Source organism: Sturnira hondurensis, unplaced genomic scaffold (genome assembly GCF_014824575.4).
Source record: "Sturnira hondurensis isolate 20B ecotype Veracruz unplaced genomic scaffold, ASM1482457v3 Scaffold0016365, whole genome shotgun sequence".
Classification (NCBI taxonomy): domain Eukaryota; kingdom Metazoa; phylum Chordata; class Mammalia; order Chiroptera; family Phyllostomidae; genus Sturnira; species Sturnira hondurensis.
Window position 1 is genome coordinate 32,951 of NW_028088996.1, and position 69,163 is coordinate 102,113.

At 41.6% G+C, this 69,163-nt stretch overlaps 1 protein-coding gene and 1 long non-coding RNA gene across 3 annotated transcripts; both read left to right on the plus strand.

The window, feature by feature from the left end:
- Positions 1 to 22,169: 22,169 nt before the first annotated feature.
- On the plus strand, positions 22,170 to 33,550 carry LOC119000881 (uncharacterized). Its single transcript, XR_005069433.1, has 3 exons — positions 22,170 to 22,181; positions 31,768 to 31,775; positions 33,429 to 33,550. It is a non-coding gene; the product is annotated as an uncharacterized LOC119000881 (long non-coding RNA).
- Positions 33,551 to 35,364: 1,814 nt separating this feature from the next.
- LOC119000883 (serpin B6-like) lies at positions 35,365 to 60,719 on the plus strand. 2 transcript variants are annotated; one of them, XM_037066027.1, is made up of 7 exons: positions 35,365 to 35,453; positions 44,377 to 44,551; positions 47,360 to 47,509; positions 57,500 to 57,617; positions 58,532 to 58,674; positions 59,785 to 59,940; positions 60,177 to 60,719. In XM_037066027.1, exons 2-7 carry the CDS (start codon positions 44,387 to 44,389, stop codon positions 60,579 to 60,581), a joined length of 1,137 nt encoding a protein of 378 aa, XP_036921922.1. In that variant the 5' UTR covers positions 35,365 to 35,453; positions 44,377 to 44,386; the 3' UTR covers positions 60,582 to 60,719. The 2 variants fall into 2 exon arrangements, with proteins under 2 accessions (XP_036921922.1, XP_036921921.1); XM_037066026.1 differs by lacking the exon at positions 35,365 to 35,453 and adding an exon at positions 35,664 to 35,781.
- The last annotated feature ends 8,444 nt before the right edge of the window (positions 60,720 to 69,163 follow it).

The following is a 69,163-nucleotide window of genomic DNA, read 5'->3' on the forward strand; positions in this document are numbered from 1 at the left end:
CCTCCACATTGTATGCCATCATGGTTGTGCCAGTTTATGTTCCCACCAACAGTGAATGAAGGTTTTCTCCAAAATTTCTCTAACACTTATTACCTGTCTTGTTGATAATAGCCATTCTAACAAGTGTGAGGCAGTATCCAATTGTACTTTTGATTTGCTTTTCCCTAATAGCCGGTGAAGTTTAATATCTCTTTATATATCTGTTGGTCATTTGTATGTCTTCTTGGGAGAAGTGTCTGTTTGGGTCCTCTGCCCATTTTTCAATTGAATTGTTTGTTTCCTTGGTGTTGAGTTGCATGAGTTCTTTATATATTTTGGATACTAACCCCTTGTCAAGGTCTTGTTTTAAAATTCCCCATTCAGTTGGTTGACTTTTTGTTTTAGTTTGCAGTTTCTTTTGCTATACAGAAAGTTTTAGTTTGATATAATCCAGTTCATTTATTTTTGCCTTGACTTCCCTTCCTTTTGTGTCAAATTCATAAAATGTTCTCTATCATCAAGGTCCATAAGCTTAGTACCTGTGTTTTCTTTTATGTAATTTATTGTTTCAGATCTTATATTTAGGTCTTTGATCCATTTTGAATTAATTTTTGTGCATGTGAACAAACTATAATGTAGCTTCATTCTTTGGCATGTGTCCTTCCAGTTTTCCCAGCACCTTAATGAAAAGGCTTTCTTTTCTCATTTGTGTGTGTTTGGCTCCTTTGACAAAAATTATTTGCCCATATACATATGGTTTTTATTTCTGGGCTCTAAACTCTTTTCCGTTGGCCTCTGTGTCTGTTTTCCTGCTGACACTGTGCTTTTGTGATTATCATAGCTCTGTAGTATACTTTAAAGTCACGTAGTATAATACCTCCAGCTTTGTTCTTTTTCCTCAGGGTTGCTCTGGCTATTCAGGACTTTTGTGGATCCATAAAAATCTGGTAATTTTGTGTTTTATTTTTTTAAATGACATCGAAACTTTGATAATGATTTCATTATCAGCATATTGCTTTGAATAAGATAGCCATTTCAGCTGTGTTGATTATTCCAATTTATGAACATGGAATATCTTTCCATTTGTGTGTGTGTGCGTGTCTTTTTCAATCTCTTTTAATAACACTGTAGTTTTTAATATCTTGTGTGTTTTTTGTCCTTTTTCTCTCATTCTTGTTTTTCAGTCATTAAGTATAGTTTTGGTACCAATTCCCTGATCGAGAGTGTCATTCTCTATAAAACCAAGGGCACAGAGAGAGGGTAGAAAGGGAAGCAAGATGAATCAACACTATGCTTCATCTCATCTGCATTCAATTTTCCTCTGTACCTTCCAGTGTTTTGGCCTTTGCTCACAGAATGTCCCAACATAGTGGTCTTGAAAGCTGAGTTTGGTGGCCTCTAAGATACTTCAATCCCAGGTCATGACTGGAGGAAAAGAAGGTAGAGCCACAGTTAAACAGCAGTAAAAAGTGGAAAGCAAGAGTACCCCAGACCATTTGAAGAAGGTCATACAAACAGTTTCTGTTCAATAGTGCTTGGTGATTCACTGGAGTGTAATGTTTAGAAAATTTACTATAAAAAGAGCAATAATGTTGCCCTAGCCATTGTGGCTCCGTTGGTTGGAACATGGTCCCACAGACTGAAAGGATGCAGCTTTGACTTTTGTTCAGGGTAAATGCCTAGGATGTAGGTTCAATCAAGGCACATATAAGAAGACAGCCAATTGATGTTTCTCCGTCTCTGTCTTTATCCTTCTTACTCTAAAAGCAATGAAAAAATATCCTCAAGTGAGGGAATAAAATAGCAAAAATGTCTGCAAAATATCTGACTCTACAGAATATACCCCCTTCTCCCCACATTTGAATCCCAGTTGAATTGGCTTCTGCTGCTGCCCGTGAATAAAAATACTGCTCTCACTCCCCCGCCCAAACTTCCCCGGATGGGGACTGGTTTCGTTTTCAGATTCAAAGGACTGTGAAAATTAAAATAAAACAACAGCTTTAAAATGGACTTCGAGGGACTTCCGCCAAGATGGAGGCATAGGTGGAAACACTGTGCCTTCTCCCACAACCAAGTTTGAATACAACAAAGGTTTGGAGAAACAAAGACACAACCAAAGGACAGAAAATTGAATTATACGGAAGTCAAACTACATCTAATCATTCAACGGGGATGGTACGAGGGGCGGAGCCAGCAGCGAGCAGAGTCGGGCAGACAGGTCCCCCGAGCCAGGCGCGCAGGCAGCGAGGAACCAGTTGGGGTGCGGGACAGACTGACCGCGGTGGCACATTCGTGCACAGTGAGACAGACCACACAGGCCCTAGGGGGCGAGTGTTGATGGCGGTGGCACACTTGCGTGCAGTGGGACGAAACGCGTGGGCCCGGTGACGGCAGCAACTGCGGCACCGGTGAGGGCCGCGGTGGCGGGCGGCAGACAGGACACCATAGTCCCTCTTTGACTCCACCCCCACACACAGCGTCACAAACCAGCGACTTAGTTGCCCTGCAATACCTGCCCATCCCTCCCCCAGTGCTCCCTACCTTCCTCCCATTTCCACCCTCCACCTTAGTTATTTTCCATGTGTCCTCTATACCTGTTCCTGTGAATTCTTCTCCTTATCCCCTGTGATTCTCTCCCCTCTCCCCTCTGGTTTCTGTCAGAATGTTCTGTCTTTGAACATCTTTGGTCATATTTTGCTTGGTTGTTTGTTTTGTTGTTTAGGTTCCTGTTAAAGGTGAGATCATATGGTATTTGTCTTTCAACGCCTGGCTTATTTCACTCAGCATAATGCTTTCCAGTTCCATCCATGCTTTTCCAAAGGGTAGGAGCTCCTTTCTTTCTGCTGCATAGAATTCCATTGTGTAAATGTACCATAGTTTTTGGATCCATTCATTTACTGATGGGCACCTAGGTTGCTTCCAAATCTTGGCCATTGTAAATTGTGCTGCAATGAACATTAGGGTGCATAGGCTCTTTTAGATTGATGCTTTAGGGTTCTTAGGATACACTCCTAAGAGTGGAATTGCTGGGTCAAAAGGCATGTTCATTTTGAATTTTCTGAGAAAATTCAATACTGTTTTCCATAATGGTTGTATCAGTCTGCAATCCCAACAACAGTGAACTACTGTCCCCTTTTCCCCACAACCTCTCCAACATTTGTTGTTTGTTGCTTTGTTTATGATGGCTATTCTGACCGGAGTTAAATGGTATCTCATTGTGGTTTTAATTTTTCATCTCTCTGATAGCTAGTGATATTGAGCATCTTTTCAGGTGTCTCTGGATCCTCTCTATGTCCTCCTTGGAGAAGTGTCTCTTCACATGCTTTGCCCATTTTTTTAATTGGGTTGCTTGTCTTCTTAGAGTGGAGTCATGTAAGTTCTTTGTATATTTTGGAGATTAAACCTTTGTCTGAGGTATCATTGGCAAATATGTTTTCCCAGACAGTTGGTTCTCTTTTTATCTTAATACTGTTTTCCTTAGCCATGCAGTAGCTGTTAATTTTGATGAGATCCCATTTGTTTATTCTTTCCTTTATGTCCCTTGCTCTAGGGGACATATCAGTAAAAATATTGCTGAGTGAAATAGCTGAGATTTTCCTGCCAATGTTCTCCTCTAGGACTTTAATGGTGCCACGACTTATATTTAAGTCTTTTATCCACCTTGAATTTATTTTGGTGTATGGTGTAAGTCAGTGTTCAAGTTTCGTTTTTTTTGCATATAGCTGTCCAGTTCTTCCAGCACCATTTGTTGAGGAGGCTATCTCTACTCCATTTTATGTTACTGCCCCCTTTGTCAAATATTAATTGACTGTAGAGATTTGGGTTTATTTCTGGGTTCTCTGTTCTGTTTCATTGGGCTATGTGCCTGTTTTTATGTCAGTACCAGGCTGTTTTGGTTACAGTGGCCTTGTAATACAGTTTGATATCAGGTATTGTGATCCCTCCTACTTTGTACTTCTTTCTCAAAATCGCAGCTGCTATTCGGGGTCATTTATGGTTCCATATAAATTTTTGAAGTGTTTGTTCTCTGTCTGTGAAATATGCCATTGGTACTTTAATAGGCATTGCATTGAATGCATAAATTGCTTTGGGTAGTATGGACATTTTGATGATGTTAATTCTTCCAATTCATGAACATGGTATATGTTTCCATTTGTTTGTGTATTCCTTGATTTCTTTCTTCAGTTTTGTGTAGTTTTCTGCATACAGGTCTTTTGCTTCCTTGGTTAGGTTTATTCCCAGATATTTTATTTTTGTTTTTCTATATTGAATGGGATTTTTTTCTTGATTTCTGCTTCTGCTGTTTCATTGTTGGTATACAAAAATGCCTTTGATTTCTGGATATTGACTTTGTATCCTGCTGTTTTTCCAAATTCATTTATTAGTTGAGCAGTTTTTTGGTAGAGTCTATAGGATTTGCCATGTACACTGTCATGTCATCTGCGAACAATGACAGTTTTCCTTCCTCCTTTCCAATTTGGATGCCTTTTATTTCCTTTTCCTGTCTGATCACTGTGGCTAAAACTTTCAATACTATATATTTTTTTAAATATATTTTATTGCTTATACCATTACAGTTGTTCTATTCCCCCCTTCATTCCCCTCCCCCCGCACACTCCCTCCCCCTCCATTCTCCCCCCCTTAGTTTATAACCACGTGTCTCAAGTTCTTTATTTTCTATATTTCCCCCACTATTCTTGCCCTCCCCCTTACCTATTTTCTACCTACCATCTATGCTATTCTCCGTGCCTTCGCCCCCTTCTCCTCCTCCCACTCCCCTCTTGCTAACCCTCCATGTGTTCTTCATTTCTGTGGTTCCACTCCTGATCTAGCTGTCCTCTTGGTTTGCTTTTGTTTTAGGTGTGGTTGTTAATAACTGTGAGTTTGCTGTCCTTTCACTGTTCATATTTTTCATCTTCTTTTTCTTATATAAGTCCCTTTAGCATCTCATATAATAAGGGCTTGGTGATGATGAACTCCTTGAACTTGACCTTATCTGAGAAGGACTTTATCTGTCCTTCCATTCTAAATGAAAGTTTTGCTGGATAAAGCAATCTTGGCTGTAGGTCTTTGGATTTCATGAGTTGGAATACTTCTTTCCAGCCCCTTCTTGCCTGTAAGGTCTCTTTTGAGAAATCCGCTGACAGTCTGATGGGTACTCCTTTGTAGGTGACTGTCCCCTTATCCCTTGATGCTTCTAGGATTCTCTCCTTCATTTTGGTCTTGGCTAATGTAATTATGATGTGCCTTGGTGTGTTCCTTCTTGGGTCCAACTTCTTTGGCACTCTCTGAGCTTCCTGGATTTCCTGGAAGTCTATTTCCTTTGCCAGACTGGGGAAGTTCTCCTTTATTATTTGTTCAAATAAGTTTTCCACTCATGGCTGTTTCTTTCCCCCTTCTGGTACCCCTATAATCCGGATGTTGGAACGTTTAAAGATGTCCTGGAGGTTCCTAAGCCTCTCCTCATTTTTTTGAATTCTCATTTCTTCATTCCTTTCTGGTGGGATGTTTTGTTCTTCCTTCTGGTCCATTCCATTGATTTGAGTCCCAGTTTCCTTTCCATCACTATTGGTTTCCTGTGCATCTCCCTTCATTTCAATTAGTTTAGCCTTCATATGTTCCTCTAATTTGTGACTATAATCAACCAGTTCTGTGAGCATCCTGATAAACAGTGTTCTGGACTGTGCTTCTGAGAGGCTGGCAATTTCTCAGTCGCTTAGAGTTATTGGCTCTGGGACTTTGAGTTCTTCTTGTGCCATCTTTTGGCCTGTTCGTGCCTGTTCCATAGCAGGATCAGAGCCCTAGGCGTTCACTAGAGCAGGGCAACTCAGTCGCTGGGTTGTGACCTTGTATGTGGGGGCAGGGTCAAGTAGGGACAATGGCGTTCCGTCTGCTGCCTGCCACCGCGGCCCTCACTGGTGCCACAGCTGCTGCCGTCACCGGGCCCATGCGTTTCGTCCCACTGCACGCGAGTGTGCCACCGCTGTCAGCCCTCGCCCCCTGGGGCCTGTGTGGTCTGTCTCACTGTGCGCGAATGTGCCACCGCGGTCAGTCTGCCCTCACCCCAACCGGTTCCGGGCTGCCTGAGCGCCTGGCTCGGGGGACCTGTCCTGCCCGACTCTGCTCGCTGCTGGCTCTGCCCCTCTTACTGTCCCCGTTGAACGGTTAGATGTAGTTGGACTTCCGTATAATTCAGTTTTCTGTCCTTTGGCTGTGTCTTTGTTTCTCCAAACCTTTGTTGTATTCAAACTTGGTTGTGGGAGAAGGCACAGTGTTTCCACCTATGCCTCCATCTTGGCGGAAGTCACAATACTATATTAAATAGAAGTGGTGAAAGTGGACAACCTTGTCTTGTTCCTGATCTTAGTGGAAAATATTTTAGTTTTTGCCCATTGAGTATGATGTTGGCTGTAGGTCTCTCATATGTAGCCTTTATTATATTGAGGAATGCTCCCTCTATTCCCACTTTGCTGTGTGTCTTTGTCATAAATGGGTGCTGTACCTTATCAAAAGCTCTTTCCATGTCTATTGATATGATCATGTGGTTTTTGTCTTTGCTTTTGTTTATGTGATGTATTACATTTACTGATTTTCGAATATTGAACCATCCTTGCATCCCTGGGATGAATCCCACTTGGTCACGTGTATGATCTTTTTGATGTATCTTTTTGATTGCGATGTGATTTCCCAATATTTTATTGAGAATTTTAGCATGTATGTTCATCAGCGATATTGGCCTGAAGTTTTCTTTTTTTATTGTGTCTCTTTCTGGTTTTCGGATTAGGATGATGCTGGCTTCATAAAAAGACTTTGGGAGTTTTCCATCCTTTTGGATTTTTTGGAATAGTCTATGAAGAATAAGGGTTAGCTCTTCCTTAAATGCTTTGTAGAATTCTCCTGTGAAACCATCTGGTCCAGGGCTTTTGTGTGATGGGAGTTTTTTGATCACTGCTTCTATTTCATCTGCTGTTATTGGTCTGTTCGGGTTTTTGTTTCTTTTTCATTGAGTTTTGGAAGACTATATTTTTGTAGAAATTTGTCCATTTCACGTAGGTTTTCAAATTTCTTGGCATACAGTTCTTCATAGTAATTTCTTACAATCCCTTCTATTTCTATGGTATCAGTTGTAATCTCTACTATTTCATTTCTTATTGTGTTTATTTCTGTCCTCTCTCTTCTTGATGAGCCTACTTAAAGGCTTGTCTATTTTGTTTATCTTTTCAAAAAACCAGCTCCTGCATTCATTGATCCTTAGAATTGTGCTTTTAGTCTCTATGTCATTTAATTGTGTTCTGATCTTGGTTATTTCCTTTCTTCTACTTGCTCTGGGTTGTCTTTGTTGTTGTTCCTTGAGTTCTTGCAGGCATAGGGTTAGTTGTTTGTTTGAAATATTTCTATCTTTTTTAGGTAAGCCTGTATTGCTATGAACTTCCCTCTCAGGACTGCCTTCACTGTGTCCCATTAGTTTTGGGTTGTTGTGAGTTCATTTTTATTTGTTTCCAGCAACTTTTTTATTTCTTCCGTAATTTCATTCTTGACCCATTCATTGTTTAATAGCATACCATTGAGTCTCCATGATTTGGGGTGTTTGGGGTTTTTTTCTTTGTGGTGTGTTTCCAATTTCAGTCCCTTTTGGTCAGAGAAAATGCTTGGTATAATTTCAATTTTCTTGAATTTGTTGAGGCTCATTTTGTGTCCTATCATGTGGTCTACCTTTGAAAGTGTTCCATGTGCATTTGAAAAGGATGTGCATTTAGCTTCTTTGGGATGAAGGGCTCTATATATATCAGTTAAGTCCATTCATCTAGGGTGTTGTTCAATGCCGCAATATCTTTGTTGATATTCTGTTTGGAAGATCTGTCCAGTTTTGACAGTGGGGTGTTAAAATTCCCCTACTATAATTGTGTTGCTGCCCATATCTTTCTTGAAGTCCTCTAAGATTTTCTGTATATATTTGGGTGCTCCTATGTTGGGTGCATATATATTTACCATGTTTATGTCTTCCTTGTGGATTTCTCTCTTGAATATTATGAAGTGACCTTCTAGGTCTCTCTTTATGGCTTTTTTGAAGTCTATTTTGTCTGATATAATTATTGCTACCCTGGCTGATTTTTCCTGTCTGTTTGCTTGGAAAATTTGTTTCTAGCCCTTCACTTTTAGTCTGTGTAGGTCTTTTGTCCTGAGGCGGGTCTCTGGTAGGCAGCATATGTGTGGGTCATGCTTTCTTATCCATTCAGCTATTCTATGTCTTTTGATTAGAGCTTTTAATTCATTTATGTTTAAGGTTATAATCGATAGGTACTTATTCATTGCCATTTATGTACCCGTGTTCCTCTCTGTCTCTCTCTTTTCCTTCCTTTCCTTAAAGCAGTCTCTTTGGCATCTCTTTCAGACCTGGTTTGGTGGAGGCTTAAATTTTTAGACTCCTTTTGTCTTGAAAGCTCTTTATCTGGCCTTCTATCTTGATTGACAGGCTTGCTGGGTAAACTAGTCTTGTTTGCAAGCACGCCTCTAGTTCTCATTATTTAGAATATTTCTTGCCATTCTCTTCTGGCTTGGAGCATTTCCATTGAGAAGTCAGCAGCTAACCGAACTGGGGCTCCCTTGTATGTTACTTCCTGTTTCTCCCTTGGCTTTAAGATTCTCTCTTTGTCTTGGAATTTTTCATTTTTAATGATGATGTGTCTTGAAGTGGGCCTCTTTGGGTTTCTCGTGATTAGGTTTCGGTGTGTTTCCTGGATTTGTGTGACTTTTTCTTTCATCAAGTTAGTTGAAGTTTTCCGTCATTACTTTTTCAAATAGGCTTTCTGTCCCTTGCTCTACTTCTTCTTCTTCTGCTGTCCCTATTATTTGGGTATTATTATGTTTCATATTGTCTTGCAGTTCCCTTACTACCTTTTCATTATTTCTGAGTCTCTTTTCCTTTCTTGCTCTTTCTGGGTGTTTTTTTCTACCTTGTCCTCCAACTCTCTGATTCAATCTTCTGCTTCATCGATCCTGCTTTTAATTCCTTCCACTGTGTTCTTCAGCTCTGAAATTATATTCTTCATTTCCTCTTAACCCTTGCTGATAGTTTCTATTTCTTTTTTCATGTTGATATAGTTTGCATTGAGTTCATTGTAGTTTCCATGTAGTTTCTGGTATCTCATTGTGAACTCTTTGAACTTCCTGATAACCAATGCTTTGAATTCAATATCTGATAGCTGACTTGCCTGTATTTCATCTAGCATTATTTCTGAAGCTTCCTCCTTTCCTTTCATTTGGAGACTGGTTCTTAGACTTCCCATTGTTTGTGAGACTTTTCTTGTTAGCTTCAGCTTCTTAAATTGATTTGTTCTTTCTCTCTGGGTTTCTGGTGTGAACTTCTGTGATAGAATACCTGTGAGATTTAGTGGCGGGGTCTCTTTGATCTCCCAAGCTCACTTGTCTTGGGCTGTCCTTTAAGTTGGCTCTGTGTTTGTCTTTGGATCTTGATCATTTTTGGGTGTTTCTTTTGTGGATCCTTCCCACCACTTGGTTAACTGAGGGTCACTCTGTCTACCACCTCTTGTAGTTTGTTGTACTGGTGAGGGCAAGTTGCGTTGACGCTGGTTCTTCCATGTGTACAAGGTTTGGAGGATTCTCCTTTGCTCTTGTTCACTTGTTTGTATTGGGTAGCTTCTCCACTCTTCAGTTGTATTTCCAGATAGGTCCTGGATTGAGGTTTGCATGCTTTTTACTCCCTCTTTCACCTTCTTCTGTTGTTATCTGTTGGTGGTTCCTTTGTTGTTGGATTTCCTCTTCCAGTGGGTATTCTGCTGTTCACTTACTCTTTTTTTGTGTGATCATTTGGAGGGGAAGGCAAAATGGTTTATGACAGTAGAAAAGTATTCTATGATATTTACAGTAGCAGCTGGTAGTGAAGAGATAGGACGTTCTTTGGCTATGTACAGTGTTAACCGTGATCTTCAACTCAACTAGCCACGTTTAAGAAAGGATGGAAAGAAGATAAGACTCTTGTTGGGCAGTGAAGTATTGTGAGTTGGATCTAAAAAGCAGTGAGGTTTTGGGAGGTCAGATTCTGAGGTAAGGTGAGAGTAAAGGATAGTAAATAGGTGTAGTGTGAGAGAGAATAGAGTTAACCACTATAGGAATCTGTGAAGTGGGTTAAGATTTGGGAGGGGTGATGTGAAATATTTACAATTGTATAAAACAGCTATTATTTGCAGTAATATTAGGGCAACAATCGTATGACAGAATCTATGTGATCTGGATAACATAAATAAGGGCTATAGAACTTTGAGTAGTGTGCTAAATGAACACAAGTGATGTGAAGGATAGTAAATTAGCAATACACTTTGGAAGAGAGAACATGTGAAATCTGTCAAATTATACAATATAATGAGCCACGCTTAAAAAACTATACAGAAAGGAGTACAAAAATACTATTACAATAAAGATGTAAGAATAATGAAAAAAATAATAATACAAATATGCAGTAGCTTGAAGTTTCTCTGCAATAGCAAACAAAGAGAAATTTGTCTCACTGACTCCAATGTTGGGATGCCCCCTCTTTCCCTGTTTGGGTCTAACTCTGGTCGTTTCAGAGTTCCAAGTTTTTTTTTGTCTCACTTGTGGGTATTTTTTTTAAAAAAGGCAGGAGGAGGGAGGAAGAAGAAATAAAATTTGACAGAAAAGAAGGTAGGATAAAATAAAAAAGAAGAAAAAATAGAAAAAAGATATGGAAACAAAACAATTATAAAAACTAAAAAAAAAAAAGATTATTTAAAAAAACAAAAGAAACAAACAACAAAAAAGTCACTTCTTGTTGGTTTCAAACTGGCCAAACCAGTTTTTCTGGTCTTGCTGGCTTCAGAAGGCTGAGGGGCAATTGGTGTGGCCTTTTTGTGTACTCAGCCAGTCTTGTAAGCACCCTCCCAAGAACTAGTCTGGCACCTCTCCCCTGTTCCCCATGTCGGGTATCCAGGTCTTTTTTAGAGCACTTTTCCCCCAGGGATCATCATTATGGGCTGGGGTGTGGATGGGCACACACACCAGCCAGGCTGCCTGTGTGTTGGGGGCTTGGGTGATAACCCTTCCCAGTGCTTTGGGGAAACGCAGGGACTTACGTGCAACCTCGGGATTGCTGCTGGATTGGGTGGGGAGTAAGCCAAGCGGCTGTCGCAGGAGAATCCCCCAAACAATTTTACTTTTTGAGAAATTCCTCCTAGTCAAGCCTGCCACTCAGTATATCCCAGTTCTCCAGCCAGACCAGTGACTATCAGGGTCAGTGCACATCACTGCGGGGCTCTCAACTCTCCCAAGCTGGCAACCACAGACTCCATGAGTGATCACAGCCCTTGTGTACTTGCCTCTTTGTCCTTATTCCCCTCTCTGCAACTTCAAGTAACTAGGTCTCTCCAGGTGCTGCTCAAATGCTGCATGGCAGAAAAGAGAGGGAACAGTTGATCCGGCTCACTCCCAAGGACCCTGTGGCTGGCCCACGGCTCCCAGAGTCTGTGGTAGACCCAGCTCCAGGCGCCAGGTTCCGGTCCTGTGGCTACAGCTGCATCTCTGTGCTGGTCCCTGGGACCTTATTGTTCTGCAACAGTCTCCTTGCCTTCTGGTTTTTGAGTGACCGCTACAATTTCTGGTTTCTTATTTTTATTCTTATTCTTATCCTGGTGTCTTATATATGCTGGGGTACTATTGGCTGTTTGCTCTGTTCCTCCATAGATTGGCCAGGTTTCTCTCCTGTGTGTAGGGGGAAGTGGAATCTGCTCCCTCCTAATCAGTAGCCCTCTTCCAACTCCTGAAAAAACAATTCTTCATTTGATCATAAAGCCTGATTCTCCTCTAATATTCCCTCTTTCAGTTTATCATATCATCAGGTATCAAGTTACCTTAGTTAGAACACTAAAAGTCGACTGGAACTCCATTCTTTTGCTTATCACTACCCCGAGATCTACTTGGTCATTATGTATGAGGTCTGTCCAGAAGGTATCCAGCCATGTAATATGAAAATAAAGACATTTATTGAAGAAGATAGAAGATACAAGAAACTCTGTCTGTGGCCAATGACACCTCAGTCCCCTTCAAAGCAGGCACCTTGTGGCCTCACACAGTTCTCCCAGTCCCCATCAGCTGCCTCATTGTGTTTTCCTGAGTCTCATGGATGGTCTGAATTCTCTTCCCTTTCAAAGTTGATTTTAGTTTTGGGAAAAGCCAGAAGTAACAGGGCACCAAGTATGGGCTATAGGGAGGCTGAGACACCTGGGTGATTTGGTGAGCCACCAAAAATCTCTGCACAAGATTTGATGCATGAGTAGGCGGGGTGTTGTGATGAAGCTGCCAATCACCAGTTGGTCATAGCTGTGGCCTTCTGCATCATCTGAATAGGTTCCACGATGAAATGTTCAAGCTTAATGCAAAATTTGATGCAGATTCTTTGCTTTCCTTGCTCAACTATTGTGAGTGTGATGGTCACACAGTACACATGCTCACTCAATGGTGTCTACTGCCCCCAATGACTATTAGAGTGACATCATCATAATTTACACATGCAGGTTACAGTCCATTCTTCTCAGATGCCAGGTTACATTGGTGTTGCACAAATTCTTCTTGAAATATTTCCAGACATTATTAGGCCCTTACTATGATTTATACCTCCCAATTAGGTGTCTGCATCACCAACATCAACACTGCCCCTTTGTGGGCCCCTGCTGACACCTTCTTCTGTATAGAATCTATTTTATGGCTACGGTTGGAGACAGAAAAGAAGGAAGAAGCCAGGAGGAAGGAAGAGAGAGAGAGAAGGAAGGAAGGAAAACAGGAAGGAAGGAGGGAAAGAAAGAAGGTGTTAAACTATACATGAAAGCCTAAAGTGAGAGGCAATGAGCATTTATACGAGACGTAAAAAAAATAACTAGTTTGACTTTGAGACAAGATGGAGGCATAGGTAGACACACTGTGCCTTGTCACAAAACAAAAAGAAAGAAAACAGCAATTTAAAAACAAAAATAACCAGAACTTACAGAAAGTTGAACTCTGTATAAGTCCAAAAACCAAGGAGTTAAAGAAGAAACATTCATCCAGACCAGCAGGAGGAGTGGAGATGGGCGGCAAGGTGGGGGGGAGGAGTGGTAAGGCAGGATCTGGTTGACTCAGTGAGGTGGCCATTGTAGACTGGGTGGATCCACATTTGTGTGCAGATAAACCTGGAGGAACAACTGGAGAGTGAGACAGACCTCACAACCCAGGGTCCCAATGTGAGGAAATAAAGCCTCAAACCACCAATTGAAAACACCTGTGGGGGCTGAGGTGGCAGCAGGAGGAACCCCCAGACTCACAGGACAGTTTGTTGGAGAGACTAACAGGGTCCTTGAATGTACACAAACCCACCCACATAGGAATCAACACCAGAAGGTTCCAATTTGCTTGTGGGAAGTGGGGGAAGTGACTGAAATCTGGCAGAGAGCTTAGCAAGCAGCATTGTTCCCACTCCAACCCCTCCTCGACATATAGCACCAAAACACAGCAAAGAGGGTTGCCCCACCCTGGCCAATACCTAAGGATCCACCCTTTATTATGTAACAGGTTCATCAAGACAAAAAATATGTGGCCCAAATGAAAGACCAGATCAAAGATCCAGAAAAAATACAACTAAGCAAGGAAGACATAGCCAACCTATCAGATGCACATATCAAAACATTGGTAATCAGGATGCTCACAGAATTGGTTGAATATGGTCTCAAATTAGATGTAAAAGTGAAGGCTACCCTAAATGAAATAAAGGAAAATGTACAGGGACCCAACAGTGATGGAAAGGAAACCTGGACTCTACTTGAGAGTGTGGACCAGAAGGAACAAAGAAATATGTTACCAGAAAAGAATAAAGAAACAACAATTGAAAGAACTGAGAAGAGACTTAGGAACCTCCAGGACAACTTTAAACATTCCAACATGCGAATCAAAGGGGTGCCAGAAGGAGAAAAGGAAGAGGAAGAAATTGAAAACTTATTTGAAAAAATAATGAAGGAGAACTTCCCCAATCTGGCAAAGGATAAGCCTTCTAGTAAGTCCAGGAAGCTCAGAGAGTCCCAAAGAAGTTGGACCCAAAAAGGAACACACCAAGGTACATCATAATTACATTACCCAATATTAAAAATGAGTAGAAAATCTTAGAAGCAGCAACGGAAAAGGAGACCATTACCTACAAATGAGTTCCCATCAGACTGTGAGCTCATTTCTCAAAAGAGACCTTCCAGGCAAGAAGGGACTGGAAATAGATATTCCAAATCATGAAAGACAAGGACCTACATCCAAGGTTGCTCTATCCAGCAAAGCTTTCCTTTAGAATGGAAGGGCAGATAAAGTGCTTCTCAGCTAAAGTCAAATTAAAGGAGTTCATCATCACCAAGCTCTTATCATATGAAATATTAAACTGGTACATTTAAGAAAAATAAGATAAAAATATGAATGGTAAAATAACAACCAAACTCTTAGTTATTAACAATCACACCTAAAGCAAAACAAAAGGAAACTAAGCAAACAACTAGAACAGGAACAGAACTGTAGAAATGGAGATCACATGGAGGTTTATCAAGGGGGGAGAGGAAGGGGGAGAAAGGAGGAAAAGGTACAGAGAAGAAGTAGCATAAATGGTAGGTAGAAAATAGACGGGGGAGGGTAAGAATATTATAGGAAATGTAGAAGCCAAAGAATTAGCTTATATGAATGACCCAAGGACATGAACTAAAGGCGGGAATTTGGGTGGGAGGGGGTATACAGGACAGAGGGGAATAAGGTGGGAAAATGGGACAACTGTAATAGCATAATCAAGAGAAAAAATTAAAAAAAGAAAGTGGTGGGGGAAAAAAACTATTGGCCCTGGCTGGTGTGGCTTAGTGGATTGAGTGCCAGCCTGTGAACCCAAAGGCTGGCCATTGATTCCTGGTCAGGGCACAGGCAGCAGTCCAAAGCCCGGTACCCAGCCAGTGGTGTGTGAGAGGCAATCAACTGATGTATTTCTCACACAGTAATGTTTTTCTCACTTTCTTTCTCCCTCCCTTCTCTTCTCTCTAAAAATAAATTAAATCTTTTAAAAAAGTAACTGTTCAAGGAACATTGATTCAGACAGAAACCTAAAGAGGGTTCTGATTAAGGGATAAGAGCAAGGGGTGTTCATGGGAAAAGGAAGGAGTGCAATTCTATCAGTAGAAGGAAGGCATTTCTATTGATACAGTTAAGCTAACACAGTGATGCTAATTCTAAAGAATGTTGTTAATTTTCAGCCTAGTTGTCACTAATGTCCTAATTATATGTTTTCTTGTTATCTTTGCAAACAGTTGTTTGGCACATAATGTTGCTTTACCTTAATTTGCTCTGTTTTAAAATCCCAAAGATTTAAGGAATAAAACATGCAAGGCAGTTCCTCAGGGATGGCAGCTATGACTTCATTTCAAAATGGATCCATTTATATTATTTTACTTTACCAAAGAAACAAAGAAAGAGAACAAGAAATGAATGAATTAATAATGTTACTCCTCTATTTAAAACACTGTAATGCTTCCCAGTTGCTTGTTTGATAAAACTCAGATCCCTAGACTGGTATAAGGATCCTTTCCCGTCCAGCCCTAATCCACCTATTGAACCCACTTCGGCCTCTCTGTGGGCCATGCCCCAGTTCACACCCTTTCCCCCACACTCAAAGTATACTCATGCTTTGGCCACTGCAAGCTCTTTCACACCCATGCCTTTGCACATGCATTTACCCTGCCTAGGATGTTTCTCCACTATCCATACAAACAATCACTCCTTACACAAAACCCCGCTGAACAGACACTACTGTGATTCCATCCCGAGCCCCACAGAATTATTCTTTCCATCCTCTCTTCTCATTCTGCTCTGTGTGTGCTCCATGAGAGCTGCTCTAAGACATTTTTTCCATTCACCTGAGATGATAGAAAAGGAAGGCCCATGTTTTATTCTCCTTTACTTCTCAACTGCTTTGTGACCTGATACAGAAATCAGTAGAAAAAAATGTTTAATGAATGAAGTTTGGAGTTTTCCAGCTCTGCTACCTAGTGGAGCTTCAAGGATATGACTATAGCATGGGGAAAGTTTATAAAATCCAAGTACCTAAACATTTCTGGTTTCTGGTGTTAAATGAACTCACGCAGAATATGGAGGCTCTGCTAGGAATAAATGAGGCCAACATAAGAAACATTCAACCATGTAAAAATTTTTATGAGCTTATTTGCACCAAACTGGCAATTGTTGGGAAGCAAAACCTCAATGGATTAGGACATTCTTCAGAAAATTGCAATTCTGTGTCCTGCTTTATGAATTACAGTGATAAGGTGGGTTACTTAAAATCAACTACTCATAGATCAGGGAGGGAGAAAGCAAAGCCAGGAGGTGTCTGAGATTGGACTAAAAAGGAAAGTGATAGACCTACTTCTTTTACAAAGGTCATCACAGGGTAATAGTCAACAATCATCTCAGTATCAGTGAGGGGGTTTGTGGTCCTCATCTGGTGCTCTGGGCAATATCTGTGCTTTCAAGGGTCCAAAAAGGAAAATTACTTTGACATTTCAAAGGTTATGTTATTATAGATGCAAAAAAGACAACAGTCAGGCTCAATTGAGGTAAAGATTCTAGGCTAGGACATGACTACCTGCCATAAACTGCTTTTAGTCAGTAAGTTTTCATTTCAGACCATCCTTCGTGGTTACTTTAGATCTCTGAGTTAATAAGGTTGCCACAAAGGTCTCCCCTCAGCTTGTGAGGTTTAATATGTGGCCCCTTTTCATCCACAATGATAAAACTTTAAACAATTGTCTTACAGTTTGCAAAGTGGAAACACAACAAGGCAATACTCAGAGTGTTGCAAACAAGAAAGGAAGCCGAGTGTCCCTATAATATACAGTCCTGGGAAAATCAGTCCTGCATTCTAAGTCCATAGGTGAGCAGCCTGAGAATGGGGCAGGTGAAAACTCTAAAATTCACCTTATTTTGGGCTTTCAGAAGCAAGTTTGTATAGGGGAACTGTGGAAATTTTGGAGGGGAATGTTTTTAGGCCGAGTGCAGATGTGATGTTTTTCTTGGACATAAGACGGGGAGCTGAAAGGGGAGTCTCTCAGCTCCTTCCCAAGCTGGCTACCTTTGTTTCAGTGTTCTCTTGCTGTCTTTCAGTGTTATCTCTTAGGTTGCATTAGCATCCCTCTCTTCCCCAGACACCTGTGGTGTATGGCCAGGGAGGCTTTGTATTCTCTGGTTAGGGGGGAGACGTATGATTCTCAAATGTCCTTGGTTTGGGGAGGTAAGGCCTTATAATTCACCAGTTGGCTGTCAATTGCTCAAACTGTTTGGCTTTGTTTAGTTTTGTCTCAGTTTTTCCATTCTACTTGCCAGAGGATTTTCCTAGCCTCTTACTGTCCTGTCTCACAGAGGAAGCTGTGAGAATACTGGGTCTACCTCCCAGCTGTTTACTGTGGGGCAGCTCTGTCAGGTAGAGTTCTCCTGGCTGCTGCAGATAAGAATAAATCTACCAAGACATGATCTGCCTGGGGAAGAAAGGTTGCCAATCTCTCAGAAGAAGGCCCTAGAGACTTTTTCTTTCTTTCTTTCTTTTTTTTTAAAGATTTTATTTATTTATTTACCTTTAGAGGGGAAGGGGAGAGGGAGAGAAACATCAATGTAAGGTTGATTTTTGTGCGTCCCCTGCTGGGAGTTGGGCTGCAGGGTACTGGCCTGCAACCCAGGCATGTGCCCTGACTGGGAATCGAACCGTGATCCTCTGGTTAGCAGGCCTGTGCTCAATCCACTGAGCTACACCAATCAGGGCCTGGAGCCTTTTTCTCAATGGGCTTTAACTGAGTTTAGTTTGCATAGCTATATACAGCATCCATGTAAGGTTTACAGGTAACATTTGTGAGATCGTGGGTGTCTTTTTGAGTCAGGATCTGGTAGACAGAATGACGACAACAGCTCTAAAACCTTGGGCAACAAACTCATCTTGTTTTTGGACCCTGAACATTTAAATTGAGGGCTTTCGTATCAAAGCAGGTTTCACAAGATTTTATGCATTCTTTCCCAGACCTGATCGAGCCACCATCCCCTGCCATGAATCGTGAATTCTCGTATAGGGCTGTACCCCCCTTTGGCCTTGTTTTAGGCCTGAATCAGGTGGGGGAAGTAAGGCAGCCAAGAAATAAGGAGACTTTTTACAGATAGAATGACTCAGGGCATGACAAACCTGAGGGGTGAGGGCCTTTTGCCCCTCCTCCTTAATCCCCTAAATCCTTCTCTGATGGCCCCTTCCTGACTGTGCCTATCTTAGGTTATTCCTTCCTTGAGGATATTACCCATCACTGACTATCCAGCCATCCTCCAGGGACCAAGCAGGGTGAATAAAGGGGACAGAGGCTGCACCCCTACTGGGAGGATAAGTTTTGTCTCCTTAGTGGCTTATGGTTCCAAGGTCACCTAGCCATGGGGCCTTTTCACCTGTTGGTGAGGTTATAGCTCCTGAAACCAGGCAGGATGGTTCCCAACAGTTCACACCTTCCCAAAAAAGGTAGTGTGTGTGTCCTTTATTTGCCCAATACCTGCAGTCTCATCAGAGCTCTGCTTCTCACATTTGCCCATTTGGAGTAGTGTCTTATTTTAAATTGGCCTCTCTTATGAACTATCCCTGGAAAAAGGCCAGGTTACTTACATGTTGTCCTTAACAGAGATAAACCTTCCAGCAACACTCTCTGTGGTCATGGCCTCATAACATATTCTCTGCTGCTTGCCTGATCTTTGTCTTTTAGAAATGAACCTGACAACAAGAGGTATCACAAGTGAGTCTCTGGGAGTGGCTGCTACCATTTCTTTGAAAGAACTGTTAGGACATTAGATATAAAGGAGCTATTAAGCACTGTAATGCTGTTAACTGGGTGTTGCCACATCATTACAGAATGGACCTATGGGGGTCCAAATACTGTTACTAAAACAAATCCCCTCCCCTGGGGTCTCTCTACCACTGTGGATTCTTTGTCTGCCACCAGGTGCTAGGAATTATGGTTCTCAATGCCAGAGTTTGGTAAAAAGGAAAGGAACTATTTATTCAAAAGTTATACAGATGGCCTGCCTGGTGTAGCTCAGTGGATTAAGCGGGGGCCTGCAAACCAAAGGATAGCAGTTTGATTCCCAGTCAGGGCACATGCCTGGGTTGCTGGACAGTCCCCAGCAGGGGACTCATGGGAGGCAACCATACATTGATATTTCTCTCCTTCCCTTCCCCTCTAAATATAAATAAATAAAATTTTAAAAAATAACTTATACAGATGGCAGAATATTGCCATTAAAAATCTCAAAGTTCCTTTAAAACACCCACCAACACACACACAGTCCTTCTTCTTCCCCTTTACTTAACCAGGCCAGTAAGGAGCGCTGTGTCTCAGAAAAGAAGATAAAGTCTGTAGCTCAGGTATTCTCCCGCTTCCTCCCAATATTCTATGCTCTGAGGGCAGGCCTCCTGCTGGTCCCATTACCATCACCAGTGTTGCCACTGTGATCTCCAGTTCTTAATCCAAAACCACATGGCACTTTTCTCATGGCCCACCAGCAAAAGTCCTTTCTCCCCTTTCCTTCCCACATGGTCTCACATTGTCCTGTGTCCTGCATTGTCCCTCCTGCATTCTTTCAAAATGCTAAGAGAGAGTTCTGCATAGTTGCTACATCTTGCTTTCTTGATTCCTAAACCCTGTATTCAAGGGAGATCAGTCTCTATCCCCAAAACCGGCTGATTAGAGCCAGCATGGCTGCCTGGCCTGAATTTAAATCCCAGCATGAATCTTCCTGCATGGCCCCATTTCCTACTCCTCCCACAACTGGCTACACCTGCCAGCACTCTTGTATTTTTCAGCCTTTCTGAGCTGCCAGTAAGTCCAGGCAGGTGTGGCCTGGTGGCAGGCATGGAGCAAACCATCTCCAAGTTCTCATGAAGGCCCTATAACCAGGGAAAGTGTTTCCCAGTCACAGCACAGGTCAAAGCCAGGTGCACTTCCCTAGCTAGTCTGCTATTGATATGCAAAATAACCATTTCTGAATATCAGGTTTGAAGCTGTCCAGCTATTGATATGCAAAATAACTCAATGGCCCTGCTCCATGTCTCTGTCCTCACCCATGGTGACCTGCCTTGTGGGGGTGGGAATCTCCTATATTTCTATATTTCCTGGATACCCCGAGTTCTGGATCCGGCTTCAAATCCTTCATTTGTGGGGGGGTGGGAGGCTCTGGCTATACCCCATAACAATGTGTCACTTGAATATCTTTCCTGTTGCTTATAGAAAACAATATTTACTATTGAAGGAAATCAGAATTTTCCCACCAAAATATACATTTTGGAATATTGATTATTTTAAGCTGGTTATTTTTCGGAAACAAAAAACTCAGAAAGAACTTTTGACCCACTCTCTTTACCTGCCTGAAGAAATTCAGATAAAAATAGCTGCTTACAGGAAGAGCACTATTTCCTTATCATCAAAATATAAACTAAGTGTGGCCCACACGGAAACATATGTAGCCAAGCCTGATTGTTGGACTCTCCTCGGTGTCCCACTGTTTCTGGTTGGCCCAGCAACAACCTGCTTGCTGCATGTTTGCTGTTGCTCATCTACCTGTGGATTGCCTGGCTTCCCTTGGAAATCAAGAGCCTTGCCTTTCTCTCCTTTGCCCAGAATAGCATATAAGTCTCAATATATCCNGAAAAATTTTACCCCTGCGCACGAGCTCAACTGACCAATCAAGTAAAGGAGCACGAGCCAGTGCACGAGTTAACTCACCAATAATAAGTAACCCTATTGTGCCCCTGAGCCAACCGCTAACCGCCACATCTGCTTCTGTATCCAGCTTGCTTGCGCGCCTCTATAAAACCCTAAGCCTGTAAGCATTTGGCGCGACTCCCGTTTGCAGCCCTCGTGGGTACCGTGTCCTTGGACACTTTGAGAGTTCGCCCCTGCACAGGTTAAACTTGGCCAATAAAGTAACACCTTTGAAACCCTGAAAGTCTCCGACATTTGTTCTCGCGGTTTCGAATGCAACACAGAATAGCATATAAGGCTCAACTGCCCAATATATCGTCAGGTTTCCTATTTCTATGAAACCTGTAAATGTGTATAACAAATCTCAAGTTTTCTCCTAGTAACGTCTTATATGAAGTTATCAATCCAGTTAGAAGGATTTGAAAAGCTGGAAGAAAAATTATTTTGATCTGTCTCCACATTACGTGTGAAAAAACCCCAAATACATGTAGGTAGTTGCCTGGGAATGAGTTCTATATCCTCCATTGGAGGGCAGGGATTCTAGCTCCAGAACAATATTAGTTTTTTAAAATATAAATGTGTGATAAATGTTCATTTAATTACATTGGGTTAGCTAAGCATTTGGCCTAATAATTATGGATTTATGGATGGTTTAACTCATTATGGTAAGGTTTTCTTTTTCTCATTGAAGGTCCCAGTTGATTATCTAGACACTTAACTTTTCTTTGGCTCGTTCACTGTGATCTGATTTCTAAAAATATGGCCAAATCAATTCAAATCCATCTCTACCACTGATACTAAAACTGAGGGTTCTAAATGTTATCAGATGGGGGCCTGGATCTGAGTGGGTCTGCCTAGGGCTGGCTAGAGTGAATGGGTTCTTGACTTCACATAGGAAAGATTTCATGACATGAGTCCAGGTCACTCTGAGGATACATTTATTAAAGCTAGGGTCAGTGAAACAAGGAAGGGCGTAGCATAAAAGAAGCAACAGGAGAGGCTTGGCTGGGTTGCCTCAGCTCACTGGAAATTCAGAGCAAAGAGGGCTTTGGGAATAGGTGCAGGGCATTAGCCTGGGATAAGCTGCCAGATGCCCACAGCCTTAGAGTTTAGGAGACACACATCTGTGAGGAAAGAAGCGTGGTGGGGGTGGGGCAGGTAGGCAGAAAGGAAAGGAAATGGCAGGGACTGCTCCCCAGAGGGAAAGCATGTGTGCACTGGTCCTTTGTCTTGAGGCTTTTGTTTCTTTTTTATAGGTGGAAGATTAGGGAAGGTCTAAGGGGAAGGTTTTGGTAGAATATTCATGAGTTCTCCAGGTGTGTCCCTTTAGGGTTATGATCTCCACTTTGGTCAGTGCAGGACAGGGGGTCTTTATGTAACAGGGAATACCCGGGTTCCAAAAATGGGCAAGTCTGCAACTAACAGGGCTTGGGGGAGGGAGAAGCAGAGGATGGCCATTGAAAGTTACTTTGCATATCGATAACAACTGGCCAGCTTCATAGATGTGTTGAGTAGCTGTGGGAGGCCATGGGAGCCAGGGAGGTGGGCATGAGTTTAACCCATAGCTGGGAGGTGGTTCCCCTATATCACAGGGCCATGCCTGCCCAGACTAACAATGGCAATCAGTTACTGGCAGGTGTAACTCTTTGTGGGAGGAGTCAGATGGAGTGTTATGAAGGAGGCACTGGAATTTAAATTCAAGTGTGGCAGCCATGTGGGGCTCTGGACCCTGTTTCTTGGAAAAAGAATAGGAGAGCCACAAGGGAAAGTCTCTCTCTCTCTCTAACTCTCTATTCCTCCCTATACCACTGCTCCTCAGAGACCTAGCCTTTCCCCTGGATAGTCATAGATCCCTGAGGAAGAAGACAGTAGACCACACCAGATTAATGACCACAAGGTCTAGACCTCTGGCAAGCCACAGATGACACCTTGACCTAAGTTATGTTTCAGTTCCTGGGCCCTAAAGTAGAATGACTCTCCCCTGGATACTTCCCCATTGAAGGAGCCACAGGGACATCTGAACGGACTTCACAACTATCCTCAAGACCTGAAAAAATATTACCATTACCTCATGTTCAACCAATCAGCTCCTTGCATAACCCCAAACCCTCTAAGCCACAATGTCTTCTGATTTTGCCCTATACAATCTATAAACTACATGACATCGGGAAGTTTGGGCTTTTGCACATTAGCTTCCTGTTCTCCTACATGGTTCCATTCATCAATAAAATAACTTATATTTCTCCACTGCAATTCTTTGTTTGGCTCTGCTATTGCCAGGTGGATGAACACTGTCTGGTCTATAACAGCACCAAGGTAGAATTGACCTTAAAGTTTTATGAGTCAGTCAATCCATGTAGTACTGAAAAAAATACATGGAGTAAAATAGTATTACATACTATATATTAGGCAGGATAGTAAGAAGCAAGGAAAATTCCTTGGCAAGTGAAATAAAGAAATTTAGACAGCTGATTCAAACTGGCCTGATGGAGCTTTCTGACTCACATGCCTCCTTCTCTTTTGCATGGCCACTTCCTTAAGCTTTGAGCCCTCAAGACAAGGTTCTGATCAGCATGAAATAATCCTAGGAGTAAAGGCACATATTTGCTGACCACAGACAGAGTTTTGCTTAAACTATAGAAAATACCTAGGTCTCAGTTTTCAACAAAAGGCCCAGAAAAGCAGCAACATCCAAGTGATGCCACTGCTGGCATCAGGACCATACACAGTAACCAATGACCCACTACCCTAGTCCCTGAGTGCCAACCACTCAGTGGAGACCATGACCCTGACTCTCTGTGCTCATCTTAATGAGTCAGCATATTAAAACACACTTGGACAGCTGGCATATATTCTACTGATACCCTCCCCTCAAACATCCCCCCCCAAATTCCTGCTTTCTAAAACAGATAAAAACCCTTAAAACAGAGGACCCAGTGCTCGTGCTTTCTCTCTAGAGAGCACCTCACACCTTTTCCCCTCAGGTGTGCATCTTTGCTTTCTTTCTCCTGAGCTCCAAGGCAGGGGTGTCCAACCTTTCGGGTCTCTGGCCCACACTGCAAGAAGAAGACTTGTCTTGGGCCACACATTAAATACACAAACACGATTGAAAACTGATGAGCAAAAAAAAAAAGAGTTTAAGTAAATTTATGATTTTGTGTTTGTTGTATTCATAGCCATCTCAGCTGTATGTGGCCCATGGGCCCCAGGTTGGACACCCCTGCAAGGGTTCCCACAAGATTTGCAACCAGGGTAGCAGTGGGCAATGGCAGCTCCTTTTAGGCTAACCCTTTGAATCTACTTCCAAGAGCCCCACTTTGCCTCTGTAATTTGTTTCTGGACTCCATGTAGCCCACCTGGCTTACCACTTCTGCTTCCATGACTTTCTTTTTAAAAGGTAGGGCAGCTCTCTGAGCAGTTTCCTTGAATATCACATTTGAGAGTGTTTTCACTTTGTGTGCTAAATAAACTTCCTTCTCTGATAGAGTTCTTGGCTCTGAATTCTTTGCTGAGCTCAAGAACCAAGAGCCCATATCACCAATAACATACAGTCAAATGTTCCTGGTTATGAGAGGAGCAGCCTTTCTCCTCTTTTTGTATTAAAGCTGAAATCTCAGCAGAGCAGAATGTGTTGCTTTAAGGTGATGTTTCAGTTGTTGTTCTGTAATCTGGCCATGGATGAGTTACTGAGTGCTTGGCTCTAATGTCAAAACCAACTTGTGTTAATTTAGCTGGAAATGGGTTGCAACATGCTTTTAAAATGTGTTGTTGTCAGTTTATTATTTCAAACGTTTAAAAGAGAGATTATTTTGAAAAGCAAAGCACAAAACAAAATATTTACCTGTAACAATCCCAAATTTATAAGTAAAATGGGCTGTGTTTAGTACTCATTGAAATCTCCAGTTAATTTTTATTCCTTATCTGCTAGTGATAAATTCAGATGGCTGCACAAACACCAAAGAGGCCCTGTTTACTTTTCATTTCCATGAATAATGCAGTCCTGTTAATCCAAAAAACAAAAGGCCAAAGTGAGAGTCAACAAGCATTTGAAATCCAAAGGACAGTTTTTTCAGAAGTACCAATTCAGGAAGAAATCCCAATACAATTCTAATGAGGGGGTGAAGATATGAGGTACTTATGAGAAAAGAAAGGAGAAAAATGACATAAATGGAAGAAATTTTTATACGGGTCGATAAGCTAACATAGTGATGCTATTAGGAAAGTCTTTAATTTTCAGTTTGTTAGTCAAAACAGACATTTGTCTGGGATTCAACACTGCTTGAGGCTCAGCCCTATGTTACTCTGGCCCATTTTAATATTTCTATAGTTTGAGGGCATATGTGTGCAAGGCAGTTTCTCTGGGATGGCAACTCAAAGTCCATTTTAAAGCTGTTTTTTTATTTTATTTTTCACAGTCCTTTGAATCTGAAAACGAAACCAGTCCCCATCTGGGGAAGTTTGGGCGGGGGAGTGAGAGCAGTATTTTTATTCACGGGCAGCAGCAGAAACCAATTCAACTGGGATTCAAATGTGGGGAGAAGGGGGTATATTCTGTAGGGTCAGATATTTTGCAGACATTATTGCTATTTTATTCCCTTACTTGAGGACATTTTTTCATTGCTTTTAGAGTAAGAAGGATAAAGACAGAGACGGAGAAACATCAATTGGCTGTCTTCTTATATGTGCCCTGATTGAACCTGCATCCTAGGCATGTACCCTGAACAAAAATCAAAGCTGCATCCTTTCAGTCTGTGGGACCATGTTCCAACCAACGGAGCCACAATGGCTAGGGCAACATTATTGCTCTTTTTGAAGTAAATTTTCTAAACATTACACTCCAGTGAATCACCAAGCACTATTGAACAGTGACTGTTTGTATGACCTTCTTCAAATGGTCTGGGGTACTCTTGCTTTCCACTTTTTACTGCTGTTTAACTGTGGCTCTACCTTCTTTTCCTCCAGTTATGACCTGGAATTGAAGTAGCTTAGAGGCCCCCAAACTCAGCTTTCAAGACCACTATGTTGGGACATTCTGTGGGCAAAGGCCAAAACACTGGAAGGTGCAGAGGAAAATTGAGTGCAGATGAGATGAAGCATAGTCTTGATTCATCTTGCTTCCCTTTCTACCCTCTCTCTGTGCCCTTGGTTTTATAGAGAATGACACTCTCGATCAGGGAATTGGTACCCAAACTATACTTAATGACTGAAAAACAAGAATGAGAGAAAAAGGACAAAAAACACACAACATACTAAAAATTACAGAGCATTATTAAAAGAGACTGAAAAAGACACACACACACAGGACTTCTGCCAAGATGGAGGCATAGGTGGAAACACTGTGCCTTGTCCTACAACCAAGTTTGAATACAACAAAGGACTGGAGAACAAAGACACAGCCAAAGAACAGAAAATTGAATTATACAGAAGTTCAACAACAACAAACTGTTCAACCAGGACGGTAAGAGTGGTGGAGCCAGCAGCGGAGCCAGGTCGGGCAGGAAAGATCCCCTGACCTAGGCACGCAGGCAGCCTGGACAAAGTCAGGGTGTGGGGCAGACTGACTGCGGTCGCACATTCACACACAGTGAGACGGACCGTGCAGACTCCAGCAGCGAACCAAGTGGTGGAGGGCTGACGGCAGTGGCACATTCACGTGCAGTGGGACAAAACGCGTGGGCCCCAGTGACGGTGGCAGGTGTGGCACCTGTGGCGGCAGCGGCGGCAGCGACAAGAGGCGGCAGACGGGACTGCCAATGCTCCTCTTTGGCCCCGCCCCCACCTACAGCATCACAACCCAGTGACTTAGTTGCCCTGCTCTGGTGAACACCTAGGGCTCCAATCTTGATACATAAAAGCCACGAACAGTTCAAAAGATGGCTCAAGAAGAACTCAAAGCCCCAGAGCCCATAACTCTAAGCGACCAATATATTGCCAGCCTCTCAGATGCACAGTTCAAAATACTGGTGATCAGGATACTCATGGAACTGCTTGATTATAGTCACAAATTAGAGGAATATATGAAGGCTAAACTAATTGAAATGAAGGGAGATGCACAGGAAACCAATACTGATGGAAAGGAAACTGGGACTCAAATCAATGGAATGGACCAGAAGGAAGAACAAAACATCCCACCAGAAAGGAATGAAGAAATGAGAATTCAAAAAAATGAGGAGAGGCTTAGGAACCTCCAGGACATCTTTAAATGTTCCAACATCCGGATTATAGGGGCACCAGAAGGGGGAAAGAAACAGCCACGAGTGGAAAACTTATTTGAACAAATAATAAATGAGAATTTCCCCAGTCTGGCAAAGGAAGTAGACTTCCAGGAAATCCAGGAAGCTCAGAGAGTCCCAAAGAAGTTGGACCCAAGAAGGAACACACCAAGGCACATCATAAATACATTAGCCAAGATTAAAATCAAGGAGAGAATCCTGGAAGCAGCAAGAGATAAGGGGACAGTCACCTACAAAAGAGTTCCCATCAGACTTTCAGCTGATTTCTCAAAAGAGACTTTACAGGCAAGAAGGATCTGGAAAGAAGTATTCCAAGTCATGAAATTGAAAGACCCACAGCCAAGATTGCTCTATCCAGCAAAGATTTCATTTAGAATGAAAGGGCAGATAAAGTGCTTCTCAGATAAGGTAAAATTCAAGCAGTTCATCATCACCAAGCCCTTATTGTATGAAATGTTAAAGGGACTTATCTAAGAAAAAGAAGATAAAAAATAGAAACAGTGAAAGGACAGCAAATTCACAGTTATTAACAACCACACCTAAAACAAAAGCAAACCAAGAGGACAGCTAGATCAGGAGCAGAACCACATAAATGGAGGTCATATGGAGGGTTAGCAAAAGGGGACTGGGAGGAAGAGAAGAGGGGAGAAGGTACAGAGAATAAGTAGCATAGACAGTAGGTAGAAAATAGACAGGGGGAGGGCAAGAAGAGTATGGGAAATATAGAATCTAAAGAAAATGTGACACATGGACATAAACAAAAGGGGGGAGATGGCGGGGGAGGGGTGTGCAGGGTGTGGGGAATGAAGGGGGGAATAGGACAACTGTAATGGCATTATCAATAAAATAAATAAAAGATTCATAAAGAAGAAAATAGAGAAGACCTAAATAAATAAATAAATTTAGAAATTAAAAAGAAGTAACAACTGACACCAAAGAAATACAAAGGAATGTAAGAAAATATTACACACAGCTATATGCCAACAAATTGGACAATCTCAGACAACTGTAATAGAACAACAATAAAATATTTAATTGAAAAATGGGACCATCTGGAAGAAAAGGATAAATTAATGGAAACATACAGTCTTCCAGAACTCAATCAGGAAGAATCAGAGAATCCAAATAGACAGATTATAACTAGATAAATTGAAGCAGTAATCAAAAAACTCCCAAGGAATAACAGTCCTAAACCAGATGGCTTCATAAGTGAATTTCACCAAACATTCAAAAAAGAATTAACACCTATCCTTTCAAACTATTCCACAAAATTCAAGAGGAAGGAAGACTCTCAAGGTCACTTTATGAAGCTAGCAACATCCTAATTCCAAAACCAGATAAAGACAGTACACAGAAAAAAATTATAGGCCAAAGATAGAGGTGTAGGCAGATAATGCTTTGTTTCCTCACAAAATCAAAAGATGGCAGCAACCAGAACAAAATACATCCAGAACTGCCAGAAAATCGAACTGTATTGAAGTCTGACAACCAAGGAGTCAAAGAAGAAATATTCATCCGTGCAGGTAGGAGGGGTAGATATGGGCAGCCAAGGCTGAGAGACGCATGGCAAGGTGCTGGCTGGAGGAGCAGGCAGTCCCACAATCTCATGATGATACACCAACAGGAACAACTGGGGGATGAGACAAACTGTGCAACCAGGGTTCCAGCACAGGAGAGAAAAGCATCAAAACTTCTGGCTGTAAAACTCTCAGGGAGGTGCAGCTTTGGGAAAAACCAGTCTCACAGGAGATTCCGTTGGAGGAACCCATGAGGTCCTGGAGTGTACACAAACCCATCTACCTTGGAATAAGCACCAGAAGGGCCCAAGTTGCTTGTAGGGAGAAGTGACTGAAAGCAGGGCCACAATGGAGCAAGTGCCATTGTTTCCTCTCTGACCCCTTTCCCACATATAGTGCCACAATGCAGTGTAGTGGGTTGTCCCACCCTGGTGAATACCAAAGGCTCCACCACTTACAACATAAATAGGTGCACTGAGACAAAAAAATATGACCCACGTGAAAGAACAGATCAAAACTCCAGAAAAAGAACTAAACAACAAGGAGGTACCCAACCTATCAGTTACAGAGCTGAAAACACTGGTAATCAGAGTGTACAGAAAAAAAACTGAGTACAACTGCAAAACAAAGGAAGCAGTGAAGGCTACATAAAGTGGTATAAAGAAATATACAGGGAACCAAGAGTGAAGCGATGGGAACTGGAACTCAAATCAATGATTTGGAACAGAAGGAAGAAATAAACATTCAACCTGAACACAATGATGAAACAAGAATTCAAAAAATATGAAAAGAGGCTTAAGAATCTCTGGGACAGTTTTAAATATTCCAACATCCAAATCATAGGAGTACCAGAAAAAGAAGAAGAGGAGCAAGAAATTGAAAACTTACTTGAAAAAAATAATGAAGGAAAACTTCCCCAATCTGCATAAGGAAATAGACATCCAAATCCAGAAAACTCAGAGAGTCCCAGAGAGTTACCTCAAAAAAATTAAATATGGAAATTCCTTATGACCCAGTAAGCCTACTTTTGGGAATATAAGAAACAAAAACTTGGGGACTTCCAGCCAAGATGGAGGTGTAGGTAGACACACTGTGCCTCCTCCCACAACCAAAAGAAGGACAACAATTTAAAAACAAAAAATAGCCAGTGCTGATGGAAAATTGAACAGTATGGAAGTCTGACAATCAAGGAGTTAAAGAAGACACATTCATCCAGACCAGTAGGAGAGGCAGAGTTGGTCAACTGGGATGGAGAGGATTCGTGGCAAAACAGTGGCTGGTGGACCCTGGGCATACTGGGTGGTGGCTGGAAGACCTAGCAAGGCAGTGGGTTGTGGTGCGCAGTGTTGGGGAAGGCAGCAGGTGGTCCCACATTTGTGCGTAGATAAACCAGGTGAAATGGGAATGAGATAAAGGAGCAACCCAGGGCGCCAGCACAGGGAAGGATAGCCTCAAGACAGTGACTGAAAATACCCATGGTGTTTGAGGTGTTGGAAGAGACTCCCAGCCTCACAGGAGAGTTCATTGGAGAGACCCACAGGGTCCTAGAATGTACACAAACCCACCCACACAGGACTCAGCCCCAGAAAGGCTGAATTTACTTGTGAGAAATGGGAGAAGTGACTGAAATGTGGCAGAAAGCATATCATGGACCATTGTTCCCTTTCTGACTTCTGCCGCACGAACAGCATCACAGCCCAGCTACCTCAGTTGCTCCATTCTGGTGAACACCTAAGGCTCTGCCCCTCACTGCATAACAGGCATGTGAAGACAAGAAAAAATGACCCAAAGGAAAGGACACATCAAACTTCCATAAAAAATATAATTAAGCAATGAAGACATAGCCAACCTATCAGATGAACAGTTCAAAACACTGGTAATCAGGATGCTCACAAAAATGGGTTGAATAGGGTTCCAAATTAGATGAAAAAATGAAGGCCACAATAAGTGAAATAAAGGAAAACGTACAAGGAACCAATAGTGATGGGAAGGAAATTGGGACTCAAATAAATGGAGTGGACTAGAAAGAAGAAAGAAGCATCCAGTCAGAAAAAAATGATGAAACAAGAATTCAAAAAACCCGATGAGAGGCTTAGGAACCTCCAGGACATCTTTAAACATTCCAACATCAGAGTTATAGGGGTAACAGAAGGATATGAGGAAAAGCAAGAAGTGGAAAAGTTGTTTGAACAAATGATAAAGGAGAACTTCCCTAATCTGGCAAAGGAAATAGATTTCCAGGAAGTCCAGGAAGCTCAGAGAATCCCCAAAAATTTGGATCCAAGGAGGACCACACCGAGGCACATCAAAATTGCACATTCCAAGATTAAAAATAGGTAGAGAATCTTAGAAGCAACAAGAGAAAAGGAGACAGTTACCTAAAAAGGAGTTCCCGTAGGACTGTCAGCTGATTTCTCAAGAGACCTTACAGGCAAGAAAGGGCTGGAGAGAAGTATTCCAAGTCTTGAAAGGCAAGGACCTACATCCAAGGTTGCTCTATTCAACAAAGCTTTCATTTAGAATGGAAGGGGATATAAAGTGCTTCTCAGATAATGTCAAATTAAATGAGTTCATCATCACCAAGCCCTCATTATATGAAATGTTAAAGGGAGTTACCTAAGAAAAAGAAGACAAAAAACATGTACAGTAAAATGCCAGCAGACTGACAATTATTAACAACCAAACCTAAAACAAAAAGAAAAACAAATTACACCAACAACTAGAACAGGGACAGAACCACAGAAATGGAGATCATATGGAAGGTTATCAACGGGGGAATGGGAGGGGGAGAAAGGGGGGAAAAGTACAGAAAATAAGTAGAATAAATGGTAGGTAGAAAATAGACAGGGGGAGGATAAGAATAGTAAGGGAAATGTAGAACCCAAAGAACAGATAACTATGACATGGATGTGAACTGAAGGGGAGAAATGTGGGTGGGAGGGGGTGTGCAGGGTGGAGGGGAGTGAAGGGGAAATGGGACAACTGTAATAGCATAATCAATAAAATCTATTTAAAAAATAAAAAATAAAAAGAAACCAAAAACTTGAAGCACATGTGCATCCTTATGTTCATTGTGGAGTTACTTACTGTAGCCATGATTTGCAAGCAGCCCAAGTGCCCATCAGTAGATGACTGCATATAAAACCTATGATAAAATTATACAATGGAATACTACTCAGCCAGAAAAAGGAAGGAAGCCTTACCTTTTGTTACAGCATTGATGGACCTAGAGGGTACTATGTTAAGAGAAATAAGTGAGTCAGAGAAAGACAAGCAACATATGTTTTCACATATATGTGGAATGTAGTGAACAAAATAAACTAACAAAATAGAGACAGACTCATGCATACAGAAAATAGACAGACAGCTGTCAGAGGGGAAGGTGTTGGAAAGAGTGAAAAGGGTGAAGGAATTAAGTAAAGAAAAAGAGGACTCATGGACACCAAGAAGCGTAGGTTGGTTGCCAGAGGAGAATGGGGGGTAGAGGGAGGTATAAGAGTGCAATGCGGGGAGGATAAATGATGGTGGAGACTGGACATCGGGTGGTAAACACACAAAATAATATACAGATGGTATGTTGTAGAATTGCTTACTGAAACCTATACAATTTTATTATCAATGTCACCACATTAAATTCAATTAAAAAATGATTTCTAGCAACTTCCTCCCCTCTGTAAATAAATGGCTCAAAGGAGAGGAGACCAGTCCTGGAAGCATTTCCAGTGATGCCACATCAAACTGGGGTTTCGGGTTTGGTTACAGACAACTGAAACCCAGGGCTCTGTCATGTGAACTGTGATCAGAGTAGTCGGTTTTTTAATTGTGCACTCATAATACTTATTTTGAAATATCTTGATTCTTTCAGTTTCGATTATATTTTAATTATAATAAGCCTTTTAGGATATTACTATGAGTTATGAAAATGTGAAGAACATGCATTTAACAACCTCATGCTAAGATAACTGTGTTTTGGAGAATGCTGAGCCTGGAATTACTAGCCTATGTAATTTGGAACCAGTTCAACTTAATTTCAATCCAAGCAGGACGGTAAAGAATACTGGTCTGCAGAACCTTGTCTATGCTTTCCTGCCAAGTAAACCTATTTTTATTTAGAAAAAGCAAATGAGGTTAAGAATGGCTTGTTTTTTTGTGAAGCCATGCTGGATTCTTGTGCTCACTTTTTTTATTTTATAAGTATTAACATCACACAACTGGTTAAGTAATTTACTCTATTGGGGATGTTAGCCAATGCAATCAAACAAGAGAAAACAAAGGTGTGAAAATTAGAGGAAGTTCAGCTATTTGAATGTGCAGTGATATAACATTGCTGCAGGACTCAAAAGAATCAAGGAACAAAAACCTAAAACAAATAGAAACTTTGGCAGGAACCAACCTGTAAAGTAATGCCTAAAAATGGTTAATTTTTTATATACAAACAAAAGTATAATGGAAATACATTTCTACCTATAATATCAATAGAAAGAAAATAAGTAGGAATAAACTAAACATAAAAGTGCAAATCTTATTTAAATAAAACTTTATATTTATTTTAAAATATTCTCATTATTAATTTACAGAGAGAGCGGAAGGGAGGGAGAAAGAGGTGAGCCCTGGTTGGTGTGGCTCAGTTTGTTCTTGCAGTGTACCATACACTAAAAGTTTGTGAGTTTGATTTCTGGTCAGGACACATACCTGGGTTGATGTTCAATCCCCTGGTCAGGGTGTGTACAGGAGGCAACTAATTTGCCTTTCCTACATGGCCCATCCAGGACTGGCAACCCAAACATGTGCCCTGACTGGGAATTGAACCCACCACCTTTTGTTTTGCCAGGATACCCAACCAACTGAGCCATACAGGCCAGGGATATGAAGAAAACTCTGAAACAATGGTCAAAAGACCTGAATAGACAGTTCTCCAAAGAGGACATACAGATGGCCAATAGACATATGAAAAGATGTTCAAGGTCACTAATCACTAGAGAGGTGCAAATGAAAACCAGGATGAGATACCATCTCACATCTATCAGAAAGGCTACTGTCAATAAATTAACAAACCATAAGTGCTGGCGAGGATGTGCAGAAAGGAGAAGCCTTTTGTAATGTTGGTTGGAATTCAGACTTGTGTAGCCACTGTGGAAAGCAGCATGGAGATACCTCAAAAAACTAAAAATGAATATGCTTTTTCACCCAGCAATCCTACTTCTGGGAATATATCAGAAGTAACGAAGAGATGAATTTGAAAGAACATAAACACCCCTATGTCCATTACAGTGTTATTTATAAATGCGAAGATTAGAAGCAGCCCAAGTGTTCACCAATAAATGAGTGGATAAAATGACTATGGGGCATTTACACAATATAATTCTACTTGGCCATAAAAGTAAAAACAAAAGAAAAATTTACTCTGTACAACAGTATGGATGGAACTGGAGAACATTGTGCTATGTTAAATAAGCCAGTCAGAAGAAGACAAATACCATATGAGTTCACTCATAGGTGGAATCTAATGAACAAACTGAGGCAACAAAAAAAACAAAGACAGACTCATAGATGGAGAGCAGGTGACAGCTGGTTGGATGGGGAGGTTAGCGGGTGGAGGAATTGAGCAAAATGGACTCGTGGACATGGACACCAGTGTGGTGACTGCTGGGGGTGAGGGAGGTATAAGGGGACCAAATGGTAATGGGAAAAATACAATAAAGCTTAAATTAAAAATAATAAAATAAAACAACCCCAAAAAAGGAGAAAATGGGCAAATATTCAGCATGTTCTTGGATAGGACAACTAAATAAACATGCACGTGTGGATTCACCATGAAGTAAATGCAGTGTGATCTGAAGGGAAGCAGAGTCTGGCTCCCCAAATTGTGCCACTTTGGCACCAGGATTATTTTGTGCTAGAGGAAATAGAGACTCAGAAGGTTTGGGGAGAACTCTTCCTTCCCCCTTACCTGACTAGAAGAATTTAAATAGGGTGCCTGCCCCAAAAGAGAGCATTTACCAGAGGTACCATTTTCATTCAAAAGACTTACCAGCTCTGCAACAGAGCCAACATCTGATGATCAAATATCTGCTCTCCTCATCTCTGCTTTTGAATTGCCCTCCTCCCATTTGCAGGTCCAGGCCTCTATCCCATTCCTGAGCTCTGGATGGCAATAAGCCTCAATTGCCTGCCTGCTTTTGGTTGGATTGTTTGGCGGATATAGTAATGACATTGACATCTTAACTGGAGAAAATGAAATTTAATTTCAACCTATAGGAGCTCCAAAGATGTGAGCCTTAGGGCAAGTCAGGATTTCATAGTATTTGCATGATTGGTCAGTTCTGGAATCTAATTCACAGGGTCCAGAGGATTACTGGAGACTGGATACACAAGAGGATCGCGTAGCTTTTGCTGAATTGAAATTTGTCTTCTGCACTGTCAAAACTTAAATCAATGTACCAGGAACCAACAATTTCCTGTTTACTGAGGACACAATTTGCAGTTCCTACAAAAGCCAGCATAACACGCTGATGGGGCCGTGCAGTGTTGTGTCCTGATGAAAAACCTGCGGGGAGGCAGGCCTTTGATTAGACTCTCTTGTCAGTAGGGGAGGTGACTACAGCTATGTCCTGGAATTAGGCACGGTCCGTGTGGTAGCGGGAGCGTGCCTGTAGCCTGTGGATGTGCTCAGCTTCAGGGTTGTGAGCCGTAGAAGGGCACTTCGCACCCTCCAGGATCATTCTTGCACCTCCCTCCCACTCGGGGAGACCCAGGAGGGCGGTACTCGCCTTCTGCTTGGGTGGGGCTCTGACTCACTGTGAGGACTTCTCTGGCCTTCCCACAGCCACAGGTTATTAGAGGCCTGGAGCCTTTCCAGTTCCTCCAGCTGCTGCGTAGCTCACTGCCGCTGCTTTGCGGACATTCTGACATCTTTGCAGACACCTTTACAGGTCTGTTGTGAGACCCACTGGGAGACAAGCAAGCGCCGGAGTCAAGGAGGGGAGTCTGGGCCTCTCGGGGCGGTCCTTGGACCAAGGTTTGGAGCAGGGCGGGGGGGTGGGGGGGCGGCTTCCGGCTCGGGTTCCCCTTAGGAGCCCAGTGGCAGCAGCTTACTTACGGAGACGCCGCTCGGTGAGTTGTGTTTTCGGCTGCAGGCCCCTGGACTTAGAACTACGTACGGAACTTTATACTCAGCCTGGCACTCCTTGGGGAGGCGGCCAGGGGCATGGGGGCTGCGCCGAGTCTCCCTGGCTGCTGCGTGGGGCCCATGGACCACAGGTGACGCCTGCCCATCCCCGAGACACAATTTACCCTGCGTCACCTTCGACTACGGTCAACGCCCCCCCCCCCCCCCCCCCCCCCCCCCCCCCCGCCGCGGGGGCGCNCCTTGCCCCCCCCCCCGCGGCCGGAGGCCGGGGACGCGCGCATCACGAACCTGTCGTTGGACACCGGTGGGGATGGGGGCAAGATGAGGAGTGGGCGTGGCTGGGTGGGGGCAAGGAGTAGGGGAGGGTTCCAGTCCTAAAACGGGGGCCTCTCCGCTTCTGGCTGCTGGGCTTCTGGCTGCTAGGCCTGAGCTTGCGCACTGGGTGTGGCCTGTGCTCTGGAGGTTGGCCAATTCTGCACTGTTGAGGTCACTCAGGTCTGCCCAGGTAAAAATAAAGACCTTTCCAGATCATGTTACTTCTCTCCTTTTTATGAAACTTGCTGTAGGCAAAATATTACTTGATTTGGTGTCCGAAGGGCTAACAGGACCTGGGGAAACTTACAGTTATACTGGGGTTTGTGGTGCTAGAAGTAATTGGTGCCTGAGCCACTTTCTTTCCCCTCTTCCCTTTCCACCCCAAGCTCGGCTTTGGAAATGAGAGGTCTGACAAATTTAATTCAAATGTCGCCAGGAATACTCAGATGCTAAGGGTAAGCTGGGTCAGTCCTGGGACTTCCTGGGCCCAGTTGTAACCCATGACAGGGATATGATTCAGGCCTGCTTGCTTCCTCCTCTGTCTGGCTTAGAACTGATAGGGGGAAATGTCAGAACTGACAGAGGATGTCAAAGGTAATCTGTGGATTCAAGTACTGCAGTGTTGTTGTACTGCTGGGGCTAAGTAATGTGCACAGTGATCACATTAATGAATAAGTGCTGTTATTGCTAATATGGGGCGTGTTTCAGTGTTTCATGACAAGGGAGTAATTACATCTTTCATTTTATGCCAACACAGATAGAAAGGGTACAACTTTTGTTGTACTCAGGGTCAGTAGACAAAGTGTTTAAAGTTATATGAGGCCAATTCCAATCCAAGTAATTTGATTACAATTTAGTACATTAGAGTTAACTACAGCCAGTAACAGTAGAGTGCAATTAGAATGAATGGAATCACTGGGCTTGTCCACTTATACCAGTGATTTTCAATGGAGTGTGCAGCAAGAATTTTTAAAACATGCAATATCCGACTATCAGGGGAATCCCTCAAAACCGGAATTATCTTTTGAAGAACAGGCCCCTTTAGTCCAGGCTTCCCCGACTAGGTGAGTGTTCTAGGAACCCATTTTCATTGGTGTACCAGCAGGCATTGCTGTGAGAGGCTGCATTTGCCTTCAGTTAATTTTTTTGAAGACTCAGTGATAATTTATGAAGGTACCTACCCATGCCATGCGATGCCCTTTGAGAGACTGGGAGAGGGTGAGAGACTGGGAGAGGAGATGGGGGCTACTACACTATTCCTTGTATCTGAGCACGTGAAGGAATTACCAAAAAGACTTGACTGATACGTACAACATTTGGGAAAAAGATGCCCTACATACACGGAAAACTGGAGAAATGGAGTGGGGAGAGGCAATATTAACATAGTGATTAAGAGAGTGAACTCCAGAGTCTCACACACCTGGTTTCCAACCCTTTCTCTGCGACTTGTAGCCCTGTGACTTCAGGGATAAGACACTTACAGAACGAAGACTTGATTTCTTTGCTTGTCCAATGATGATATTCTCAGTGGGCCTCACAGGCTTGTAAGGATCTTTTAGGAAAAGTGCTAACATAAGACCTAGTGCATAATATGTACTCCAAAAAGTATATTTCTCTGAAGTTAAAACTGTTAAATATAATGATTAGCTATTGTTTTCTTTTTGTTATTTAAAAATATTTATTTTTAGAGAGGGGAAGAGAAGAACACAGAGAGAGAGAAACATTGATGTGAGAGAGAAACATCAATCAGCTGCTTCTTGCACAAGCCCTGATTGGGGACCAAACCTGCAACCCAGGCATGTGCCCTAATGGGGAGTTGAACTGGTGACCCTTTGCTTTGTAGGACCACGCCGAACCAACTGAGGCATAGTGGTCAGGGCTGTTTTTCTTAAATTTTTTCCCATTATTTATTTATTTATTTGGTGAATATTTTGCAAATATCCTTGGTACCTATCTCTACGGCAGTCTTTTTTAGTTGGTTTTCTTAATAAACTTTTTGAAGCCCATTTTGCTTCATTCTCTTATCAAATTTAAGAGTATTCCATGCTCTGGCTGGTGTGGCTCTGTGGACTGAGCTTCTACCTAAGAACCAAAAGGTCTCTGATTTGACTCCCAATCAGGGCAAACGTGTGGGTCGCAGGCCACACCCCAAGTTGGGGGCGTGAAAAAGACAACCTGTCCGTGTTACTTTCCCTCTCTGCCTCCTTCCCCTCTCTCTCTAAATAATGAGTAGATAAAATCTTTAAAAAAGAAATAAAAAGTATTTCATCGGTTTTAGCTGCCTTTCAAATAGGCCATTACATAGTTTGCTAATTATGCTCATTGTGTTTTATTGCTGAGATATTTCCTTCTAATTATGTTTCATGAGTTCTTTTTGTCTTGGCCAGAACTGTTAGAACAAAGTTACTCAAGTATCAGATAACAGATGTCTGTATCATGTATCTGTTTGGGAAACAGGAGAACCACCCCTAATATTTTATCAGTGATGTTGGTGGCTGCTGAAGGAGGTATCTTTCATGAGGTGGTAATCTTTGGTTTTCATGTTAAGGAAGTACAGGAAGTACTTTCTGTTTAAGGACGATGATCATAAGAGGAATATCCATTTTTTATGATGAACATATTTTCTGCTAAACAATTGTCCTGCATATCCTGGGTAAACCTCCAGGGCATCGTTGATTTATTGTTTCTTATTTATTTAGTAATTTGTATAGGACACAAATATAATTTTACCTTTAAAGGGTATCAACAGTCATCTTCAACTGAGATATGTGTGGGAGCTAAAGAATGTAATGCTTCCCACCTTCTAATTTCTTCTAGCTGGGCTAATACTTAAATTAACAAAGTAACAGAAGAAAATCAAAGTTTTAATACATGTGCATGGGGAACTCACATAGGTGTGAAAATCCCAAAGATCGGGAGGCAACCTTGGGTATGTAAGGTACTTTTGGACAAAAGAGAAAATGGGGGCTTCTCAGATATGAGAAGCGAGGAGGGGTGCATTGCGGGTAGATGAGGAAGAGTGGAACACACACGACAGGAGAATTTTGCCAGGCAAATCAGAGACAGTGGGGCGAGGCGGGTATTTAGCTATCTGCCCCTGCCTGAAGCCTTCCTGTTTACCATACTTAGTACAAATCAGGCTCAGTTGACATCCTCAGATCTCCTTCCAGAAGCCAGTTTCTCTGTCTGAATCTCTTGGGCAGGAAAGGAGAGAGGGTCAAAAGTTATTCCCGAGTTTTCTTTTTTAACAGGTTAAAATCAATAGCCCTGAAAGGCATCTTAAGTGCAGCAAAACTTTGATTCCCTTCAAATGTAATGCTGTTCCGGACTTTTATGAGCTGTGGAGATTGAGCTGTTTTTGCTCCTCTTCTGCATTAGTGTTAATAACTGTTGGATATTAAAGACAGAAGGGGAAACCGATAATCTGGAATACCCCCTTTCTCATACAGGGAACAGGAGTCAAGCACTTCATTCAGGCAGGGTTCCAGAGCTGGGAATGTACACCCTGCCTCCTTCCTGACTCCTCCCTTTTCCTCTGAATGGCCTTGTTTTTCTTTCAGTTTAGTATTTTTCAGGAGACTGAACCTGCTTTATGTTGAGGAACTATTGATCTTTTAGTTTCAAATTTCCATGACACAAAGAAACAAAAATGCACTGATTTCCCCTCAGCAGCAGTAGAGCGCTGAGGGCTGGTCAGGCCAGTGCCTCCCCTGGAGGAGAGGGAAGGCAGGTTGTACTTTCTTGATATCAGTGACAGAAAGGTCAGAGTCTAACACAGAATTGTTAGGGACATTACCAGAGACATGGTGCTTTATTAATGGTCTTTCTTAGGTTGGCATTTGCATTTGAATTACTATTCCTTCAACATTTAAGGGGAGAATGGGTATGGATGGTAACAGTCTTGTGTGGGGTAATGAGGAAGATCTTTCCTTGACCAGCTGAACTTGGAAAAAACCTACTATGTCCAAGGTCCTAAAACTCTGTGCTTTCTTGGTTCACCTGAAGAGGCTGAGTGACTAGGGGCCACATGACCCAGCAACCTCTGTATTTTAGGGCCAAAGCCAGAGGTGTCCCTGTCCCAGGCAAGAGATGACTAGTGTGGTGGAATGGGTCCACAGACACTTCTCTGAGTCTTGACATTTGATTGTATTAGGAATGCTCAAGATTGTGTGTCTTGCTTTGGGATATCTCCTTCTTTTCTAATTACTATTTCACAAGTGTCCCTATTTTGTTATTGGTGGAAAATAAGTTTTTGCAGTGCCTGGGGGAAAAGAATTTCCTGAAACCTGCATGGGAGGGTGGGGCTTCATGGTGAGCTCTACTGATGATGTAAAAGTAAGGGGGTTCCCTTCCTGACTTCCCAATGTCCCCATCTCCATCTGTCTTGCTGTGGAAAAGGTCCAATCTTGTCTTCAGTAGGGCTAGGACGAAGGTCACTGTGCAGAGTTTTTGGACTCCATATTAAAGTCCACTCCAGTCCAGCATCTGGCCAGTTTAGCGCGGGTTCCCAGCTGTAGTCCATTGCTGTGCTGCAGTAGTTAGGCTCCTTCTGGGAGCCTGCATTGGAGTCCCAATGCCATGGGCCATGTGGCTGTTAAGGCCAGGTGGTTATGGAGAGAGCAGGCTAGTGCAAGTGCATTACCTGGTTGGGGACTGGGGGACAGAGATTGATTTTTGTTCCCTTGGGATTCTATTAGCTTGTGTTTGGGATGGACCAGGTATCCTTACAAAATGACTAATCAAGTTCCTAAGTTTTCTTGGGGTTTGGATGGCTTTACACCGCCTAGTTAGATGGCTTTACACCACCTAGTTCGACTGGCAGGCCTCTGTTACCCAGCACTTTCTCCTGCATTCCCCAGCAATCCCATAGCAGAGGCAGAAGGGAAGGGTGTTAATCCCCTTGGAGGAGCAGTTCTGTAGTTCCCTGGAGTGGGAAAAGCTGTAGCTTCCTGCTGAGGCAGACAGGCTCATGCTCCCTATTTTATTGAGCTCGATGTCTAAGTCCCGTCGCTCCCCCTTTCTAACTAAGTACTGATGGTGACACCTTTACCAGCTGTTTTTCTGAAAATTGATATACAGGCAGCTTTTTCTGATATTAAACCCAGATAAACAAAAATAGATGTAATTCTGCATCAGTTTTGTATAATGCCTACTTTTATTTATATCGCTTTTTTCAAGGGCTCCACAAAATCTTCAAGTTATTTCTGTATCACCATAGCATCAGCTCTATGCAGAAGCATTTTAATAATGAACACTATCCATTGTATTGTTATGAAAAGTTACCTGTATTTTGTTGTGTGTAATGAGCAGATTTTTTGCCCAAATTTTTGTATTTTTAATTTTTAAAGATGCTATTTACTTATTTTTAGAGAGAGGGGATGCAGGGAGAAAGGTAGAGAAACATCAGTGTGTGATGTTTCTCTCACACACCCTCTGCCTGGACGCCCAGCAACCCAGGCATGTGCTCTGACTGGGGATCAAACCAGTGACCCTTTGATTGGCAGGCCTGCTCTCAATCCACTGAGCCATACCAGCTAGTGCTTTTGCCTACATTTTTGAGGGAAAAATAAAGATGTGCATTTTGCATGAGTAATAATAATTCTGTTTTAAATTCTTTTATTTATGCTTATGCGTTAAAAGTATAACTCTAGAAAGTAATAACAATCTATGCATCCAAAATAATACCCTAGAATACGATCATCGGTATGTTTCTAAATATAAATAAAGAATTAACTAAAAAAATTAAAACGAAGGATTTTTTTCCTGAAAGTTTGGGCAAAAAATGTGAGTGCGCATTGTACATGGGAGCCCCTCCTACACGGCAAAATAGCATAGTGATCTAAGATATGTGTGAAAGTCTCAGCAAACCAGTTATAATCGGTTCCCCAATGTTCTGTATAATGAATAAAGAAGAGTTTGAAAACACAATGTTTAAACAAGGACAGTAAACAAATGTATCAGTTATATTCACTATATAGTGTCCAGTGGCTCCTGTGAGAAATTTCCACAAACTCAATTTGCTTCTTCTCTCCTAGTGCTGAAGACCAGAGAAGTTTGGAACAGGTTTCACTGAGTGGAATTGAGGTGTTGGCACGCAGGGCCGAGCTCCCTCTAGAGGCTGAAGAGGAGAATTTATCTCCTTGAATTTACAGCTTGCAGAGCTGCGTTCCTTGCACTTGTTGGTTCTCTCCCCTCCTTCGAGTTTCCCAGTCAGTGGGGTGGCATCTTGCTTCAGTCCTCCCAGTGCTTTGTTCTTCAGTGAAATTTCCCTCTGCCTCCCTCTTGCGAGGATTCATGTGGTGACATTTCTGGGCCACTTGAATGATCTTCTATATTTGAGAGATAATCTCACCTCAAAGTCCTTAATTTGATCACATCTGAATTCTCTTTTGCTATACAAATGAAGAATTACAGGTTCTAGGGATATTAATGGGGACACCATATTCAGCTATGAGGGGTGAAAAAATAATACTTTTTATTACACCTTCTAAGTTCTTCTAGCTGGTAATAATAATAATAATTATTATTATTACCAGCTAATAATCCAATGAACAGAGACAGATTAACAGGAGAAAATCAAATTTTAATACAAGCACATGGGGAATTCAGAGGATGAAAATTCCAAAGACAATGAGGCAAAATTTGGTATATATTTTCATTCTGGACAAAGGAGAAGGGGTAGGGGAATGGGTTCTTAGATTTCAGCAGTGGGAATGGGCCACTTACAGGTCATTGAGCAGCAGCCAAACACACATGGCAGGCAGATTTTTGCCTCAAGGGGAAATGGGATGACCTGGCTACCAGGCCCCTGTTTGGTGCCTTCCTGATATGTCGTTCTTAATTCAAGTTAGGCTGAAGTGAACCTCCTTGGTTTCCTTCCTGAAGATGCAGTTTCCCTCTGCATCTCTTAGGTAGAAAAGGGGGAAGGTCAAAGGTTCTTTTCGAGTCTTGTTTCTTAATAATCACCTTAAAGTTAATACCCCAAAAGGCAGCTAGCTTCCTTTCCAGGTGGCAAAACCTTGGTCCTCTTCATAGTTTGGGGGCCATTATGTTAATCGGTGGTGATGGCAGTTACAAATGAAAGGCCTGCTGGGGAAGAATGGGTTAGCTCTGCAGTCTTCACAGGTCTTTCAGTTAGATACCTCCCTTCATGCCCCCAAACTGCTGCTCCTGCTTTCCCCTTTTCTTGTTCTGTATATTTCCACTCACTGCTCAGATGAGTCATTTCCCCACTGGGAAATACTAGTTTGATAAATGTTTTGAGAGATGCTGTTCCCTCAGAGACCCCTCCTCCAGGGCCTGCTCTGCTGTATCTGCAACTCCTGAGTGGCAGGCCCTTCCCTGCCTTTGTCCTCTCTACTGGTTCTTCCTAGACACACTCTCCAGGCTCTCTCTTGAGTGATGACTTTCAGGGTAGCAGTCCAGACATGGGGCATTGGCCCTAAGTACAGCCTGTCTCCCTCCTTAGCTTGTGACAAGAGAAATTTTTAGATGGTCTAAATTAAAATGACAGTAGCCATTGGGTGAGGGAGACAGAACACTTAGCCTGTTAATAGCTGTGGACCAGCTCTGACAAAAGGCTGCTCATTCTGCTGTGTATCCTGTGTTGGGATTTAGGATTGATTTCTGAGTGGCTATTTCCAAAACTATCCAAAAAAGATAATAGGCAGAAGCCATCAAATCCCAGGAGCCTCTGCTATCTGGACCTCAGGAGCCTTGACTTGCTCTTTACACATGAACTTGCAAGTCCACAGCTAATCTACAGGTGCAGACACTTCCTTGCTGACTCTGTGCCTACCCCAGTGCTGGCCATGCTTTAGCTTCTCCCACCCCCTTAATCTGTAGCTACTGTCATTTCTTTTACAGTGGCTTGCATCTCTTTTATCTTAAGACTTCAGGGTACCCTAAAATGGAGTCTTTTCTTCTGCATTATAAAAATATTCAATCATCTTTTCTTATGTTACTTTGTGATTGGATTCATCTTAGGAATGATTTTTAAATTATAAAGTAATGCTTATAAGCCCGTACAACACACCAAACAATACAGAAACGGAACGAAAAGTCCATAACTCCTTTACTGATCTCTCCCCCGGGAAGCTGACTAGGGTAAGTGGCTTAGTGTGTGTCTTTCTCCATTTTCTCTGGGCTCACAGACAAGTGTGCAGGTACAAGTCGTCCACCTTCCTCCCGCAAACCAGGATCATATTATAAACTGAAGTTTCCTTTTCTGTTAACCTAATACTAGAAACACCCAAAATAATTTTGAGGTTTGCCCCCCCAAAATAGAGTTTTGGATCTGCACGTATTTGCTGATAGACCCAACGTGTCAGTGGTAACTATGAACAGAGTGAGTTGCAGTCAATGTGTAAACCTATGGTTATGCAATACTGATTTTAAGTCCATTGTTTCAGACTTATCATCATGGACGCTGTGTCGGAAGCAAACGGTACTTTTGCCGTAAGCCTGTTGAGAAAGCTGGGCGAAGACAACTCAAAAAATGTGTTTTTCTCTCCCATGAGCATCTCCTCTGCCCTGGCCATGGTCCTCCTGGGGGCAAAGGGAAACACCGCTGCCCAGATGGTCCAGGTACGTGTCAGACGCCATTTCTGACAACAGTAAACACTATTAGTTTGTCAGTTAACTGTTCTTCCACCTTTCAAATCCCAAAAGACTTACTCTCTGGTAGTGTTTCGAGGCTGTGGGTAAAATGTTGCCAGGGAGGGGCATGTTAGCCCTGTGCAAGTGCCCTGGGGTGAGCACCCCTGATCTCTTAGGGATGGAGTGGAACCCTCTAGTCTGGGGAACGAGTGGTTTTACCACCCCCTGGTAATGGTTTGTCTAGGAGTTTGTGAGTAAGTACAAAGTCACAAGGTCCAGGGTGAGTCCTCTGGTAGCCTTTGGGTATTGGCAAATGCTTTTCAATTGTTAAAAATTTATTTTAATTTTCTTATTTAAGTGTAAAACCTTTCCGTGGTGTTTCATTTATTTGTTGTTGAGTAACTACCACCCCAAAACTTAGCACTTAACATGAAGATTTACTCTGGAAGACTGGGTGGTGCTTCGGTTCTGCTTGGCTCTGCTCAGTCACTGGAGTGGGGCCTCGGGCCTCTTCCATCCAGGTGGCCTTCTCTGTGGGCTGTCTCAGTCCCTAGGTCTCCCACACATGGTGTCTCTTTGGTAGGGTACTTGGGCTTCTTCATAGGACAGTGTCTAGCGTGAAAGCTTGAAATTGGAGAAGGTTACATGTGTAAGTACTTATCAAGCCTGTGTTCTGTCACATGTTCTCATGCCCTGCTCACTGAAGCCAGTCACAGGGACAGAGTCGGCCATGAACTCAGAGGACAGAGCTCACTGGGGCCCCTCCCTGAAAGCCATGGTCTGCCTTCTGTCTCCTAATGGTTCACAGCCCTTGCATAGGTAAGATACACTTAACCCTCCCAAGACCACAGAGTCTAATATCATCATGGGGCCATACTCAGGTTTGAAATTTAGGAGGAAGAGGACTATTGGGCTACTCAGTGTGGTTGCTGGGTGCAGAGCTTTGTGAACTACAGAAAAATTATTGCCCCTTCACCTCCCAATATGCAGTGGTGACAATATGCAGTGAACATGCCCTTCACATGTTGTAAAGGGAGGTGTCTCTAGACTGCTAGAGCTGCTATAACAAAGTACCACACACTAAGTGGTCTAAACAAGAGAAATGTGTCCTGGCTGCTGTTGCTCAGTGGATTGAACACCACCAGCCTGCTAACCAACAGATTGCAGATTCAATTCCCAGTCAGGGCACATGCTGGGTTTTGGAGCCAGGTTCCCAGTAGGGGATGCACAAGACGCAACCCACTACATATTGATGTTTCTCTCCCTCTCGTTTCCCTCTCTTCCTCTAAAAATATATAAATAAATAAAATCTTTGAAAAATACATTGAAAAAGCCCCAGTATTTATTTTCTCCCAGTTCTGGAGGTTGGAAGTGTAATAAAAGGTGTTAGCAGGTATTCTAAACAGTTGTGGTATTTCCGTATAACTTAAATCTGCTTCATCAGACAAAAGCACATGTCTAATATCTGTTTGAGGCAGGACTCTGTGCTGAGGGACAATATCCTTAAGATGCTCAGAAGGCCTGTTTGCCTAGGCAGAGGGTCTGTGAGGCATTTCTTTAATTTTTCTAAGGTTTTCACAGAGTGGATGTTTATCTTGCCCTTCGGGTCTGTGCCTTGGATTTGACTATTGCCCTGTGATCACTTCTCATTTTTAGAATCATTTGCCTGCTCTAGACACTTGGAATAAGAAACATTTGAAACATTTTTATTTTCTACCCAGCAAGTCCTACATTGGAAATATTTCTTTTAAATCTGCTTGAAAATGAAACATTTTTTCTTTAGCTCATGCTTACATTCCCATACTTTAACCCAAGAAGCTAAAAAACCCCACGTTTTGTGAACATCTCCTTAACCAGATTCATTGGCAAAATGTCCAACCTCTGCCTTCATTGCAGGTGACAGTCTGTCCTGTTCTTCTGCCGGTACATGCATGATCTTTTCTCCAGCCTTTGGTAGGAATGTCTGCACTGCCCTCCTAACCTCTACTCACCGTCTCCTGACCCCTTTCATTCAGCCTCTGTCAGCTGCCCAGGTTGCAAGCAAGGGCCAGACTCACTTTAGGTTTCTGTTATGGCACAACTCCATGTCTAGATTGCTGCATGGACCTTCTGTGGCTGAGAAACTAAATGACAATGGTTGATTGCTTTTCAGATTTTGTGGCCTGACCCCAGGGTGCCAGCTGGGATCACTCATGGAACAAGAAAGGCCTCTGTCACGTGTCTGGGGCCTCGGGCTGGCTGTTGGCTGAGGTCGCCATTCTACAAGTAGCTCTCCCCCTGAGGTGCTGCTCTCCAGGGCTTTCTACCCGACTTCCACGGGACAGCTCGAACTTCCTTACAGTGTGGTGGCTGGGGTGCAGGAGAAGGACTGTGAAGCTGCCAGGCCTTTCCAGGCCCAGTGTCACTTCTCTTGCATTCTGTGGTTAGAGCCATCACAGGACCAGTCTGCACCCAGGACGAGGGGAGAGGCTGCACCTTCTTTGTCAGGGTGGCCTGTCTTTACTAGAATGAAAAGCCTTATTTTTAGACAGACTACAGGTATTGAGCACCCAGAAGCTGGGTTTGCGAGGGGCCTTTTCTTCTCCTGCCAGTGCAGACAGGGCTCTTACTCCGTGCAGGAAGTATTTATAGGGATCGAGTGGCTTTCAGGTTACTTTCTGTCTTTAATGGAATGAATCTTCTTTAAAGCGGTAGTGAGGATCTGAACAATTCTTAGACAGAGTTTAGTGTTGTATCCAGTTTCCTGAAGTCCAAGCATGCTGAAGTTGAACATTTTTATTCTGTTTTTTATTTTAGGCACTTTCCTTAAGTAAAAGCGGAGGTGCAGGTGAAGATGTCCACCAGGGTTTCCAGTCACTTCTCACCGAAGTTAACAGGACGGGCACACAGTACTTGCTTAGAACTGCCAACAGGCTCTTTGGAGAAAAGTCTTATGCTTTCAACTCAGTGAGTTATCCTTGCCATTTTTCACCAAGAAATGAAAGATCACAATGTGGCGGGGAGAGGGGTCATGTGGTACAGCAGAAACCTGGTGGGCTACAGATTTCCCCAGATGTACATGAGCTCAGGACTCACACACTTCCTTCAACTCTCAGTTTTACCCTCTGTAAAATGTTCCTTATCACAAATACTGTCTAAATACTAATGCAGCTTAAGTGAATTATTATTTTTCAAAAAGTAACATACAGTACAGTACAATTCAAGATGACTTAGACAAAACAAACAAAAGATCAAAATGGTATTTGCAATTATTATTTTTTACTTATTGGTAATTTTGGTGCAGTGTGAGATTTTAAACTTTTTGCACATGAAATTATTTATTCCAACTCAGAATTTTTTAAGTCCTTATTTGTGTAAGTATATTGTCTTTTGTCATAATTCTTTCCATTTTTCAAAAAACACTCATGTGATACATGAATATAGACTTCTTATTTAAAAACACAAAAAAGCAGACAAAGCAAGAGCACTCAAATCTTTTCCATACCCTATTGCTCCCGTCCTTCATATAAGAGCTTTTATAGATTTGAAGTGTATATCCTCCATAAAGAAAGTGTTTTGTGGGGGTTTTAGCTATATAATCCCATTATACCATACATATTCTTTTGTAATTTATTGCTTTCCAACTAACAGTATGACTTAAATTATCTGCATCTTAGTATCTGTGGATTTACATTACACTTTAACTATTATGTGGTATTTTTTTTCGTTATTTTTTCTTAGCTTTGTTCTTCTCATAGGAAGATACTTTCATTGTTCTTAGAGAAGAGGGGAGGAGAGAGAGAGAGCGAGACAGAGTGAGAAGGGAAGAGAAAGAGAAACATCAGTGTGAGAAAGAATTATCCAACGGATGATTTTTGGGCTTCCTGTTCTGTTCCATTGATCTATAGTCCTGTTCTTATGCCAGTGCCAGGCTGTTTTGACTACCATGGCCTTGTATAGTTTCATATCAGGTATTGTGTTACCTCCAAGTTTGTTCTTTTTTCTCATGGTTGCTGAGGCACTTTGGGGTGTTTTTTGGTTCCAAATACATTTTTGGATTTTTTTCTAGATGTATGAAATATGCTATTGATATTTTAATAGGAGTTGTGTTGATTCTATAGCTGGTATGGAATCTTTAGATAGTATGGATATTTTAATGATGTTAATTCTTCTAATCCACAAACATAGTATATGCTTCTACTTATATGTACCTTCCTCAGTGTCTTTATTCAATGTCCTATAGTTTTCCAAATACAGGCCTTTTACCTCCTTGGTTAAATTTATTCCTAGGTTTCGTATTTTTGTTGTTGTAATAATATATTTAATTATTTTCTTAGTTTCTTTTACTTATAGTTTCTCAATGGTATATAGAAATGCCACCAATTTCTAAATAATTTTGTATCTTTGCCAAATTTGTTTATTAGATATAGTAGCTTTTTGGGCGAATTTTTAGGGTTTTCTATATAGAGTATCATGTCATCTGTGAATAATGACAGTTGTACTTTCTCCTTTCCAATTTGGATGCCATTTATTTTTGTTCTTCCTGTCTGATTGCTGTGGCTAAGACTTCTAGTGTTACGAACAATAATATTGTTGAGAGGGACTTCCACCAAGATGGAGACGTAGGTGGAAACACTGTGCCTCCTCTCACAACCAAGTTTAAAGTCAACAAAGTTTTAGTAACAAAAACAGAGGAAAACACAGAAAATTGAACTATACGGATGTCCCACACCTACGAACTGTTCAACCTGACCGGTAAGAGGGGCGGAGCCAACAGCAGAGCAGGTCCAGCAGGAAAGATCTCCCAACTCAGGCGGGTAGGCAGCTGTGGGCAGATCCCAGGTGTGGGGTAGCAACAGGCAGACCAGTGAAGGCACAAGGCTGCAGGCTGACCACGGTCACACATTCGTACACAGATAAACTGGAGAAGGAGCAAGCAGTGAGACACACTGCACAGACCCCAGCGGTAAGAAGCAGCAGAGGGGACTGCCATTGCCCCTCTCTGACCCCGCCCCCACATACAGCTTCACAACTCAGCGACTGAGTTGCCCTGCCCTGGTGAACACCTAGGGCTTCACTCCTCATATGTAACAGGTGTGAACAGACCAAAATATGGCTCAAGAAGAACTCAAAGCCACGAAGCCAATAACTCTAAGCGACCAAGAAATAGCCAACCTACAAATGCACAGTTCAAAACACTGGTCATCAGGATGCTCACAGAACTGGTTGATTATAGTCACATATTAGAGGAACAAACGAAGGCTAAATTAATTAAAATGAAGGGAAATGCACAGGAAACCAATAGTGATGGAAAGGAAACTGGGACTCAAATCAAGGGAGTGGACTAGAAGGAAGAAAAAATGACCAAACAGAAAGTATGAAGAAACAAGAATTCAAAAAAATGAGAAGAGGCTTAGGAACCTCCGGGACATCTTTAAATGCTCCAACATCCGAATTATAGGGGTACCAGAAGGGGAAGAGGAATAGCCACGAGTGCAAAACTTATTTGAACAAATAATAAAGGAGAACTTCCCCAGTCTGGCAAAGGAAATGACTTCCAGGAAGTCCAGGAAGGTCAGAGAGTCCCAAAGAAGTTGGACCCAAGAAGGAACACACCAAGGCACATCATAATTACATTAGCTGAGATTAAAATGAAGGAGAGAATCCTAGAAGCAGCAAGAGATAAGGAGACAGTCACCTACAAAGGCGTTCCCATCAGACTGTCAGCGGATTTCTCAAAAGAGACCTTCCAGGCAAGAAGGGGCTGGAAAGAAGTATTCCAAGTCATGAAATCCAAAGACCTACAGCCAAGATTACTCTATCCAGCAAAGCTTTCATTTAGAATGGAAAGGCAGATAAAGTGCTTCTCAGATAAGGTCAAATTTAAGGAGTTCATCATCACCAAACCCTTATTATATGAAATGTTAAAGGGACTTATTTAAGAAAAAGAAGATACAAAATAGAAAAAGTGAAAGGACAGCAAACTCACAGTTATTAACAACTACAGCTAAAACCAAAGCAAACCAAGAGGACAGCTAGACCAGGAGCAGAACCATAGAAATGAAGATCGCATGGAGGGTTAGCAACATGGAAGGGAGTGGGAGGAGGAGAAGGGGGGAGAAGGTACAGAAAATAAGTAGCATAGATGGTAGGTAGAAAATAGACAGGGGAAAGGGCAAGAACAGTAGGGGAAATATAGAATATAAAGAACTTGAGACATGTGGACATAAAATAAAGAGGGGGGAGTTGTGGGGGAGGGGGTGTGCAGGGTGGAGGGGAATGAAGGAGGGAATTAGAAGAACTGTAATGGCATAATCAATAAAATATATTTTTTTAAAAAGAATAAGATTGTTGAGAGCAGACATCTCTGTCTTGTTCTTGGTTTTAACGGAAATACTTTTATATTTTACTCACTGAGTATGATTTTGGCTGTGGGTTTGTCATATATTTCCTTCATTTTGTTGAGGTATGTTATCTGGTCTTTTTAAGTATGCATGTACTATAATCATTCCTCCATTGGTGGGCATTTAGTTTGTACCCAACCTGAGCCATATGTGTGGTATTTCAACATAGACTTGTAAGAGAAAGTAAAGGAGTGAAGGTTTTAAGTGAATATTAGAGAATATTGTGAAATTGCTGTCCAAAATGCTCTAGCCACACCACAGTGTTATACTTTATTTTTACAACTCACTTTACTTCTTTTTATCAGTCTTAGAGATTTTCTAGTTGATTGTCATCTTTTAATAAACTTTATTTATAAAGAAAAGCAGAACTTTCAACAATCACAAAAAAAAGTTCCCAGGATCACCAGTGATTATAGCAACAAATTAAGGAATGCAGACAAACACACAAGCAAAGAAGTAAAGATAATGACAAAAACATAAATATAGAGGGCTTGAATAAAAAAATGTAGTGATTTTACAATGTATGAGAATATAAGCAACTATCAACTTAAAATAGAAAGCTATCAATATAGTGTGGTATGTACGAAGAACATGATAACCACAAACCAAATCTCTACAAGAAATATACAACAAATACAGAGAAAGGAATGCAAACACACTGTAGAAAGTCATCAGTGTTGAAGAGAAGAGATCAAGACAAAAGAAAAGAACAGAGAACTATAAAAACAACAGAAAACAATAAAATGGCAATATCTACATACCTATGAATAGTTACTTCAAATGTAAATGGACTAAACACACCAATTAAGAGATATAGGGTGGCTTAATGGCTAAAAAGAAAAACATCTGTACATAGGTTGCCTATAAGAGATCTGGCTCAGATTGAAAGATACATATAGACTGAAAGTAAATGGATTGGAAAAACATTGAAAAATGATAATATATAACATGAAAGTTAAAGATAGGGCATCAATTCTTATATCAGACAAAATAGACTTTGAAACAAAGTTGGTAAAAAGAAACAAAGATGGGCATTTCATAGTGATAAAGGGATCAATCCAACAACAGGTTATCACTGTTTTACACATTTGTGCACCCATAAAAAGAGCACCTAAATATGTAAGCCAAATATTGACAGACATTAAGGGAGAGATAGATAGTAATACAGTCACAGTAGGGGACTCTAACACCTCATTGACATCAAGGGATAGTTCAGCCACACAGAAAATCAATAAGGAAACAGGACCCATAAATGACACAGGTAAACTTAATAGATATCTTTAGAACATTCTGGCTGAAAGAAAAAAGACATTCTTATCAAGTGCTCATAGAACATTTTTTAGGATAGAATATATGTTATACACAAAAAATTCTCATTAAATTAAGAAAATTGAAATCATGTCAAACATCTTCTCTGATCAGAATGGTATGAAATCAGAAATCAAATATAAAAATTAAACTGTAAAACACAACAACAGGTGGAGGACAAATAACATGTTACTAAACAAGTGGTTAATCACAATATCAAGGAAGGCATCAAAATGTGTATATCTTGAGATAATGAACATGAAAAAACAATGACCTAAAGCCCTAGTCAGAGCAGTTCGGCAAGAAAAAGAAGAGACATCCAAACAGGAAAGGAAGAAGTAAAACTGTCACTATTTGCAGGTAATATGATACTATATGTAGACAACCCAAGATGCCACCAAAATACAGTTAGAACCAAGGAAGAATTCAATAAAGTTGCAAGACATACAATTAATATACAAACAACAATTGTATCTCCATACACTAATAACGACTGGAGAGAGAAACTAGGAAACAATTGTTTTGTAATGTACAAAAGCATCAAAATCAACAAATTACCTAGGAATAACTATAACCAAGAAGGTGAAAGACTTCTGATAACTATAAAACATTGAGAAAAGAAATTGAAAAAGGCACAATTAAATCTAAAGATATAGTATGCTCATGGATAAGAAGAAATTAATATTGTGAAGATGTCCACAATACCCAAAGCAATGTATAGATTCAATGCAATCCTGATGAAAATACCAGGGACATTTTTTGTAGAACTAGATCAAACAATCCTAAAATTTTTTAAAGCATTTTAAAAATTTGCCTGGCTGGTGTAGCTCAGTGGATTGAGCACGGGCCTACAAACCACACGATTGAGGTTCGATTCCCACTCAGGGCACATGCCTGGTTGCAGGCCAGTTCCCAGCAGGGGACTCATGGGAGGCAACCATACATTGATGTTTCTCTCCTTCTCTCCTTCCCTTCCCCTCTAAAGATAAATAAATAAATAAAATTGAAAAAAAAAAACATTTTTTAAATTGTTGTTCAGGTATAGTTTTCCGCCTTTCTCCACCACCCCTCTCCACCACCCCAGCCCTCCCCACCTTCCTTTCCTATTTCCACAACCCTGCTCCTTGTTACTGTCCATGTGTCTTTTATAATTATTCCTGTAAACCCTTCACCCTTTTCCCCTATAATCCCTGCGTCTCTCCCCTCTGGTCACTGTCAGCATGTTCTCAATTTCAGTCTTTGGATCTATTTTGTTTGCTTTTTCATTTTGTTGATTAGGTTCCTGTTAAAGGTGAGGTCATATGCTATTTGTCTTTCACCGCCTGGCTTATTTCACTTAGCATAATGCTCTCCAGGTCCATTCATGCTGTTGCAAAGGGAAAAAGCTCCTTTCTTTCTGCTGCATAGAATTCCATTGTGTAAGTGTACCATAATTTTTGGATCCATTCATTTACCGATGGGCACTTAGGTTGCTTGTAGAAGTTGCCTATTGTAAATTGTGTTGCTATGAACATTGAGGTACATAGGTTCTTTTGTATTGGTATTTCAGGGTTCTTAGGATAAAATCATAGCAGTGGAATTGCCGGGTCAAAAGGCAGTTCCATTTTCAGTTTTCTGAGGAAACTCCACACTGCTTTCCCTAGTGGTTGTACCAGTCTGCAATCCCACCAACAGTGCACTAGGGTTCCCTTTTCTCCACAACCGCTTCAACACTTGTTGTTTCTTGCTTTGTTTATCATGGCCATTCTCAATGGTGTGAGGTGGCATCTCATTGTGGTTTTAACAATCCTAAAATTTTTATGAGTCCATAATAAATCTGAATAGGCAAAGCTGTCTTGAAGAACAAAGTTGGGGAGTCACGCTCCCTACCTGATATCAGACCATGCTACAAGGCTATAGTTATAAAACAACATGATACTGGTATAAAAGCAAACATATAGCTCAAAGGAACACAATAGCTCAGAAATAAACTCACCAATATGGCCAATTGATTTGTGACAAAGGAGAAAAGAATATTCAATGGTGTAAAGACAGCCTCTTCAATAAATGATGTTGGGATACATGCAAAAAGTGAAACTAGATCACTTTCTAAGACATGTAAGAAAAAACTCAAAATTGGTTAATGACTTATATGTAAGATCTGAAGCTCAAACAACCCTAGAAGAAAACACAGGCAATGAACTTTTTGAAATCACTTTTAACAATATTTTTTTGACATGGCTTCTACAGCAGGGGAAGCAAAAGAAAAAGTAAACAAATGGGACTACATCAAAGTAAAAAGCTTCTGCACAGTGCAGGAAACAGTTAACAAAATGAAAAGACAACATGCTGAATGGGAAAAGATATTTTCCACTGATACATCTGGTTAGGGGTTAATAACCATCATATATAAGGACCAAATACAACTTTACACCAAAAATAAGGAAACCCAAAACAAAACCAAAAAGAATCTAGTTAAAATGGGCAGAGGGCCTGAACAGACATATCTTCAAAGAGGACATACAAATGGCCAATAGACATATGAAAAGGTGTCAACATCACTACCCATCAGCCAAATGCAAATTAACACCACTGTGAGATATTACTTCACACTTGTCAGAATGGCTATCATCAATAAATCTACAAACAACCAGTGTCAGTGAGGATGTGGAAAAAAGGGATCCTTTGTGCACTGTTGGTGGGATTGTAAATTGGTGCAGCCACTATGGAAAAGAGTATGGAGGTTACTCAAAAAATTAAAAATAGAACTGCCATTGATGCAGAAATTTTACTTCTATGTATTTATCTGAGGAAATTTAGAACTTTAATTTGAAAGGATACATGCACCCTTATGTTCATTGCAGCATTATTTACAATAGGCAAGAAAGGGAAGCAACCTAAGTGTCTATCAATAGATGAATGGGTAAAGAAGAAACAATACATATATACTATAGACACTACTCAGCCATCAAAAGTCAAACCTTGCCATTTGTGACAATGTGAATGGACCTTAAAGGGTATAACACTGAGTGAAATAAGTCAGAGTAAGACAAATACTGTATTTGCCATGTATAATGCACACCCACATTTTTGGCCCAAAGTTTAAGGGAAAAAAACGTTTTGTTTTAATTTTATAATGAAATTTTTAATTTATTTGTATTTAGATCCCTGTTTTTTGTATTCTAAAGTAATTTTATAATTCTTTTATTTTCAAACATACTATGGTAAGAGAAATTTTATGTAAGAAGGAGTTACACAACTAGAGTTATACTTTTAAGGCATAAGCATAAATAAAAGAATTAAAAACATTTATCTCATAATGGAATTAGTATTACCCATGTATAAGGCTCATTCTTATTTTTCCCTCAAAGATTTGGGCAAAAACATATATAGTATATGTAGCAAAACATGGTACTATGATTTCACTTATATGCAGAATAAAAAGAAAAAATAAATGAACAAATGAAACAAAAAAACCCCATACTGATACAGAGAACAAAGTGATGATCAACGGATGGGTTAAGGTTGGAGGAATAGGTGAAACAGTTGAAGAGATTAAAAAATACAGATTAGAATTTTCAAAATAATCATGAGGATTAAAGGTACAGCGTAGGGAATGTAGTCACTTATATTGTATAACTATGTATGGTGTCAAATAGGTTGTAGACTTATGGGGGCAATTAATTTGTAAGTTGTATAAATGTCTAAACACTATGTTGGATACCTGAAACTAATGTAATAGTGAATGTCAACTATAATTGAAAAGTGGAAAATAACAAGAAAACAGCAGAAGAATTGGCAAAGCATGAATTATGTGAACATTTAATAAAGGATGTAACTAGATTATTTAGTACAGTGGGTCCCACATGCTGAGGATTCAGATGTTAGGTAAAACAGTACTAATGATAACTCACCTGGTCCTCAACACAACCCTCTGAGATGCAGGTACTGCTGTGTCATCATTGACTGATAGGGGAGGAACAGGGAAACTTGAGAATCGAAGCATCCTTTTTAAGGCCACACAGCTATGGAGTCACAGGACTTGTGTTCATAGCTATTGTGCTATGTTGCTTTTCTTCTACACTGAAAGAGAAATGTGAAATTCTGTAATATAAAAGCAATCCTGAAAAGTGGAATTAAGTACTTAGCTGCAAACTGTTCAAAAGGAAGATGAGAAAACCATTCCACATTGCCCTGTCATCAAATTCGTGGTTTCATTCCATTTGTTTTCCATCAGATTGTCTGCTTTTACGTGGCATAATGTAGGTGTTCATTAATATTGTCATTTCACAGGTTATATTAACAAAATACAGTTTAAGCTTTTGGGGGGAGTTTCTCACACTATCTAGAATGATCTATGCAAAATGGTAGCCACTGGACACATGTGGCTATTTAAATTTCAGTATACTTCATTAAAATAAAACAAAGTCAGATGTTCAGCTACTTAGCAGGAGTAGCCACATTTCAAGTGCCAGTCGTCTCATGTGGCTTAGATTTAGAACACTTCTGTCCTCACAGAACGTTGTGGTGGAAGTGGTGGTGAAGAATTACACATTTCCTCTATGTTATGTGAACCAGGAGAGGGAAAAAAAAACCGAAGACTATAGGCTCTGGTTTTGAAATGTAGAGGGATCTGTGGCTCTTGCTGTGGGCAGGATGTCACTTCCCAAATGCAGTGGCTTGTTGGGAGTGACAATCTGTAGTTGCTCCTTGTAGTGTCTTTGTGTTTACCTCATTGATACACAGCTACTCCCTTAAGGATCTAGCACTTTTTGATGTGTATTTGACATTCAGATCACTATTGTACTTAGTTTATAAACAAAGATCAGATGCAGCTGAAAACTGATAAAAACTGGATTTCAGGTTAATTCCTTATTTATTTATCTTTCAACTTATTTATTTATTCCCCAATATTTGTATTCTTCATATTTATTTGTTCCTCATATTACATGTAAATCATAAAATTATCTATGTTCTATTTGTCACAGTGAGGACTTAATCTCTGGCTGGTGTGACTCGGTGGATTGAGTGCCATATGCAAACCAAAATGTCACTGGTTAGATTCCCAGTCAGGGCACATGCATGAGTTTTGAGCAAGGTCCCCAGTAGGGGGCATGCAAGAGGCAACCACACACTGGTGTTTTTCTCCCTCTCTTTCTCCCTCCCTTCTCCTCACTAAAACTAAATAAAATCTTTTTAAAAAAGGCTTAAGCAGGTGCTGTTGCTTGTTTTTCTGAGTGTGCAATTGTGTTGCTGTCTCTCCCAGTCTTTCAAAGACTCCTGCCACAAATTCTACCAAGCAGAGATGGAAGAGCTCGACTTCTTCAAAGCTGCAGAGGAGGCCAGGACACACATAAACTCCTGGGTAGCAAAGAAGACAGAAGGTGAAAATATATTGTTATTCTAGTTTAATAGTATTTTAATCAATTTTACTGTCAGTTTCTGCATAAGAACATCAAGTGTACATGAATAATTTTTCCAAAAATAACTGTAAACTGCCCTGCCCGAGGACATGAGTTGATGAGTATCATCCTGAGATGCCAGCATTTTGGGTTTGATCCCTATCAGGGCATATACAAGAATCAACCAATGAATGTGTCAGTAAAAGAACAAATCAGTGTCTGTTTGTCTATCTCCCAGATAAAAGGTCTCTCTTCTCCTCTCCCTTCTCCTTCCCCCTCCCATTCTTCTCTCTATGATCCATAAATTTAAAAAATTATAAAAACTGTAAACCTTTAAACTTCACTGACAATACATGATTATTTTCTCTAGCATTTTCCTGCTCTTATCAAAATACATGTCATGTCTCTAAACATCCAGTATACCACTTCCAGAACAATCCAAACTTTGAATTTTGTTGTTGCTCATGTTAATCTAGTTCTTCTTTTCACAAATAGTACACAGAAGCACTTGGACACAGGTCTCAGGCTGTCTTCCTGTGCAGCATGGCTCATGCCTGCAGAGTCCTATGCAGAATGCTCAGGGCACCCCCCCCTCATGATGATTCTTCCTCTGAACTGTTCTTTACATTTGCTACAAACTTGGACCTTTCTTTAGGCACTTGGCATTCCTATCTCACTTGTGATGAATTCATCCTGCTTGTATTACTTTGTTTTTTTTCCATGTTTTATTCATGTGATGGTATTTTTAAAGTACTCCTTTACATGGTGATATGTGGGGAACCATGAACTCCTTTATCTGAGTACTTGTTTGCGCAAGGAGATGGTTCAATCTCAATATTATTCCTGAAGCGTACTTCAGAACACACTTAGCTAACTGGTTCTGTAATTCTTTTCAGGTAAAATTACAGAGTTGCTGTCTCCAAATTCAGTTAATCCAGATACTCGTCTGGTTCTGGTGAATGCCATCTACTTCAAAGGAAACTGGGATGCTCAGTTTAACAAAGAACACACCAAGGAAAAATCATTTAAAATCAGCAAGGTGATTCCCAGTCAGGGCACATGCCTGGGTTGCAGGCCAGTTCCCAGCACGGGACGCATGAGAGGCAACCATACATTGATATTTCTTTCTTTCTCTCCTTCCGTTCCTCTCTAAAGATAAATAAATAAAATCTTTTAAAAAAATCAACAAGGTGAAAATTTTGCAATAACAATGGAGATTCTTAGAAAGTCCCTGTGTTCAAGGGCGTGTGCTCTCAGTCTTGGGGACAAGCTTGGGGGCCTGGTTTGCCTGCAGCACCATCGGAGGGCTCCTGTAGCTCTAGCAGATGAAGAGAGGTGGGAACAGAGGGCGGAGGGGTCCGAGCTCTTGTCACAATTATGAGTTGCTCTTAGGACTTGAGTTTTCACTCCTTTGGAGTGGAGGGGAGCCATAGAAATGTGTGTAGTCAAAGAGTGATGTGGTCTGATTTAATATGGGATTTATCCGATCCCTCTGGCCACTGGGTGAACAAATCAGAAGGAGGCAGGATACTATGGTGTCTTTTAGGAGGTCATCCCAGTGACCAGGCCTAGGCTGATAGCAGTGGAGGTAGAAAGAGCAAGTCAGATTGTTGTTATATTTTAAATGAGAGCCGGAATGATGTGCGAATGATTCCGATGTGGGTTGTGAATGACAGGAGTCAGAAATATGCCAGGGATTTTGACAACAGGACAAGTGGCAAAGGCATCAACTGAGATGGGAAAGTGTAGATGGAGCAGACTTGGAAGGGAGTATGAGGAGCCCAGTGTGACATGTGGCAGTGCAGTTTTCTTTTATGTCCAATCGCAGGTGTCAAGTAGGCAGTATAATATGTGAATATTGAGTACAGGGGACAGGTCCCAGCTAGAATCATAAATTTGGGAATGCTACTTAAAGTCACAAGACCAAATGATGGCACCAAGGGAGAAGCAGTGTAAGGAGTGAGCCCTGGTTACCTGAGTGACCAGAGGTTGAGGGAATGAATTCACACCAGCAAAAGAGGGGCCTGATGGGTTGTGGAAGCCAAGAAAGTATTTCTAGGGGCCTAGAGTAGCCAGCTTGGCTGGTTCGTTCAATTCGTAAACTGGGGGTTGTTTCAACTTACTGTTTATCCTTTTTATTTTTTAATAGAATGAGAACAAGCCTGTGCAAATGATGTTTAAGAGCTCTACCTTTAAAATGACTTACATAGGAGAAATATTCACCAAAATTCTGGTGCTGCCTTATGTTGGCAAAGAGCTGAATATGATCATCATGCTTCCTGACGAAAACGTCGATCTGGAAACGGTAATGAGAATGAGTGCTAAGGACCAATGGTGCTGTCATGGCGAGGAGATTACACTTGCATTTCTGCTTAGCAGTTTCCCACTTTTCCCAGTGATATTTCTGAAATAGAAACCACCAGTAGTAACTTCCCATTACTGACCTCTGGTACCGCACAGCATACAGCACTCACTTCATAGCATAGGTTCTCTTGGGCAGCACTGTTGTAGATCATAAAATCTTCAACCCTCCCCTTCTAGGTGGAAAAAAACCTTACTTATGAGAAATTCATTGAATGGACCAGGCCAGATATGATGGATGAAGAAGAGGTGGATGTGTTCCTGCCTAGATTTAAACTGGAGGAGAATTACGACATGGAGCAGGTACTTCGCTCTCTGGGCATGACTGATGCCTTTGAGCAAGGCACAGCAGACTTTTCTGGAATGTCACCTGCCAGAGACCTGTTTCTGTCCAAGGTCGTGCACAAGTCCTTTGTGGAGGTCAATGAGGAAGGCACAGAGGCTGCAGCTGCCACTGCCGCAATCATGATGTTGCGATGTGCAAGAATCACCCCCAGGTTCTGTGCTGACCACCCCTTCCTTTTCTTTATTCAGCACAGCAAAACCAACAGTATTCTGTTCTGTGGCCGATTCTCCTCCCCATAAGGAAATGGTCAGCTCTGCCTGTAGCCCTACTTCTGTCTCCTACTGACCCACTTTTCCTCTGATACTTTACAATGTGCCTGAACCCAAAGTGACCTTTGATAACAATCCAAAAATAAAGGGCCTGATTTTGAAGTTGCATGTTTAGAACTCTGTGTATTCATGTGTTCACGTGTCAATGCTTTCCAGGGTCTGCAATGACCACTCAGGAGGGTCTGTGGTCACACTGGCAGAGCAGCACTGGCTGCTTAGCAGGTTCTCTCCCCTGTGTGAGAGGGGTCCCCCCTATCCTCACACCTGTGCAAGGCCTCAGGGGTTCACTTGGGGGCAGAGTGCTGGGCTCACAGGGCTGTGCAGCTTTTCTCCACGCTCAAGGGGGTTGGCGGTCATTCTCTCTCTTCTCTACACATTAGCACTACTGGTGGGATAATAGTGTGGAACAGGGACTATGAGGAACCATGGGAAGCAGGGCTCAGAGACCCTCAGCAGGGAGCTCTATTGCAAAACTTGTGGCGAGCTCTCCAGAAGCCAGCACAGGAGCAGGGAGAGCAGTTACCTAGGCTCCCAATCAGTCTCATGTCCCACATGTGTTTCTGCCTTTATTGTAGCTTGCTTTTGTGATCTGCTGTCACATACCTGTGCAAATGCACAACCACCTCCTCCCCTGAAAAGTTAGATTGCTAGCAGGGGCCAGAGATAGGTTTGTTCACAGTATTGTAGTTTACGACAAGTTCATGAGTACACACCAGATGATTTTCTATTTTACGGCAAGTATTAGAATAAAAGAGGTGGCTTAGGTTTCTGCAGCCACTTGGTGACTTGCTAGAAATGTGATCACTGTGATCAGTGATACAGGAACCGGTTGAAGTGTGAAGTTTACGAGGCAGACCTGGGCTGTGTTCTTGGGGACAGCAGCAAGGACTGCCCCACTGTCCTATTTGCAGTCATCCAGAGCCCGGCTTCCATCTAAATTAACTGGTGTGATGGGTGTTTTCATTCTGTCCCTGGTGTCCTTTCCCAGGTGTAGTCAAGTGAGCAACTTAGCCGTGGGGAGTGACTGGGACTGTGGAAACATTGGTATTATGAGTGTGATGAGAAGAAGAAAGGGTTGGGAGGGGTGGCTGGTTTGTCACCACCCCCTGCTCAGTGCTAAGTGGACTTGCCATATCTTGTACAATAGTCCCTAACCTTTTAGGTGCCAAGGCATCTTCCGTTTTCTTGGATGAGAACCTTAAGGCATATCAGGAGTGAGCTATGAAAACGAATGCCAGTGGTTCTGTTATAGACCTATATCATACAGGTAAGAACTTTGCTGTGAAAAAAGTCATAATGTACACAAAACAAACAACATGCCTTGTGCTCTAAGGGGCTCTTTTAAAAACTCATTTTTTTAGAGATTTGATTTATTTATGTTTCGAGGGGAAGGGAGAAAGAGAAACATCCCTCTGGGGCACCCCATACTGGCGACCTGGCCTGCAGCCCATGCCTGTGCCCTGACTGGGAATCAGACTGGCAACCCTTTGCTTTCAAGGTGGGCACTCAGTCCAGTGAGTCTCACCACCCTGGGCTGTATTTCTCATTTTTAATTATACCTGATGTACATTATCATATTAGTCTCAGGTTGCACCTTAGTGATTACACATTACATAACTTATAACGATCCTCCGGATAAATCTGTCACACTATACATTGTTAGACTACTACTGAGCATATTGTCTATGCTCTACTTTCTGTCCCCATGACTATTCTGTAACAACTATTTTGTATTTAATCCTCTAGTCTTTTTGCCCATCCCTTCACCCTCAGTGCCAGTCTGGTAACTCTCAAAAATGTTCTCCATCTCTATGAGTCTGTTTCTGTTCCTCTTCATTTTGTTTTTGATTCAGTTGTTGATAGATGTGTATTTATTGCCATCTTATTATTCAGATTTTTAATCTTCATAAAGAAGACCCTTTAACATTTTATATAATACTGGTTTGGTGGTAATGAACTCTTTAGTGTTTTCTTGTCCAGGAAGCTCTTCATCTGTCTTTCCAATTTAAATGACTTTCCTGGGTAGAGTAATCTTGGTTATAGGTCCTTCATTTTCACCATCTTTATTATTTCTTGCCAATCCCTTCTGGCCTGCAAAGTTCCTTTTGAGAAATCAACGGATATATTCATGGGGCAACCCACTTCTCTGTGTTATGGAGCTGTATGTGTGGGAGGGGTCAGAGAGGGAACAATGCCACTTGCTTGGCTCTTGCCCCACTTTGAGTCACTTCCTCTACTACCTATAAGCAAATTGGGCCTTTTTGGTGCTGACTCCTGAGTGGGTGGGTTTGTGTACATTCTAGGACCCCGTGGGTCTCTGCAGTGAACTGTCCTGGGAGGCTGGGAGTTTCTCCCACTGCCACAACCTCCACAAGTTTTTGTAGCCAGAGGTTTTGAGGCTTTACTGTCTCACACTGTGTCTCTCACCACTGGGTGGTGCAGTCTGTCTTGCTCTCCAGCTGTTCCTCTTAGCTTACCTGTACACAAATGTGGAATTGCCCCATCCACCAGCCGCCACCTCACCCAGTCTGCCAGCAGCCGCATTACTGCATGCCTTCTCCACCCCAGCTGCCCACCCTCGCCACTCCTACCTGTCTCCATGAATATTTCTTTTCTAACTCCTTGTTTCTCTAGCTTCCATACAGTTCAATTTTCTGGCAATTCTGGTTGTTTGTTGTTTTCAAATTTGTTGTCCTTGTTTTGGTTGTACAAGGAAGCAAAGCATATCTACCTACACCTCCATCTTGACCAGAATTCCCTATTTCTCCTTAAGGCAGTCATTTTAAAATCTATTGCAATGCTTTTTTGGTTGTAATCATCTCCTTTTTTTATTTTCTGTCTGGGAAGCTCTTTATTACATTTTCTATTTTAAATTATACTTTTAATGGATAGAACAGTCTTGGTTGCTGAAAACTGTTTTTTCAATACTTTAAATGTTCATGCCAATCCCTCTGGCCTGTAGTGTCTCTGTGGAGAAATCAGGTGATATTGTCATGGAAACTCCCTTGTAAGTAAGTAACCGTATCTTGCTGCATTTAAGATTTTCTCTTTGTCTTTAAACTTTCCCATTTTAATTATGATGTGTCTTGGTATGAATCTCCTTGTGTTCATCTTAGTTGGGACACTGTGCTTCTTAAACTTCACAAGGACCAGAACAGGAGGCTCTAAGTCTGGTACTGCACCCTTCCTGCCTGATACACACGCTGTGGATGCAGCCCACTGGGTACAAGGGAGAACACAGTGAGTTCATGCTCCCTGAATGCAGCCCTAGTCATCAGTGGAGAGAAGGAAGAGGGTTTTCTAGGGAATTTTTCCAGTACTGCCTGTCCCTCCTGCCTGTCCTCCCCAAACCACAACTCCATCAAGAGTTGGGGGATGCTTTCTGCAGGCACAGAAGCAGAGGAGAAACCAGGGAGTGGGCAGTAAAGTCTAGACAGTCATATGTCCATGCCTCCTTTCCACCAGGTGCCCACGTGGATACACACTCACACACAGGGATACTGCAGCCTTGCTGAGAGTCTCACTGAGATCCAGGCCAGGTTGGAAGGGTGCAGACCTTACCTCTCCAATAACTGTCAAGGGCATACTCCCCTAAATTGGACAACTGTAGAAGACTCGTCTGTCCCTGCTTTCATGGAGTCAATAGTCTAGTGAGGGAGCCAGACTCTACTCAGATTATCCTAGTGCTTGAAACATGTACAAGAATGTCCTTGTGTATTTCTTGTATAAATGAAGTGCCACAGAGATTATTTTATGAGCCAGGAGGAATGCAGGGCACAGAAAAGGGCATCCAATTCCACCCAGGGGCCTGTGCAGGGCTTCCTTCATCCAGTGACAGTGAAGGTGGCATGTAAAGGGTAGTGTAGGGGGCAAGCACTCCTGCCAGACCGAGCAGCCCAGTAGATGACCTGCACCAGGATGGGGCTGGGTCCTTGGCAGGGGTGGGAAGAAGTCAGGTATGGCTGGGATGTAGGCACAGAGCACCCAGGGCCTGGGTAGGAGGTAGGGGCACATGACGCACCTCAGAGATCCGCTCATGGATTCTGGACATGTCCTAAGAGCATGAGAAGCCTTGAAGAGTTAATAAGCCTCAAGAGTGCCATGAGGGGTGTGTGTGTGCACACGTGCACCTAAAGATTAAGCATTTTGTAGAAAATGGGTTGTAAGGGGCAAAAGTGCATGAGGGAAAGTTATTTAGAAGGTTGTTGCAATAATCCAGGCAAAAAAGAGATGGTACTTTGGACTAGAATGGTAGAATTTTAGATGAAATAGTGGGCAAATTAAACATAGGTAGGAAGTAGACTGAATAAGATGAGAAGCTTGGTCGGATGCGTGTTATGGTCAGTCCCAGGTTTTGGGCCTGAGGATCCAATGAACATTCCTGCCACTTAGTGACTAAGGCAGGGGTGTCAAACTCATTTTCACCAGGGGCCACATCAGGCTTCTGGTTGCCTTCAAAGGGGCAAAAAAAATTGTAGGACTGTATAAATGTAACTACTCCTTAACTGTTCAGGAATTGAAATTCCATTTGCCCTTTGAAAGCCCCAGGTACTTTACCTCATCCTTAGCCTAGAGTGTCGTAAATACTTCATTTTCCCTTTCTGTCTCTGAACCTCTCATGTATGTGGGGTCTCTGACTCTCTCATGTACATGGTGTTCCAATACATATATGATTAAATTTGGTTATTTTCTCTTTAAAAAAATCAAATTTGGTTATTTCTCTTTTGACATTTAGGCCCTGGCTGGGGTAGCTCAGTCGATTGAGCGCAGGCCTGCGAACCACATGATCGTGGTTCGATTCCCAGTCAGGGCACATGCCTGGGTTGCAGGCCAGTTCCCAGCAGGGGACTCACGAGAGGCAACCATACATTGATATTTCTCTCCTTCCCTTCCTCTCTAAGGATAAGTAAATATAATCTTAAAAATGTACTGATATTTATATAGAGAGAGAAAGAGGGAAACAAAAATTGAGAGAAACAGAGATTTGTTGTTCCACTTATTCATGCACTCACTGGTTGCTTCTTGTATGTGTCCTGACTGGGGATCAAGTCCACAACCAGGTGTATCAGGATGATACTCTATTCACCTGAGCTAGCCAGCCAGGGCTGGTTATTTTCTCTTTTTATTGATGTGTCTTATGTCTAGTTGATCATTAGACCAGCCAGAAGAACCTAGAAGAACAGAGGAAAATTTCTTCCTCCCCCACAATAGCAAAGCCCACTTATAGTGAGAAAAATGCAAATCAGAACTATATCAGGAGACCATTTTTTCACTTGTAAGATGGGCAAGTATCAAAAATTGGTAATATTGTTGGTGGTGAAAGTGAGTAAATGAGCAGTTACAAACATTGTTGGTAGGAGTGTAAACTGGTACAATATTTATGGAAAGCAATTAGATATTACCTATAAAAACGAAAAATGCACATTCCCTCATGCCAGCCATTTCACTTCTAGATGTACTAGCATATGTGGGAAACACATACAGACATGATTATTCAGTGCCGCACTGTTTATAACAGACAAAGAGGAAAAACAATCTCAAGTGCCCTTCAGTGGGGACTACTTAAGACAGGCCCTAAACTTGCTTCCTCATACAATGGAATAGTTTGTACCAGTAAAAGAAAAGAAAGCAATGAACAAAACATGTATAATACACTACCATTATTTTTAAAGTGTAGAGAAAATGGAGAATATACCTGTAATTGCTTTATACAGCACAGACTCTATCTGAAAGGACATTACCTCAAAGGCAGTGAAACTGAGTGTCCAAGGGAAGGGAAACAAACTTGCACCGTGGAATTCTTCACTTGAGAATTGTATAGTACAGGCAATAATTACTATTCTTTTTTCAAAACTTATTTTAGTTAAAGAAATAGAAAGTGCCTTGACTAGTGTGGCTCAGTGGATTGAGCTCTGGCCTGCAAACCACAGGGTTGCCAGTCTGATTCCCAGTCTAGGGCACATGCTTGGTTTTGGGCCAGGTCCCCAGTGGAGGGTGTGCAGGAGGGAAGACGCACTGATGTTTCCCTCTCTTTCTCCTTCCCTTCCCCTCTCTAAAAACAAATAAATGTAATCTTCAAAAAAATAGCAAGCAAGAAAACAAATAATCTGACTTAAAAATGGACAGAGGACTTGAATAGACTTTTTTCAAAGAAGACATACAAATAACCAACAGATGCATGAAAAGACCCTCAACTTCACTAGCTATTAGGGAAATGCAAATCAAAACCACAATGAGATTTCACTTAACACCTGTTAGAATGGCTACTATAAAAAAAAAAAAAAAAAAGAAAGAAATAACAAGCGTCCGTGCGGTTGTGGAGAAAAAGGAACCTTTGTACACCGTTGGTGGGAATGCAGACTGGTGTAGCCACTATGGAAAATAGTTGTAGGTTCCTCCTAAAATTAAAACTAAAACTACCTTATGTCCCAGATATTTCACTTCTGGGTATTTATCTGAAGAAAACAAAAATACCAATTTAAAAATATATAGGCAGCCCTGGCTGGTGTAGCTCAGTGGATTGAGTGTGGGCCTGCGAACCACACAATCAGGGTTCGATTCCCCGACAGGGCACATGCCTGGGTTGCAGGCCAGTTCCCAGCAGGGGACTCACGAGAAGCAAACATACATTGATATTTCTCTCCTTCTCTCCTTCCTTTCCCCTCTAAAGATAAATAAATAAAATATTTAAAATATATATATATATACATATAATAGGCACTCCCATATTTGCTATAGCATTATTTAGGATAGCTAATGCATGGATGGAAAAAATGTGGCATATATACAACGAAATACTATACTCAGCCACAAAGAAAACAGAATAAAAAAACCTTGCCATTTGCAGCAACATGAATAGACCTAGAGGGTATTATGCTAAGTAAAATAAGTCGGACTAAACAAGATCAATATTGTATCATCTCACTTATACAAGGAAGTTAAAAAACAAAAAAAGAACAAACAAAATCCCCCAAACCAAACAAAAGTAACTGAATTCGTGAGTATAGAGAACAGATTGGTTGTTGGCTGAGGCAGGGGTTGGGTAGCAGGCAAAATGGGTGTCAGGGTAAAAAGGCACAAATTTCCAGGTATGAAATGATTAAGTTACAAAAATGTTATATGCAGCATGGTGACTACAGTAGATAAGCCTGTATTGTATATTTGAAAGTAGCTAGGAGAATGAATCTTAAAAGTTCTCATCATGAGGGGGAAAAAGTTTATAACTGTGAGATGATGAGTTTTAACTGGACTTATCGTGGTCATCATTTTGCACTATATACATATACTGAATCATTACACTGTAAACCAGAGAGTAATGTTATATCAGTTATACTTCCATATAAAATGTACACGTGCAAAGAAGGAAGTTTTAAAAAGCACAGAGCTTGTGACCCATGACTTACCAATGACATCTTTCCTTGTGGCTCTCGGCTCAAAGTCCATGGCATAGAGATCAGAAATGGTGACAGTGCAGCCCTGCGTGCACAGTTCATCCACAGCCACTTTCACCAAGGATCCATTGAAAGACCTAGGTTCTTGGTGCAGGAAGACGATGAGCACTTTTTTACCTAAGTCCAGAGAAGAAATCATTTCTCTTAAAGAGCAATTCCTCTTTGTCAAAATTGAATAAGGACTAAGATAAAAATGAACTATGTAGGAGTATTATAGCAACTGAGGCTAAGAAATGCCAACCTTCTTAGTGAGTTTTTAATCCAGTCATATCATACTTCATTGTTACTTGAGTTTACTGATATACAGATACAAAATGGGTCAAATTAGGATTCCTCAAAAATCATACAATGAAGATTTTTAAAAGCCCAAGCAATCTATTTTAGCTTTCCTTTATGAGAAATTATAGCCCTATTCCTGAACATCAAAAAAATACTGTAACTAATCTTTTGTGCTAACCCTATGTTGACAGGCACCAGCTACCGACACAGTTCTGCTTCCCTTCCTTCAGCCCCATCGAAATTTCACAAGTAAATAAGATATCAAAATTGGGCTCCTAGTACAACTACAGGGAAGGCAGGCCCAGGAGGAGCCCTGCTTTGGTGGTATGATGACCAGAAGTCTAAAAAGAGTCCGGTCTTATAGGTGCTGGTGTGTCGTTATTACCAACAGCTTCTGAAGTAGTATTTCCCTTCTTCACGTGAGATTATGTACTGATTTTTGGGAGGGAGGCAGCTCTGGTGACTTGTTTAAATTTTCCCAAGTCATGGCTAAGACCAAAATGTTTAAACTTTCTTTCTGAAATTTTCAGTTTAGGTCTTTAAAGAAAAAATACAAAAGTTAGTCTAAAGCAAACAATTTCAGGGCATTCAATGGAGTATGAAGGTTGAATTCCATGAGTTAGACTAATGATTAATATTGTTTATTTTAACTTCTCATACTCATTTTTTAGTTAAATGGACTCTGCTTGGGGGCTTAATAGGAAAATGGAGACAAGGCAACATCTATATCCTTAATTCTCAATTAGAGGCCGTGTTGCCTCCTAGAAGACATTTCACAATATTTGGAGACCGTTCAGTTTTCACAACTTGGGGTGGGAGGGC

Excerpts from the sequence above, each read along its gene's own strand:
- LOC119000883 (XM_037066026.1), top strand. The coding sequence starts at position 35,729 with ATGGGGGCTGCGCCGAGTCTCCCTGGCTGCTGCGTGGGGCCCATGGAC. Across the intron at positions 44,552-47,359 it reads CCGCTGCCCAGATGGTCCAG|GCACTTTCCTTAAGTAAAAG; the intron begins GTACGTGTCAGA and ends TTTTTATTTTAG. Across the intron at positions 57,618-58,531 it reads GGTAGCAAAGAAGACAGAAG|GTAAAATTACAGAGTTGCTG; the intron begins GTGAAAATATAT and ends AATTCTTTTCAG.